General features: G+C 45.7%; 3 protein-coding genes across 6 annotated transcripts; all 3 read left to right on the top strand.

Moving 5' to 3' along the window:
* The first annotated feature begins 18,467 nt into the window (after nt 1–18,467).
* Lin28a (lin-28 homolog A) lies at nt 18,468–30,777 on the top strand. Its single transcript, XM_051173514.1, has 4 exons — nt 18,468–18,650; nt 19,113–19,309; nt 28,564–28,748; nt 29,242–30,777. Exons 1-4 carry the CDS (start codon nt 18,620–18,622, stop codon nt 29,456–29,458), a joined length of 630 nt encoding a protein of 209 aa, XP_051029471.1. The 5' UTR covers nt 18,468–18,619; the 3' UTR covers nt 29,459–30,777.
* A 3,645-nt stretch (nt 30,778–34,422) lies between these two features.
* Dhdds (dehydrodolichyl diphosphate synthase subunit) lies at nt 34,423–60,755 on the top strand. Of its 4 annotated transcripts, none has more exons than XM_051173482.1 (9): nt 34,423–34,509; nt 34,900–35,013; nt 36,691–36,807; nt 38,830–38,972; nt 40,605–40,721; nt 41,651–41,752; nt 47,798–47,912; nt 50,637–50,744; nt 60,268–60,755. In XM_051173482.1, the coding sequence occupies exons 2-9, from the start codon at nt 34,951–34,953 to the stop codon at nt 60,505–60,507; spliced, it is 1,005 nt and encodes a 334-aa protein (XP_051029439.1). In that variant the 5' UTR covers nt 34,423–34,509; nt 34,900–34,950; the 3' UTR covers nt 60,508–60,755. The 4 variants fall into 4 exon arrangements, with proteins under 4 accessions (XP_051029439.1, XP_051029442.1, XP_051029441.1 ...); XM_051173485.1 differs by having other exon boundaries at nt 34,432–34,509; nt 60,271–60,755; XM_051173484.1 differs by lacking the exon at nt 34,423–34,509 and adding an exon at nt 34,532–34,579.
* Nucleotides 60,756–61,443: 688 nt separating this feature from the next.
* Nucleotides 61,444–66,838, top strand: LOC127213215 (translation initiation factor IF-2-like). Its single transcript, XM_051173525.1, has 7 exons — nt 61,444–61,473; nt 62,626–62,677; nt 63,043–63,299; nt 63,360–63,503; nt 63,690–65,143; nt 65,535–65,630; nt 65,994–66,838. Exons 1-5 carry the CDS (start codon nt 61,444–61,446, stop codon nt 64,404–64,406), a joined length of 1,200 nt encoding a protein of 399 aa, XP_051029482.1. The 3' UTR covers nt 64,407–65,143; nt 65,535–65,630; nt 65,994–66,838.
* Nucleotides 66,839–70,121: the final 3,283 nt, after the last annotated feature.

Below are 70,121 nucleotides of genomic sequence, written 5' to 3'. Positions count from 1 at the left end.
GTCTGGAACTTTGTGTGTCTTTTTGTGCTTGTATTTTGCCAATCAGCCGTACTGGATCTGGCACACAGTGCCTGGCACACAGTGGCACGCAAACATTTTCAAATGAAGTGAATGAACAAAGGAACTGGTGGCTAAGGAAGGAGCCACGTGGGGAAAGAGCGCCCCCTGCTGGACACAGAGTGCCAGGAGCCCAGAACAGCCTCTAAACTGGGAGGCGCAGTCTTGGAAACCCTCATCTCGCGCCCAAATTCCTGACTTAGGCCTGTTCTCCTTCATCAACTCCACGATCACTGTCCTCCCAACCTTCTTGCTATCTGTCATGTCCTGACCCTTAATCGTTTGGCTTTCATCCCCACCCTCCCCCACACTGTAGACCACATTGGTCCCAGCCCCAGTAACCGCCATCCAATCCTACCTACAATTAATATCCCTGCCTCCCTCCCTCCTGGGCCTTTAGCTCTGAATAAGAATAGAACCAGATTCCTCCATCGATCCTCACTCTACCTCCTCCCTAATCAATCAATCAGAGTGATTGGCTGAGGCACTGGGATGGGGGTGGGGAAGATACAGGGGCAGCAGTATTTGTGAAGTTGGTTGGGGTTGGGGGGTGCAGTGTTTTGTTGTTTTGTTTCTGAAACAAGAGCCTACTTAAAGAATAATGAAAGTCTGAAAAGCTGAGTCTGGTAGAATCAGGCGCGAAAGGCATACACATTGGTGTGGAGGACACAGTGGATAAAGACTCAGAACTGTCGGATACTGTTTTTGCCTGAGGGTTAGCTTATTCTAATACCTTCAGTTTATACACTACAAGGGAGGGGTTCAAAGGAGGAACTACAACTGGGGGATACTGAGGAGAGCTGAGAGTGACAGGCGGAAGTGGGCAGGGTCAAGGGGAGATAGAGGTGGGTTCCCCACCAGCAAGGACAGCAGAAGGGACCACACTTGTGTCTCCGTAGGGTTCCCAGCCCCAGCCTCTCCCCCCAGCTATGGAACTGGGGAAGAGTGACGGTTACTTAATGACCCAGAATCCTGTTCTTTTTGAGCATTCTGGTCACTGGTGAGCTAAAGGGGGCTGATGCAGGAGCCCAGATTATTGACCTCTGGCCCCCACAGGGCAGGGCAGAGCAGGGGCAGGAGAGTGTTGCCACTACGGGAGGCTGGAGGGACCCCCAGACAGTGAGAAGGGGCCGCAGCCTATTTTTCACATTTGAACCGTAATTACACACAGCCTCCTTAATCCCATCCCGATGCAGTGTCTCACATTAGACTTTGGATATCTGGACTTTGGGGTGTCTAGGGAACAAAAAGCTGAACTTACAGGGATTAATTTATTGCTCCTTTCCCTGAGAGATGAAGCCCTGGAAATCCATGATTTCCTGTTCCTAGAATCCAGTGAGATAATGACCTCGATCACACATCGTGGTTGCAAAAGCACTGATAACAAACTCATTCAGGGGAGACAGTGTAATCTGTGGCTTTTGGCAAAGCTACCGAACCCTTGGGACCTCAGGGCTCCCATCCATAAGATAAAGGGACTGAATCCTTTAACTCTTGCAAATAAAAGATATGATTCTTCTTTTTATTTTGGGGGTTGTTTGTTTGTTTGTTTTTCAAGATAGGGTTTCTTTGTGTAGCCTTGACCTCAAACTCACAGAGGCTGGCCTCAAACTCACAGAGATCCACCTACCTCTGCTTCCCAAGTGCTGGGATTAAGGTGACATGTGCCACCACTGCCTAGCCTGATTCTTTTAAAATTATATTTATTATTTATTTACTGTTTATATGTGTATGTGTGTGAGTACTCACTTTCTAGAATACATGTGGAGATCAGAGGACAACTTGAAGGAGTAAGTTCTCTGTACCATACAGGTTCTGGAATCAAACTCGGGTCATGAAGCTGAGTAGCAAGCACCTTTACCTGCTGAGCCATCTCCTCAGGCCTCATCTGATTCCAAGGAAGGCCAACAGGAGTTGAGTCAGTAAAAGAGGATAGGTTAGGTTAGGAGATGGCAAAAAAGAATCTTTGGAACTCAAAATGTAGATCCTAATTTTGGCCACTATTAACTGTGGGAACATAAGCAAATTCACTTAGCAAACATTTAACAAGGAAATATGCCAAGTCTTTGGCTGGGTCTCCTTACTTACTTAGTACAGATATAGACCCTAGAAAGAAAAATAGGTTATTACAGTAGAGTGGGTCACTGAAAAAACACTGGGCAGGGCTGTTGGATAGGGGAGGGTGAGGCAAAGAGATCCCTGAATGAATGAAGTGAGGCTGGAGAGGTGGCTCAGAGGTTAAGAGCACTGCCTGCTCTTCCAGAGGTCTTGAATTCAACTCCCAGAAACCACATGGTGGCTCACAACCATCTGTAATGAGATCTGGTGCCCTCCTCTGGCCTGCAGGTGTACATGCAGACAGAACACTGTACACATAATAAATAAATCTTAGGAAGGAAGGAAGGAAAGAAGGAAGGAAGGAAGGAAGGAATAATGGCTGATGCATACCTTTACTCCCAGCACTGGAAGGCAAAGGCAGGTGGATCTCTATGAATTTGAGGCCAGCTCTGGTCTACACAGAGAAACCTGTCTTGAAAAACCAGAAATGAACAGTGGCCTGTGATCCTAGCACTTAGAAGGATGGTTGACACAGAGCCAGGCCAGCACCTACTGAGCAAAGCCTCATGACCTGAGTTCAGTCCTCAGAAGTGTCTTAAAAAGGTTGTCCTCTGACTTCTTTCTACATCACATACATTAATAATTATGATAAGTTAATAAAATGAAGGATTTTTGAGACAAGGTTTATCTGTGTAACAGCCCTGGCTGTCCTGGAACTCACTCTATAGACCAGGCTGGCCTTGAACTCACAAAGATCTGCCTGCCTCTGCCTCCTGAGTACTGGGATCAAAGGCATGCAACACCTCTGCCCAGCAAAAAGATGAATTTAAAAAAAAGAAGAAGAAGAAGAAGAAGAAGAAGAAGAAGAAGAAGAAGAAGAAGAAGAAGCAGGAGAGTTGCCAGAAGTTTCAAGGACAACTTGGGTTATAGAGTGAGACTCTGTCACAGAGGACCAGAGATGGGTTCAATTCCTAGCACTCATGGTGACTCACAACCTTCCCCTAGCACGTGGATCTGACACCGTCTTCTGACCTCCATAGATACCATGCACAGACACACACACAAGCAATACTTATGCACATAAAATATAATACATCTAATTTTTTACGAAGAGGCTGGAAGTAGTGGTCCTTGCATTTAATCCTAGCACAGCAGGTGGATCTCTGTGAGTTTGAGGCCAGCCTGGTTTACAGAGCAAGTGCCAGGACAGGCTCCAAAACTACACAGAGAAACTCTGTCTCAGAAACAAAAACAAAAGCCAGCCTAGGCCTCATGAGACTCTGTCTAAATATATAAATAAATAAAGTGATTAATTAAATAAAACAACAATAACAATAGTACTCAGCAAACTGAAAGTCTAGGAAATGGTTCTTCATGCAGAGACAGGATCACAGGGAAATGCTACAAAGAGACAGCCAAGGGTGTCAAAGTCTGAGCATAGCATTTATGGTAGAACGGAGTGGAAGGCCAAGGAGTTGAGGGTACAAAGTAGGGACCTGCCTTACCTTACCCAATTATGCACGCCCATCCTGTTCTAGCAGCCTGAGTTTCTAGAATTCAAGGAGATAATAAATGGGAAATCATTGCCAGCTCTAGTGGCACAGGCTCTGGTAGGTTTTGCCGAAGGAGGCAGAGGCAGGAAGATCTGGAGTTTGAGGCCAGCCTGGGATACATTTTGAGCTGAGCAGTAATGGTGCATGCCTTTAAACCCAGCACTCGGGAGGCAGAGGCAGGTGGATCTTTGTGAGTTCGAGACTAGCCTGGTCTACAAGAGCTAGTTCCAAAAGCCACAGAGAAACCATGTCTTGAAAGACCACGAGAGAGAGAGAGAGGGAGAGAGAGGGAGAGAGAGAGAGAAATCACCTGGTGACTGGAAAAGCACTGCACAAAGTAGTCTGTAGCCAATAGCAAGAGGCTAGGTAGGAGGTCACCGAGACTGGAGCTGCCTCAATCTGGCTTGGAGATTGATGATTAAGTAACAACAACAACCCGTGTCTGAGGACACACAACTGGAAGGGTGGGACCAGGTTTGAACACAAAGCAATCTCCCCAACCCTAAGTTTTTGTAGAGGATCATCTTAAGGATGCCTATGGGTAGAGTCTCCAGAGATCAGACTCGATTCCATGGAAAAAGCAATGTTCCATATACCTATCCCTATGCCTGGAAGGACCAGGTCTCAGTAGCAGTGAGCTAGAGTGAGCTAGAGCTAGAGAAGTGAGCTAGAGAGCAGAGACCTTGATGCTAGAAGTGGACACCAAGCTGAGCCTATGGCAGCCGGACACCTGGCCTGCAAGAGCTCCGAAAGCCTTGGCCCCAATGACCTTGGACTGTGACCATCTCCATCCACCCTCTTCCTCCTGACAGACAGGGACAGGACATCTGTGTGCAGAACCTCACAGTGCCACCAACACTCAGTAGAGACTGGAGGAGAGAGTGGGTGGCATTATGTCTATTTTCTCTGTGATCCTCCTGAAACCACAGACACCCCAAGGTTAAAAGAAAAGATGAAGAAAAAGAAAGTCCCCCAGGTACCTTTTTTTCTTTGTCAACTTGTCACAAGCTAGAATCATCTGGGAAGAGGGACTCAATTGAGAAAATGCCTCCACTAGATTGGCCTTCAGGCAAACCTGCGGGACGGCTTCTTGATTAATCATTGGTGTGTGAAGGCCCAGTCCACTAGGGTCAGTGCCGTCCCTGGGCAGATAGCTCTGAGCTGTACAAGGAAGCAGTCTGTGCAAGCCATGAGGACCAAGCCGGTAAGCAGCTCTTCTTTCTCCACGGCCTCCGCTTCAGTTCCAACTCCGGTTCCTGCCTCGAGTTCCTGTCTGCCCTTCTCTCAGTGATGGGGTGTGACCTGGGGGTCTTAAGAAATGAACCCTTCCCTCCCCAAGCTGCTTTTGGTCGTGGCGTTTGTCTTAGTGTTTTTCTTGCTGTGAAGAGACACCATGATCACGGCAACTGTTATAAAGAAAACATTTAATTGAGACGCTTGCTCTCAGTTTCAGAGAGCCGGTCAATGATCATCACGGCAGGGAACGTGGTGGTCTGTAGGTAGTGTGCGGGAGCTGAGAGTCCCACATCTTGACTCAGAAGCAGCAGGAAGTCGACTGGCTGTCACACTGAGTGAAGCTTGAGAAAAAGACCTCAAAGCCCGCCCCCACAATGACACACTTCCTCCAAGAAGGCCACACCTAATAGTGCCACTCCCTTTGAGGGCCATGTTCTTTCAGACCACCACAGTGTGTCATCACGTCAAGGGAAACATTAACACACCTGACATTTGGTGGCCTTGATTCAGATGACTTATATGTGTTGCGTCTCCCCCAGAAAATGCCTTATCACACAATACCAAATTGAGGCCCAATATTGCGATTGCTCCTCAAGGGAGCTGTTCTATTCTAAGCCTCTTTATTGGAATATTATTGGAATTACCCTCCTTAGCTTTCAAAACTATACCAGTGACACGCTTTTAATCCCAGCACTTGGAAAGCAGAGACAGGCGGAGTTTGAGGCCAGCCTGGTCTACAGAGTGAGTTCCAGGACAGCCAAGGCTGATGTACAGAGAAATGCTGTTTGGAAAAAAAACAAAAACCAAAACCCAAAACTCTATACAAGGTCTCACTCAATGCTACCCTTCTGTGAAGCCTGCTGTAACATATAACACATGTGTCCCAATCACAATTTGATGCATTAGTGTTTATCCCTCTGTCTATTCTAGTTTTAGCCCTGCTAAACATAGAGGCGAAAGTGTGAATATGATCTTACATTGTGAATATTTGAATGAGAATGGCCCCCATAGGTTCCATCATTTGAATGTTCAATTCCCAGTTGGTGGAACTGTTTGGAAAGGATTAGGAGGTGTGGCCTTGTTGGAGGAAATGTGCCACCAGGGATGGGCTTTGAGGTTTCAAAAGCCCATGCCAGGCCCAGTCTCCCTCTGCTTCCATCTTGTAGATCAGATGTAAGGTCTCAGCTACTGTCCATCTCCATACCTGCCTGCCACCATGAGTCTCACATGATGACTATGGATAACCCTCTAAACTATAAGCAAGCCCCTAATTAGATGTTTCTTTTTTTAAGTTGCCATGTTTGCCATGTCTTTTCACAGCAATAAAACAGTAGCTAGGACAATATCCTACTTAAAGGAAGATATCCCATGTTGGATGCCTGGATGTCTACTTGTCGTTTACTGGCTGAGACCTCAAAGAAGTTACTTAGAGAGACTAGACCATCTCCTCCACACTTACTAAGTGGGGGAGGAGAGACAAGGTGATGACACTAAGACCCAAGCCTCTCTCTCTCCTCTCTCTCTCTCTTTTGGTTTTGGGATGGGCTCTCATGTAGCCCAAGTTTATCTGTGTCCTGCCTCCACTCCCCGGGTGTTAGGATTACTGAACTGGAGCTTACTTATTCAGCTGTGTGCACTATATATGGTTCTAACTGTCTCTTATTTTTTGGAGAGATTTCTTATTTGTATTTATGTGTAATTTATGTGAGTCTATGCCACATGTGTGGGGCCCATGGAGGCCAGGGTAGGTTGTCAGTTCCTCCTGGAGCTGGAGTTACAGACAGTTGTGAGCCTCCTGATGTGAAGGGTGGGAACTAACGCAGGGCCTTTGGGAGAACAAGTGCTCTTAACTGCTGAGCTGTCTCTCTAGGCACTGTATTTCTCCTCTACTGGAGAGAGCAGATATTCCTGGCTCCAAATGACGATTCCGGAATCAACCAATTAGCCTCATCCATGATTCCTAGTAAGCCATGTACCCGGTGTGTCTACCCACTTTATTAGTAACGTGGTAATATTAGCCAGGACTATTTCATAAATTTGTTGGTAGGGTTGACTGACTTTGATTGTTGTTTTGTTGATTGGTTTTGTTTTATTTTGTTTGAGACAGGGTTTCTCTGTGTAGCCCTGGCCATCCTGGAACTCTCTCTGTAGATCCGCCTGCCTCTGCCTTCCAAGTGCTGGGATGCAAGGACTGTGCCACTTTACCCAGCCTGTTGGGAGGGATGAGGTAACTTATGTACAGCATTTGGCACACTGCCTGGCCCATGGTGAGCTTTCAAACAAGGCTAGCAGTCATGTGCCTTGTTCCATTGATAACTCAGAATCTGGAAAAGATATCTCTACCTTAAATATCCTCAAAGCAAGCCACAGATGTCCTTCATTCAGCTACTGTGTACAGAGCACGGTATTAAAGAACATACTCTGAAATGGTAAAGGAAGGGAAGAGGGCTGGGATGTAGCTCAGTGGCTGAACACTTGCCTGGTTGAAGAATGTTCAAGGCTCTGGGTTTGATCCCCCAGCCCACAGCACTGGAAAAACAAAACACAATAACAAAGGAGAGATAGAGCAGCAAGCTTGAACATGCAAGGTCTGCCAGTGACCTTTTCTTTTCCCTTTCCCTCTGTGTGTGTGTGTGTGTGTGTGTGTCGTTCTGTCTGTCTGTCTTCGTACAGAGGGCAGAGGATAACACGGAGGTTGTTCCTCAATAGCTTTTCCTTGTTTTTTTTTTGGGGGGGGAAGGCACAGTTTCACTATGCAGTCCTGGCTAGTCTGGAACTTGTTATCTACACCAGGCTGGCCTTGAACTCACAGAGATCCCATTTGCCTTTGCTCCTGAGTGTCCCACCACTGGCTTCCAGGCATCTTTCACTGAACCTGAAGTGGCCAGAGAACAGTAGGGATCTGCCTGTGTCCCCCCACCTCAGCATTGGCTTTACAGCCAGATGCTGTGATGCTTTTTACTGGTTTTAACCTGGAAAGCAGTGAGGAATCCCGGCGATGATCGCCGGGAAGCAGGCCTAGGGCGCAAGCAGGAAGAGAAACAGGGACAGGCTCCAGAAGGGAGGCTTAACAAAACAAAATGGGAGAGGCTTTGAGAGTATGTGAGGGTACATTAGAGGAAAAAGCAGTAAGAAAGTCCAAGGAAGAGAAGCCAAATAAGGAGAGGATTGTCTTGGCAACGCACTGTGGGACATTTCCATAGTCATGACAAAGTAAACATCGGTTACCAATTGAGCTGAGAAATGGTGATTTATCTGTACTTGGGAGGAAAGGGAAAGGGCCCTGTAGGGGGTAAGTTCTCATCCATCATAACAGGAAATCGATAGACAAGAGCTAAAACCAATAAATCAAGGAATAGACATCCATGTATATTATTTAGAGATATGGAAATGACTCAAAGAAAGGCAGCCTAAGGGAACGGAGAGTGGTTTGGCCAGGGTCCTCTCTTTTATTATAATTCTTCCCACCCGAATTGATGGGCATTAACTACTTCATCTGTTTTGATAAAGAGGAATATCTTCTTTTGTGATCTGTAAGTTGAGGCTGTGTCTTGTCCAGTACAATGGGGGTCACGTTTAGATGGCCGTGAGCACTGATTGTATACCATAGTCTCACGTGTAAACAGGAACCGCCGAATCAGGGGAGAGTGGGTCCAAATAGCATTTAGGAAATGACAGCCTTTGGTTAGTCACCCTGCCTCCTGCCTCTGTGGTACATGACAACCATTGGATACAGACAAATGGACACCACGTGAATGACAGCTGGATGGGCTGACAACCCCCACCCCCACCCTGAGTCTGGACTAGAGTTCTGGTGAGGATCCATGAAAGCAGCAGCAACTAGCAGGCAAATCCTAGCTGGGTATCAGAAGTTCTACTTCAGAGGATACCTGGAGAGGGGCCAACGCTGGAGCTGGACAGAGAGCTATCACGTGCTCATCATTTTCTCTTGTGGGGGACGTGTCAGAAAGAAAAGATTTAGAGGCTGTCAGGGTGAGGGTCAGAGGTCAGCTGAGGTCAGGAAGTCTATTTCATTGAGGTCACTTTCGTCTCCTTTCAATCTAATGAAGCCATTATTGGTGAAAGCAAGTGCCTGGCGTCTTGCTCTGTGAAGCAGGGCCAGCATGGGGAGCAGATGAAAGAAGGAAGGGGGGGGGGTCCCTTGGCTAGTCCTCCTGCCAATTCAACAGGCCTGTGAGGTGAGAGGCACACACTGCTGATGGATGTAGGAAGTGCTGGTCCCTGCAGTAGGGCTAGGGTGACAGCATGGGGCGAAAACAGATTGTCTCATTGTAGTGAGGAACGGGGTCTCTCTCCCTCTCTCTCTCTCTCTCTCTCTCACACACACACACACACACACCCTACTTCAGAATTTCTGCTTTGGAAGACACATTTGTCACCAGTGAATCCAACTCTCATTTTAGCCTTAAAGAATAAAACTGGCCTTTGGCTGAGCCTGGCAGCTCACCTTCAATCCCAGCTCTCAGGTGGCAGAGGCAGGTGGATCTCTGTGAGTTCAAGGCCAACAACAAACAGCTGTGATTTTCTCTTGAGATCCCAGAGATTAATAGGCTGGCGGACACGCACTGCCCGTCCCCCACACTTGCTGTCTGTCTTTGTCTAGAATGGGATCTAGGAGGACAGGCATTTGACCTCTCTGCCCCCTGTTGTGTCCCCAGCATTTTGCACAGTACCACCTGACACAAAGTAGATGCTCAGTAAGTAAGTATCTGTTAGGTGAATGAGTTGAACTGCCTACATCATGTTCCTTTTTTTTTTTTTTTTTTAATTTTGGTTTTCTCTGTGTAGCCCTGGTTGTTCTGGAACTCACTCTGTATTGTTCCTTCCACTTCCCCATGGAATATGCCAATTTTTGTTATAAAGAAAATAACTGGAAAATGGAGACTACTACAAGATCTCTGAGCTGTTAATGATTATATGCAAATTATGAGAGCCATACAACCTGGCTTACCTTCTCCTGTAGGTATTCCTCAAGGATATCATTTATTAGTTATAGTCCTAAAAGATTGTTTTTTTTTTTTTTTTTTACCATTTCCCTGCATCTTCAGGATAGTGAGTGATTTGCATTTAGCATTCCTTTTATTAATTTTAAAGAGCCCTATAAGAGATATTAGTGGGTGGTGTTGCCTCAAGGAATGGCCAATAGTCCCACTATTTGTCAAATTTATGTATCTTTGGCCATTGCCCCCATTAGGGAGAAATTTCTACCCCTGTAATTATACATTATATGGATGATATTCTTTTAGCAGGCCCAGATCCTAAGGAAGTGAATGAGGATTTTGGGGAATTGCAACATAATCTTCAACTAGCTGACTTAAGAATAGCCCCAGAAAAGATGCAACAAGAATTTCCCTATCAATACTTAGGTCATCAATTATTATATTCTGGTATCTGTCCTCAAAAGATTACTTTAAGACTGGATAGACTGACCATACTTAATGATTTTCAAAAATTATTGGGAGATATAAATTGGGTTTGATTTAGTTTGGCCCCCTTAAAAACTGCTGCCTATACAGCTCTGGTCTATCATGTACAGGAACATTTACTAGCCATACAGAGCCTACTATGGAGGTGCTCTCATCATTTTTGTTGAGCATCTCCGAGCGCATTCTGATTTGCCCGGCCCTTTGAGTGAAGGAAATGCCATTGCTGATTTTAATACTAATACAGATAATGCCATCATGATGATGAGAGAGCCTGGTTATGAAGCAGCATGCAAAGCCCATACAACCTTCCACCTTAATGCAGGGTCACTTAAATTCCATTTTAAAATTACTAGAGACCAAGCTATTGATATAGTTAAGAATTGTCCCCTATGTGCAGAGTTCTTACCTGTTCCACACCTTGGAGTTAACCCCTGTGGTGTCACACCTAATGATATCTGTCAGAAGGATGTTACCCATGTTCCTTCCTTTGGCTGACTACAATTTGTTCATGTATCTGTGGATACCCATTCTCATCTCATATTTGCCTCTGCCAATACTGGAGAAAGGCTTAAGGATGTTAAGAGCCATTGTTTACAAGTCTTTGCTTATATGGGAATGCCCAGACAATTAAAAACTGATAATGGCCCTCTTATACTAGTCAGGGTTTCAGATCTTTTTGCAAAAAAATTTTTATCTCACATAAGACGGGTATCCCTTATAATCCTCAGGGTCAGGCCATGGTGAAGCATACATATCGCACAATTAAAGCCTATCTTCATAAAACAAAACAAAACAAAAAAAAAACAACAAAAAAAGGGAATTTACAGGGTCTCCTCATAACCACCTTTCTCTTGTCCTTTATATTTAAATTTTTTAACTATTGATGGTGCTGCTCAATCTGTGGCTGACAGGCATTGGCACCTTTGGGTCATCTGACTATGGCTCCGTTATGTGGAAGAATGTTGCTTCCCCAACCCAGTTCTAGTATGGGCCTGAGGAATGGTTTGTGTCTTTCCACAAGATGCAGATAACCCTTTTTTGGTGCCTGAGTGTCTGGTTCTCCACATGGAGAGGGATGGTGATTGTAGCAGCCAGAAAGAAGGTACCATGGGCCTTAATCAAGGATCCACCCATTCTGATGCCCATGGGTCTGAGTAGCCCTATGTGGCCTTTTTTCCTGATCACTAACTATAGTTTGGGTAAAACAGCTGTAAATTTACACTTTGGTCCAAAGGATAAGAATTTCACTCTCATTTCAGGCACCTGTGTTTTGGCTCCCTTCTTTTTGTTGTAACTAATGCTACTAATTTTGGAGGAAGTTTCAGTTGTTCTCAGCAGGTCTGCCGACTGGTTAGCTGCTGGATGTATGAAGTAACAGCTGTGGGCCACATACTCCAGGTGGTACCTATGCCAGAGACCTCTACAGATGACCAACGTGTGCAGCAGAGAGGAAAGGAGATTTTGGGATCACTTGGCTGCCAGTGCCGCCTCTGCCACTGAAGCAGCAGTTTCTAGGATAGCCCTCTCTCAATCTGTAAATACTGCAAGCACAGTGGATCACCTGTCAGGTGATTTGGCTGAAGCCTTAGCCACCCAAAACACACTTGATTATCTAGTACAAACTGGCATTTTTAAACTAAATCTATAAACTAGCCTTCTATATGAACACTTTGATTTCTATGAGATGCTCATATGACTTCTTGTTCTCTCTCTTTCACACATGTCTGTGTTAAATGCATCAGTTTTTAAATTATACACATGCTTTAGCCATACAGATCATTAACATCAAGGAAACCTTAGTACCACCTGCCAGTGCAGAACTCACAAAGGATGTGCCGGCCTCTGACTCCTGAGTGCTGGGATTAGAGATATGTGCCACCATACCTGGTTCAATCTCGCCATTTGTAAATTCATTTTACTTTTTTATGCTATTTTTGTTTTGTTTTTGTAAGGGAAAAGGGCCAGCCAAAGAAACACACCCTGAGCAGAGCCAAAGAAACACACTTTGACCCTGCAACCAGAACCAAAGAAATGTACCCTGACCCTGAAACCAGAGCCAAAGAAAAACACTTTGCCCCTGGAATTAGAGCCAGTAAAAGAAATGCACCCTGGTCCTAAAATTAGAGCCAAAAGGCTAAAAAGGACCAGTGGAAGAAACACACTTTGGCCCTGAAACCAGAGCCAAATCTGACCCTATACCTGTGCAGAAAACCAACAAATCCTTGAGCACCATATCTAGCCTGTCTAAGCTCAAGGACTGAAATCTGACCAATCCCCACCCTGAAAATCTCCCTAGGAAAACTCCACCCCCTAAGGAGCCCTATATAAACCCCGTGTCTGTGCCGCTTGTGGCTTTCCTCTGCTATCCTGGGAGTAGGGCTGTAAGCTGCTATGCTTACGGTGACTTGTGGTATTCCTCGGCTTCTGAGTGCCAGAATACCTTTCCATCTGAGCTGTAACAATCAGTATTCTGGCTCCAGATGGCCAGAGACTCTCCCCGTCCATCCCATCCCATCCACCAAAATGCTTATTTTTTTCTGAGACAAGGTTTCTTTCCATAGTCCTGTCTGTCCCGAAACTCATCAAAGCTGGCCTCAGACACAGATACTTGCCTCTGCCTCTCAAGTGCTGGGACTAAAAGGTGTGCACCACCACACGTGCCTTCTCCATTTTAAAATAACAATTAAAATTTTCCTTATAAAGGAGCTGGAGAGATGCTTGGTGGTTAGGAGCACTGACTGTTCTTTCAGAAGACCCAGGCTCAATTCCCAGCACCTACATGGCAGCTCATAACTGTAACTCCAGTTCCAAGGGATCTGACACCCTCACATCAATACACAAAATAAAATTAATTTTTTTTCTTTTCAGTGCACACACATGTGTATGTATGTGGGTGCACACGTGCCATAGTACACATATGGATGTCAGAAGGTAACTTTTGGAACTTAGTTCTTCCTTTCCCCATGTGGGATCCACAATTAAGCTCAAATCATCAGGTTAAGTGGCAGGTTTGTTGCTGAGCCATCTTACAGACCCCTTTCTTAATCAAGCTCAGAACACTGCTGTAATACACAGGTAACACAACTAATGCACTGCTCTTTGGATACTTTTACCAGGTATTTTACCGGTTTAATTTCAAGTTCTGCAGTATAGCCAATACCTTGAGCTTCTGATCCTCTTTGATCCACAGCACTTCCAGGATGGAATGCTCTTGTGTGACGAAACCTGGCCTGGGAAGACACTCACAACAGATCAAAGAATAGATACCACCCAAGTCCAACTTGGTGAACCAATGAGATTTACTGGGATTACTTACAGAACCAGAGATGACTCAAAGACAGCTGCATCCCCAAGGCCCATCAGAGCATGATTGACAGCTCTCTGCACAGCCTGCGGGCAGCTCAAGAGTTTGGAAAGTGTGCCTTCCAGGTGCCTCAGTTGGTCTAAACCTTTTCCAGATAGCTGGCTTGTTTCTGCTTCTTCCAGGCAGCTGGTCTGGCCTCAGAGTCTTGTTTGTAGTTTGGCAAAATTGTTTACGGGACAGGGAGAGGCTTAGTGAGTCTGGTCTGTTTCGTGGAGTTCCTGAAGTATTTCTTTAGGTTGTTTACCTCTCTGTATCAGGAGCTCCCCTGCAGAATGGAATGTTTTGATCTTGAAGGAAACTGTTACACAACTCATGCACCACCACACAGGCTTATGTAGTTTCTAGGGACCAAGTTTAGGGCCTACGATGATTTCAGGCTCTGACCTACATCTCCAGCTTTTACTGTTTTATTTTAAAGCATATGGCAATGTATCAAAGATCCTAAGGAACTGGTATCTTTTCATGTTTTGTTTTTTCCTTTTGAGACTTGTTCTCATGTAGCTCAGGCTGGCCTTGAGCTCCAAATTCTTCTGCTTCCTGTCTCAGGTACTGGGATTACAGATACACGCACATGACGTATGCTTGTTTGTGTGTGTGTGTGTGTGTGTGTGTGTGTGTGTGTGTGTGTGTGTGTGTGTACAGCTGGTGGAACAAATATCTTGAGGGACACACTGGGGGGAATAGTTATCTTGAGGACACACTATCATTCATGTTAGCAGATGGATAGGGCTTTATACTCAGAACTGTTCTGGAATTACAATTTAAAAAGTTATCAAGGAAAATGAGAGTTAGGAGTATGTTGATAATGCACCTTATTTCAATTAAAACCTATTCAGGCTGGGTGTGATGGCTCATACCCATAATTTTAGCACTCAAGATGTTGAGGTAGGAGGATTGATATGAGTGTGAAGTCAGCCTGGGTTACTGAATGAGTTTCTTCACGAAATCATGGGCTATAGATAGTGATCCCCTCTCAAAAAAGCCAACCAACATACTAGAAACAATGTAATGTTATAGCCCGTTTAGGAAACTCTTCCCGGGTGACTTTTGCAGCCCAACTATTGCTTTAGGTAGTAGGAAGTTTGGGGAAAAAGACATGAATTTTTAAATTGTATAGTCTAGTATTATAGATGTAGAACAGTGATTTATCTCATCCCTGTGTAAAATAACATTGTAACTGCTTTATAAAACAGAGTAGTGAGCATGTTTTATCAGAGTTAGAATTTAAAATTTTACTCATTTATTTTATGTATTGATGTTTGGCCTCCATGTACATCTGTGTACCACATGTGTGCCCAGTGCCAGCAGATGCCAGAAAAGTGTGTTGGATCCCCTGGGGCCGGAGTTAACTATGGCTGTGACTCCCATGTGGGAATTGAGCTCCAGTCCTCTGGAAGAGCAGCCAGTGTTCTTAACTGCTGAGCCATCTATTCAGGCCCCACACCCAGCTTTATGAGGTCCTGTGTATTAAGTCCAGACCTCGGCTCTAGGGATAAAACTCAGAGCCTTGTGTATCCTAGGTAGACCCTCTAACAACTGAGCTGCATCCCCATTATAATAGTAATGAGGTGTGATTAAAAACTACACGTCAGGCACTATTTTGAAAACAATTCTTGGGAATACCCAGTCCCTATCCTTCATTCTCACAGTATGTCTGAGCATTAAGGTAGTCTCATTATTTCCACTGGACAGAGGAGGAAAGCACACAGAGCTTAAGAAAGTTGCCTCAGACCACAGAGTTGTAACAACATGGTCAATTCTAGTGCAACTGTGCTCTTAGGAAAGTACAAAGGTGGGTGTGGTGGTGCATGCCTATAATCTCAGCACTTGGGGGATGGAGGCAGAAAAATGGGTCCTCAAAGTTATTCTGGGCTATATAGTCTGTTTGAGGCCAGCCTGGGCTACAGGGGACCCCATTTCAAAACAGCAACTAAAAAGTGCTTTTCTGCAAGCTGGGCACTGTTGGTACATGCCTTAAATCCCAGCACTCGGGACACAGAGACAGGTGGCTCTCTGTGAGTTCAAGGCCAGCTTAGTCTACAGAGCTAGCTTCAGGACAGGCTCCAAAGCAATACAGAGAAACCCTGTCTCAAAAAAACAATAAAAAAAGAAAAAAATTAAAAAATATTATATTCAAAGATATTATCTTTTTCATGATCACATGAGTAGGCCTGAACTTTTTTTTTTTTTCAAAAGGTGAGTTTGCAATGCTTGCAATGCTCTGGCAGAATCATTTACTTTTAGAAATGTCCTGTTCAGTATTCCAGAAATATTCAGGGCTGGAGAGAAGACTCAGTGGTTATGGTTCCTAGAACCCACATTTGATGACTAACAACTATCTGTAACTTCAGTTCCAGAGGATAAGCATTCTCTTCTGGCTTTTGAGGACAGCTGTACACACATGCCATACAAATACACATAACTTGGCAAGACGACACACACCTATAATCCCCGTTCTAAGGAGGCAGAGGCAGGAGAACCGTAGTGTGGTTGAGATCAGTGTGTGCCATGTTGCAAGGCCGTGTCTTAATAAAAATCAGAAATAAAGCGAGGTGGTGGTGGAGCACGCCTTTATTCCCAGCGCTTGGGAGACAGAGGTAGTTGGAGGCTGGCCTGGTCTACAGAGCAAGTTCCAGGACAGCCAGAGCTATTACACAGAGAAACACTGTCTCGAAAAAAAATAAAAAAGAAAAACTATTTGTCTCTTGTGTATCAGGGGACACTGAGGGAAAATTAGGCTTTCTGGGGAGGACTTCGAGGTGAGAAAGCAGGTAGGTCTCAAGGCGGGAAATTTGGAAGCAGGAGTGCGTGATTTCAGCACCAGGGACAGAGCCGATGCTTCCTCAGGACCCTGGACAGAGCAGCCAATTGAGGCTGCAGGGAAAACTCAACCACATTGGACCAAGAGAAGCCTGAGCGCTCACCTCGTTCTTCTACTTAAATTCAGGAGATTTCAGCCACCTACTTTTGAACTTCAGGAGCAGAGGTTCAAGGAACAGATATTGTAAAGGCGCTACCTAACCGGAACGGGTTATGCAAATAAAATGGCTTTGGTTGTTACACTTGGAGAACTCCGAAAAGATCTTATAAAAGTCCCAATGGGGAATAGGGCACTGTTAATGATGCTTACTTATATTTTTTCAGCTAAGTAGCAGAAGGCTCACCATAGTCTTTTTTTATCCCCCAAAGTCCTGTCTAATTCATTTTACGCTAAAAACTTTAGTCTCGTGCAAATCACTTCGTAGAGGAAAATATTCATCATAGTCACTGATTCTCCTGCTCATCTTCCATTTCCTCTCACATCATCTTTTTTCTCTTTCTCTGATACACACGTGCTCATGGGAGCACACAGATACACGCACAGTTGCAGCGTGTGAACCACAAGAGAGTCTACACATTTGTAGAGAAGATTGAATTCAGGGTAAACGGATGCCCCTGAAAGCAGGCTCTGTCCCTTTAAATGGGTTGTAGTCGTGGGGGAGGGGAACTGACCGGAGCTGGCATTGTCCAGTTTGAACTGAGCACCGGAAGTGAAGGGGCAGGGCCAGGGCCGTGCACTGAGCCCCGGGCCATTGTCCATCTCTGACCAGGGCAGCGGCCACCCCCCCGGTCCACCCTCTTTATCTTCTAGTAGGGAGTTTACCTCTTCAAATGAGAACCTCCCTATCAAGTCCTTCCTCCATCCACACTACCCGGAGGGAAGCGCAATTTAGGATGGTGACTGAGAACAGGAGGGTCTGGGAATCAGAGTGTCCTGGGTACTGGAGGAAGTGCCTCCACCCACAATCTATTGCCCTCTGCCAGCAAGGGATGGGACAGGACAGGACGCGGCGGACAGGATGAGAAAGCAGCTATCACAGAGGGACTCTTCCAGGGATCCCCCATGCTCTCCCAGGAAGCTCTCTACCTGGGACCAACTTTAGATGCAGGCTTGGAAGGAAGCAAAGGATTCTTTGCACAGAATCAACTAGGAGCTTGTTTCTGATTGGGACAAACCCAGCGAAACTGATGTTGAGACTTGGAGATGGAGACATCTAGTTGTAGTCAGAGGCAGACCGAGTTTGAGAGGCAGCGCCTAGGTCAAGACAAATCTGCTCTGTGGGGTCTCCAGCCGCTTCCCTGCACCCCTATCCTGGCTTCCTAGTGTCCAGAACTCCAGGTCTATCTAAGCACACGGGGGTGGGTGGTGAGAGCAGGTCAGCGACAAGCAGCCGGGTCAGCTCGGAGGCCTGCGGGGGAAGGGGGGAGGGGCGCTGAGGGACTGGGGGAGGGGGAGGGCTCATCCATTTCTCCCTTGACAGGTGGTTTGTGTTTCTGATTGGACAGCGCCACCAGGCTCACACCTCCCTCCCCCAACTCTCTGGAATGTATAATTATCTGCCCGGGGGGTGGGGGTGGTGTGGTGGTGTGTGTGTGTGTGTGTGTGTAGTCACGTGGTTACAAAACTACCCCCCCCTTAGGTCCCCCACCTGTGTCTGCATTGGGTACCCATATTGAGTCCTGAAAGTGCAGGATCCCAAATTCTGGGGTACTCAAGACTTCTAGGGCAAAAGAACCCCATCTCCAGATGTGTGCTTGTGGAGGGGGTGTCAAATCTCAAGGTTCTGGGAAGGGACACCCCAGAGGTGTCAGAGACCAGAGCGGTGGGGGAGGGCGGGAGCCAGAGCCGGAGGGAAAGGGAGGGGTAAGGAGAAGGGAGGGGAGGGGAGGGGGCTGCCCGCGGGGGGTTGGGTCATTGTCTTTTAGAATTTGGGAGCCTTTGAAAAGCCGTGGGCCCTCCCACCGCTATTGTGCGGGGGAAGATGTAGCAGCCTCTTCTCCGAACCACCCCTTTGCCTCCGGACTTCTCTGGGGCCAGCAGCCGCCCGACCTGGGGCCCGGGGCCACGGGCTCAGCCGACGACCATGGGCTCGGTGTCTAACCAGCAGTTTGCAGGTTCGAGCTTGCGATTCAGCGGGCACACCTTAGGGTGCAGGGCGCCCAAGAGCTAATTAGAAGGGAGGTGGGAAAGTGTCCCACGTATTTGCCCGCGGGACCCCAAGTCTCTGCGGCCTCCTGCTTCTTGGGGCCATCTCTGGAGCAGGGAACCCTGGTGTTCCAGTGGCTTGTGCGCGGAGCCCGTGGGGGCGGAGGGAGAGAAGAGGAGGGGCCTGTCCCGCCGCGTGTGCACGGGCAACATGTTGTGGGAAGACAAGCAAAACTTTCGGGGCATCAGCATCCTCGGTGTAAGCTTGGGGAGGCAGCCAGGACAGGTTTCTTGTTTCCAGCTGTTTGGTAGCTGCCTCCTCCTGGGTGTCTTATCTGCGGGCTCAACACCGAGATCTCCCAGACCGGTCCCAGAGAGGGCCCTGTGATTGCTTGGCCCCCAGCTGATCACCTGGCCCTCCCTGTCTCCAGGTGGCTGCGCCAAGGCAGCGGAGAAGGCGCCCGAGGAGGCGCCGGCTGACGCGGCCCGGGCGGCAGAGGAGCCGCAGCTGCTGCACGGGGCCGGCATCTGTAAGTGGTTCAACGTGCGCATGGGGTTCGGCTTCCTGTCCATGACCGCCCGCGCCGGGGTCGCGCTCGACCCCCCAGTGGACGTCTTTGTGCACCAGGTGAGAATGATTCTGGTAACTTAGCTAGGAAAAAGAAAACTGGGAGTTACATATAGGCTTGGCCGATGGCCGCTCCTGTTGGATTGGGAGAGATAAAGGATCCTCATTGTGCATTCCTATCTGCTGGGACACCCCGATTTTAAGTTTGAGTAACTACAGTGGAGCAAGGAGAAGGCACCACTGATTACCAGCACCCCCTCCCCGCCCCCTTCCGGGAACCCCTCTGGCTTACCACGTGTCTATTACCTCTTTTCCCCTGGGAAGGGAGCAGGGGGCAGGGAGGTGACCCCATGTGGCAGAAACTAAGGTTGTATTGTGCTTGCCGGTGGGGGAGGGCGAGCAGGCCGATGAGGGAAGCACATGCAGGGCCTCTGCGGTGCGCTAGAGCCTTGAGTTCTGAAGATCTGAATGTAGTTTACAAGGCGGCAGAGTATGGGTAATTTGCCACCCTACTACCCACGGGCATGAACCTGTGAGGGCAGGCTCTTCCCCTGTTTAGTGCAGATCTCAGTCAGGTGGCCACCCAAAAAGCCAGGTCCTGTGGCCACTATAGATTTGGCAGATCCCGGAAGGATCAGCGTGTGGGCTGAAAAGCTCCCGTAGAGGGTTGGATTTCAGTACAGGACTGGCAGGCACCTCTGCTGTCCACCAGATCCTGCGAGGAAGGAAATCCTTAAGAGCCCAGGTCTTTATTCCTGGCTGGGCCAGCCTAGGAGACTTGGGTCGGTGCAATCCCAAGTTCTCAGTTAAAGAAGGGCTGCGCAGTGGGGAGTGAAATTCAGTGTCGAGGGGGCAGGCTGTGGAAGGAGGCTGGCCTCTTGCCCTATTCTCCTCAGCTTGGCATTTATGGCCCCAGACAGCCATTGATTGCTGTCCCTAACATTCCTAACCCTAAACAAGGAAGGGAGCAGAGCCTTCAGGTTTCAATGTTACTCGCCTTCCCCTCTCAACGTCCTACGGACGTTCAAGTGGTCCCCGTGCCTCGGTGGGAATGAGGTTCCTGCTACTCCCCCTTCGATATTTGGTGGTTAAGGCAGGACCAGGAAAGGAGAAATTGCTAATCCCTAGCCCTGGAGCTTGACACCCGGTCCGGGCAGGGAGGGGTTACTTCAGGGAGGTTAGCTTTAGGAGCTGTGGGGGAGGGGAAAGGAGGATGTGGGGATTAAGAGTTGGAGCCTGAGGGATGGCGTTCTTGAGGGGGAGGGGTAGGGAAGGAGATGCTGGATCGACTGGTTGGAGGCTAGAGGTTGCTGTGAAGACTGAACACTACCCTCCAGTCAGGAGGTTGAGGAGGGGCAACTAGGTGATTTGGGTTGAAGGGATTTTTGGGACCAGTTCTTTGCTGTTGGTGCCATTGGGCTTCTAGAACGTGTGTTTAAGATACCTGTAGTAGTACTCTTAGCTACTTTCTTGAACACCCCCCCCCCATCACTACCACCAGACTGCCGGTTTCTGGATGGTAGTTTTGTGCCCCATCTCATTTACATATGTGAATGATAAGCCACAGGAAGTAATTGTGAGAGAGAAGGGAATTGCCTCTTTACATCTATTAAGTCACTTTATTACAGGAACCAGCTTTGAATGGTTCTCCTCAGCGGGTGGCAAGCTCCCACTCTTGGCATTTATCTGATCACAGAGATTAAAATCTTTCCTGGTCTGGAGATGGGCTAGACAGCCTTCCCAGTTTTGGGAGGCTGGAATATAAAGTAGGTATAAAGCTTCCTTGACTTCTTCCAAAGGCTAAGTAGGGAGTTACGAAGGAGCATGTACTCTCTGCTCTGAGGTTCCTTAGTAGTAGAACAAATTGGAGGGGTGTACCCTCCAGTTCCATAGCAATTGGAAAGCTATAGGACATCACTGGGGGAGAGCAGCAATCTTCAGTACAGATCAGCTTGGAGATCTATGCCCACAACCCAAAGTTGAAGTTTTTGTGTGTTTGGTTTTCTATTTTCTTTTCTTTCTTTCTTTCTTTTTTTTTTAAAAGACATTCTCACTGTCTAACTTTGGCTGGCCTGCAATTTGCTCTGTAGACCAGGCTAGCCTCTAACTGAAGATTTGCCTACCTCTGCCTGGATTTGGGATTAAAGGCCCACGCCAAGTCTCCTGGCTGACACCCATATTTGAAGCAGTTGCCTCCCTAACTGCCATTCTTCCTGCTCTGTAGTTGGTGTTACCACCGCTGATGATGGTGGTTGGGCTGGTCCATGCTCAAGCATAATATTTAGGCTGGTGACCTGAGTTATCTCTGCTGGAAGAACAGTGTAGATACTGGGTAAGCTCTAAAATTTGTTCACTTCTGAAAGAGTGTTCATGAGGTGGAGAGGGTAAGAAGTCTTTAATGGAACTTTGTTCTGGCGATGGGGTGGAGGGGAAGAAACTGTCTCAAGATGACCTTAGTCATGCCATGGAAAGGGAGGGGGTCAGGGATGATCACCAAGATTGAAGTGATAAGGTTGGTTCCCTGCACCCTGTTAAAGATTGTGCAAATCCATGTCCTTGTATATTTTGAGCCAGCACCCTACATTGACTGTAGTGCAGGCATGCCTGGAAGTCACTCTAGCCAAGGTCACCAAAGGAATGTTGGTGTTGGGTGACACTCCTTTGCTTTGGCCTCCAGTGTCTGATTTGCATATGCTTCATTCTCTTCCCAGTGGAAGAGTAGGCCGAGGGTGAGGGGCTATCTATGACCCAGGTTTCTCCAGTACCCAGTATAATTAGCCATTGATTGATCTTATTAGATCTTGAGATCTGTGTCTGGAATTAATTGTAAATAACACATCCCTTGGAAGGCAGAATCACTTCTAATTGAGATGACAAGATACTCATCAAAATGGTTAGAAGTTGCTGACCACTTTTAAGTGTTGGTTTTACTCTGGTTTCCTGTGGCTCCAAATATAGGCCACCAAGATTCATGAATGTAGTTTTTATTTTTAAGGCAGGTTCTTTTGTAGCACAGGCTGGCCTTGATCCTCCTACCTTTGTATTCGCAGTGTTGGGATTATAGGTGTGCACAACCACCATCTGGCCCAGATGAGTTTTTACTAGCTTTTTGGCTTACAAGCAAAGACTATAAAGAACTAAGTTGGGTTTGGACAAAAGTCCAACATTGACACAGAAATTGAAGCTAAAACCGCTTGAGCCACTGTGGCTTGGACCTTCAGAGCAGAAATCTGAGGGTCTAGGTTAAGACAGCTGGGTTACAGCTAGGTTGCAGGATGTGTATAGGATGTTGCCTTCCTGGATTATAACACTGCACCACCCAAGTGAATGTACTTTCCAGAGAGAAGAGCTTGACTATGGTGATTTTTCTTTTTAAAGTATGTTCTTTATCTAAATGAATGAATAAGGAGATGATGAAAGTTTTGACCCTTGGGGTCAGGGGTAGACTGAATGTTTTCCAGAGGAGACAGGGAAGGCTGTAGGTGAAGATGCTTCCTTTCTGGACTGGTTAGAATATGATCTGGTCCCATGTAATGTGCCGAGAGTATTTGTGGGGGTTCATTAAGATCATCTTGGAATCAAACCCAGGACACTCACTACTGTTATTCCCATGTCAATAGGAAAAAGTGGCTTAAAAATAACGTTTTTCTGTAAAGTTGGTACAAAGAAGTCTGCTATTTTGCCATTTTGAAATATTTGTTGTTCTCTCCTCTATGAGGAGACGTCCTCTCAGAGAATGTCCTGGCCAATGCTTTGCCGCCATCCCAAGCAAAGTTTCCAACATGGTAAAACATCTGCCTTGTGAATGAGGACATAGCTGCCTGCACTGTGGTTTTCAGTGACTTGGTCTCGTGTGTAGGGCATGGCCATTACTCCACATACCCAATCAGTTTTAAACGTCATACATGATTTTTTTGAGACACCGTCACCTGCGTGTTGTCCAAGGTTGGAGCAGGAATGTTCATAATTGCACATACCTTTTAAGCATGATTTCACATTGCTGTTAGAAACCAACAGCCTTTTGGTATAAGTTCCAGGAAGCTTTTCATTCCTATTCCTACCCTGCACTCCTTGCTCATGGCCTAGGATCCCAGTTGGATGGGAAGAAAGCCCCATGTCCTTGCAACTCCAGCTTCTTGAGGAGGGTGGAAAGGACCCACCATGAGGAGCTGAGGTGTCAGTGCTAACACAAATTCACTTGCATAGGCTGATGCACCATCTGGTGGACAGCTGTGGAGGAGCATGTGGCCTGGACCACTGAGCAGAAGTGAATAGCAGTTAACCTTATGTTGGGGACATTTGTGATACCAAACTCTGTCTCTAGCAGTGAGGCTTGCTGAAGCCTTGACACCAGTGTCACCGCTGTTAACTCTTTAAAATTAAAAGGTATTATTTGGGAGTTTAAAAGTATATCTAGAAAACATGATAATTTGACTCACCTTATTGGACCTTGCTTGGCTTGCGAATCCAGGCTCATGGCAGTCAGCCCAACACTTGGCCTTTCTTGATACTATGATCAAGGTGCTTATTTTTATCTGAAGCGCCTGCTTGGAACTTCTGTCCCAGACACTCCCTCTGCCTGGCTCTCCCAAATATATACTTGGCTAGTCCCCTCACTTCATTAGGGTTTCTGGTCGGATTTCTCCTCTGGTTGTAACTCACTCGGGTTTGATAGGGATGTTTATCACAGTAACTCATCTGCACAGTCAACATTGATCTGCGTTTTGGTTACTAAACCCAGAATTGGTCAGAGACACGCATGGGGTCACCGGAACTGGAATATCCCAGGGTGCTGGTGAAGAGGAGGGAAGCCCTAGTTTTGGGCCTGGTCAGCCCGGTGGGTGGAGTACAATGAAAAGCGGAGTGAAACTGGGTGTGGAGCTGGAAAAGGCTGTTGGGTATAATACTGGACTGGGGTATTTGATGTAGGGGGGGTGGGGATTCGTCAAAAGAAAGAAGCAGAAGGCCGGAAGTGCTGTAACCAAAGGAGAAGCACCAGGGAGGAAACTGTTACTAAGTGTCATCCCCCCTGCAGCGGCCCAAGCAGGCTGCCCACCTGACTAACTTCAACAGGTTGGAAAAGGAAAATGGGATTCCTGACTTCCCTGTTCAAATGTTTATCTGCTGCAGCTGCGGGAAGGACCTGATAGAAGGCGCTCTTGGGGAGGCAGCCTCTTTATTAGTTCATCCTGGAGGTACGGGGAGGGAAGATGTCTGTTAGTTGACTAGCAAACTTCCCCTTCCTGGGGTCTGACTGGACAAGAGGTTCCGAAGCCATTTCTCTCACCCTGACCATAGTGTAGAGGAAGGAAGGAAGGAACTGGTCCCGTTTGAGTGTGGGGGAGGGTGAAGGAGAGCCATCCTAGGGGAATCTGTGCCTTGGAACTCCAGGAATCCGACCACCAGAACCAACCGGTGTCAACCCTTTGTTCCCTGGGGCTGGGCTCTATTGGGGGAGCTCAGGCCATGCCCCTCCCCCCCCAGTGCCTTTTCTTTTTGGAGGGGATGGGGAGAGGGGCGGGGCCCATCTTTGTGTGTGGTTGGGGGTGGACGGGGTGGCTGAAGAATTTTCAGGCTCCTTTTAGATGCTGGCCCTGGGAGTCTGGCTTGGTGGGGCTGCACACTGATTACCTATCTGATAAGAGAAGAATTCAAACTATGTTTTAGAAAGGAGTGGGGGAGGGGCAGCCACCCCTGGAGACCACCAGTTTAAATCCTGCCTAGCCTTTATGTTGAGGTACTCACAGAGGCTGTTTTAAGCAGATCTCTAGTGGTGGAAAGTCTCGTTGCCTTACCCATTTATACTGTCTCCCTTGGTCTCACAGTGGGTTTGGACTTCAGAGAAGGGCTGGGTTTGTTTTTTGTGTGTTTTTTTGTTTGTTTTTTGTTTTTTTGAGTTCTCAAGAATGGTTAGTAATAAAAGCAGAGTTAATCTGAGCATCCCAACACTTGGCTCTTACTGGTACCCTGTCTCCATCTAGCCTGAAAGGAAGGTAATTGGTCCTCCCACAGGATTTTTACATGGCCGGTGAAGTGTTAATTACTTTTCAAGTGTAAAACCTCACAGCATCACCATAAAATCAGTATATACTCCATTTTACAAATGAGTAAGGAGGGACCAGGCTCCTCCACTCAAGTCTTAACCATTTATCTGCTGGATCTCAGCTGGAGCTTGGCAGGGGCCCTGAAGGATTGGATTGTCTGGGAAGAAGGAAGGCTCCTCCAATACCTCATTAGCTAGCTGTCTTGGTTTTAAGGTGGTTTCTGTGCAGTGCTGGCAGAGAGGTGGGTCTTTTTGAACACTGTGTTACTTTTATTTCCTCTTAAGGTTTTACCCCCTTGCTCACATCAAATTGAGGCAGTAGGTTAGAAAGTCACCACCATGTTCCTGTGGGTGTGAAAAGGGGGGAACCTAGATTGGGTATGCTTAGTGAGTGTATGACCTGGATCATACACATATACTAAGAACCCTTTATAAAAAAAGTGAAAGGATGTGTCTTGGGAATATTTCTGTGATAGGACAATTGCAAATAATCCTGAAGTGTTGACTGAAAGCTTAGTAAGTCCATGCCCATCAGGAGCTGGACTTAATTGATTCTGCTTTAAGATGCCCACTATGGGCCTGTATCTGTTATTCCAGCATTCAAGACGCGAAAGGGGAAAGATTTCCAGTTAAAAATAACTGCTCTTTGAGTTCTAGGTCTACACAGTGAGTTCTAGACCAGCCAAAGCTACATAGTAAGACCCTGTCTCAAGGGGGGGGGCAAAGAAAAGGCAAGGAGAAAACCTTATCTATTTTTGTGAGGAATCTTAAAGGCCCAATTTATTAGCCTAGGGTATGGGATATGATGCCCAAGCCTGTGCTGTTCACCAATACCCTTGATGGAAGTTTTGTGTAAAGCTCCTAAATTAAAACGAAAGTTGCCTTGTGTGGTGGTGGTGGCACTTACCTTTAGCAGACAGAGGCAGGTGGATCTCTGTGGAGATCTAGAGTCCAGCCTGATCTACAGAACGAGTCCTAGGACTGCCAGGGCTACACAGACAAACCCTATTTCAAAAAACAATCCTCCCAAAAAAGAACCTCAAAAGTTAGAATGATTGAAGAATTTGTGTCCCACCTGGCTAATAGTTATTATAATTTTTTTCTTCTAGAGCTCTAGTATTCTACCAATTCAAATACTAGAGGAACTTGTTAATGCTCTCTCAGGTAGTCCTGGCCAGGTGTAGTGATTCTCCCTGCCCCCCCTTCTGTTCTGTGGGGGGAGGGGGATAGGGTCTCTAGATAACCATGTCTAGAACTCTGAAGATCAGGCTGGCCTCACGTGCACTTCCTCTGCTGAAATCAACCAAGCCTGGATGGATCATTTACTTTTTCTTTCTAGGGAAGAGAACCATTTAGTACTACACAAGTACTGTACCATGTCCTGTGGCGACTTCCTTTTTGACATTGTCACATGGAATTGGAATCTCTTATGCTAGTTTAAGCTGTGGTAAAGACTGTTCTGGGAAGGGCCAGGAAGTGCTGTCACCTGCACTAATAAATAGTGGATCTGGTATCCAGTAAGGTGGCAGCTGTAAGCTTAGGGGTTCTGGGTTCCTCGATGCCTAGTGACCCTCTTTTTTAAAGGGGCTGGACCTGTACAAATTGCTTATAGCTATCAGTGTTTTTCAAGTTTCAGGTAGGTAGGGCATGCAGTATTTCCAGAAACCATTACATTACAAATTGTTCTAAATCTTTTTTTCCATTCACTATCATCATTCCAAACCAGATAATTTACGATCTATTTCCTTGTTTCTGGGCATGTATATGTGGTCCCAGCTGTTCAAGAGGCTGTGGCAGTTTGGGCAACACGGTTGTCAAAAAAATAAACAACAACCTACCTCATTGCCATGCAATACACATGTAATTATAGCACTTTGAAGGCTGAGGCAGGAAAATCATGCATTTGAGGCCAGTCTGAGTGGTATAGTGAGACCTTGTCTCAAAAACCAGAAACCCATTCTTCATTAATTCATCCAAAAATGTATCCAAATGAGGTACCAAAGTATGGCATGAACAACAAAAAAGTCACTGGCTTTTGTTTTAAATTTGTGTGTTTGTGTGTATGCAGCACACGTGCCACGCTGTACCTGTGGTGGGGGTCAGAGGCCACGTCTGTTTTTCAGGCTCGCCAGCAGCTGACTTTACCCGCCAAGGCATCCTGCCAGCTCCCTAATACCTTTTAAAATGTGTATCATTCTATACGTTCTGGCCTTGAGAAACTGTAGGTCCAGCTGGTACTTTCTGCCCAGGCCTCCTGAGTGGGGTGGGTAGAGGTAACACTATGCCAGGCTCACTTGCGGTTGTGCAGTTTTCCCCCTAAGTGGTAGTAGCTTTTTGTAGGTTTGTCTGACTTTTTATATTTTTGTTTTGTTTTGAGACCGACCATGCTGGCCTTGAAGTTGCCTCCCTCCTGTCTTAGCCTTCCTCCCAAACATTGAGATTAGTGCTATGTCATGATGCTGGCTTGTCATTCTTTTTTCTTAGCAATTAGGTAATTAATCCCTTCAGGTATATTTTAAGCTGGACAGTGGTGGGGTGGTGGTGCACGCCTTTAATCCTAGCACTTAGGAGGCAGAGACAGGCAGATCTGAGTTTGGGGCCAGCCCAATCTACAGAGGAAGTTCCAAGCCAGACAGGAGATAGTCACCTATTTCTCCACACATTGCTGGGATGGCTTCATCACATTCCATCTTAGTCCTTGCCCTGAAACTGACTTAAATTTTTAGTAACATTTTCATGATTTCAAATTTAAAGATTATAGGAATGGACAAATTCTCTTTCCCCAGATTCATCCATTAACATTTGCCCTCTTTATTGTGTCCTTATCTCTATACAGTTTTTTTTTTTTTTTTTTTTTTTTTTTTTTTTTGGTAGGGTGGGGAGGGGAAGAGATAGGGTCTCACTGTAGTCCTGGCTGGCCTGGAACTCATATAGATCCATCTCAGGGATTCATCTGCCTCTGTCTGCCAAGTACTGGGATTAAAGCCTTGTACTAACTATCACATGTGGCCCAATGATACCGCCTTAGCAACCATAAATACAGCATTAAGTATGCTTGTCTAAGTATTTTAATGTGTATTTCCTAAGGATGGAGGTGATTTCTTGTTGTTTTCATGGTGACCATTTAATTGGGTGACAGGTATGTGCCTCCATGCTCCGCTGAGTTGAGTTTTCTTCTCATTTGTGAAATGGGGCTGCCGTCTCTTTTCGGTTTTGATTTATGGTGTAGTATCAGAGACAAATAGTAAAATCCTGTGTTTCCCTTTGCTAGAGTAAGCTGCACATGGAGGGTTTCCGGAGCCTCAAGGAGGGTGAGGCAGTAGAATTCACCTTTAAGAAGTCCGCCAAGGGTCTGGAATCCATCCGTGTTACCGGCCCTGGTGGGGTGTTCTGCATTGGGAGCGAGCGGCGGCCAAAGGGGAAGAACACACAGAAACGAAGATCCAAAGGAGACAGGTATGGCCCAGAAGGCAGCTTTCGTGAGTTGCTGAGGATGGTGTCCACTCAGGTGCCATCTGTATCAGGTTCCCAAAGATAATTCCACCTTTGGCAATTCAGTCATGGTTGGTTTGCAAATCACTGCACTGAGATTAGCCTCTTGCTAAGAGTGGCACTGGCTATCCATGCTGACTTTAGTTGAGAAGCAATGACTACCATTGAAGGCCAGGCAGGAATATATACTGAAACCTTGTCTCAAAAATGAAAATAAATAAATAGGGTTGACCAGATGGCTCAGTGGTTAAGAGTACTTAACTGCTGTTGCAGAAGGCCCAGGGGAGGTCTCATCCACTCCTCAAGCTGTACTTCAGTTGGGATCTTTTTGTCTTATAGATCTAGAAAGGGCATAAAGGTAAGGGAGAGGATTATAGTGATTAGCATGGGTGAGGGTGTCATCCCTTAGGAGGTGTCAAACTTCTTCTCATGGCTTTACCATTCTGTCTTGTGCCAGGTGCTATAACTGTGGTGGTCTAGACCACCATGCCAAGGAATGCAAGCTGCCACCACAGCCCAAGAAGTGCCACTTCTGCCAAAGCATCAACCATATGGTGGCCTCATGTCCACTGAAGGCCCAGCAGGTCCCCACTTCTCAGGGAAAGCCTGCCTACTTCCGGGAGGAGGAAGAAGAGATCCACAGCCCTGCCTTGCTCCCAGAAGCCCAGAATTGAGGCACCAGAGCCGGGGCTATTCTTTTGCTATTGGGGAGTTTCAAGGAGAAGGCATCAATCGGCAGAGTGGAGAAAGTGGGGATAGGGTGGGTTGTGGGTAGCTGGCACTGCCATATGTCTCAGGCCGGGGTTCCCAGTATCACCCTGTCTTCCCTTGGTGGGGGGGAAGGGGGGCAATGGAAACTCCAACCATGCTTTATCTAAATGCAAGTGAAGGCTTTCGTGGGGAACTACCCTAGAACCTGCATGCATTAGCTGAGGCTTTAACCTAAAATGACATGTCTTTGAAAGTGGCTGGGATAGGCAAGCTCTTCTGTAGAAGGCTGTGTGATAGTTCCCTTGCCAGACAGGGTGTGAAACAAGTGTAAAACCACATTAATGAACCTACCCACCAGCTACTCTATTCCGTGGGAGGGACGCAAGGTTTTTTTCACATCTTGCTTATTCATAACCCAGTCCTGGGATGTGGTGCTGGGAACGGTATCTGTCTTCTGCTGTTACTACCTCACTCCCAGCGCTTTCTGGGCCAATGTGACTTTAATTTATTTGCTCCCTTGGGTAACTGCACCTTGGGTCCCACTTTCTCCAGGATGCCAACTGCACTATCTGTGTGCGAATGACGTATCTTGTGCGTTTTAATTTTTTTTTCTTAATATAAATAATCAGTTTGTATTTTTGTATATTTTAAGCTAAGGCCCTCATTCCTGCACTGTGTTCTCAGGTACACGAGCAATCTCAGGGATAATAAGTCCACAAGCAGCTCCAGGCCTGCACAGCAGGAAAACTTTTTGTTTTGATCACCATGGAGACCAACCATTTGGAATGCACAGCCTATTGAACTACCTCATTTTTGCCAATTACAGATGGCTTTTCTGCCATATAGTCCTTAAAACCTTTGTCCACCTTAAAATGTTTCACAGGAGGCTAGGTTTTAATTAAGCTACCCATGACTTGATCCCATTTTTTTGGCAAAAGATAGGGAGTTAGTCTAAACAGGAAAAGATGGTACAGAGATGTCAAAAGGCTGGGCCAGGTGAAAGCCACAAGAGTAATTTTTCATCCCAAATCCATCCTTCACCAGATTAGTCAAAGCCTGCCATACACAGCAGGGTGTGAGTGTGTGTTTGTGTGTGTGTGTTGGTTTTTTTTTAATGCAAATTAATGAGGATGAGGTTTTTTTATTTGTTTTTAGATACTGGGATTGAACCTAGGGCCTCATTCATGCTAGAACATATTCTGCCACTGAGTTCTCCTGGTAAAGATACAATTTAAGACCAACACCCTTATTCCCACACTGTGCTGTCTAGGGATGTCCTAGCCTTTCGTAATCTTGGCTTCCAGAGAGACCCCAGGCTAGTGGGCCTCTGTGGCAAGTGTCCCGCCTTGCTGCAGTGTAATGGTTGATAGGTAAAGCAAGAATGGGGGGGTTTTGTTTACATGTTGTGAGATCACTGCAAACCTACCTCACTGTGTTGAAACGGGACAAATGCAATAGAACACATTGGGTGGTGTGTGTCTGATCCTGGTTCTTGTCTTCCCCGAGTGCTGTGACCCCCCCCCCCCCAGTTATTGTATTCGTCTGGCCTTTGTAGGACTTTACTGTCTGAGTTGGTGGTTGCTAGGTGGTCTAGTTGTGTAAATATAATGTGTTGGTCTTCATGTTCTTTTGGGGTTTTATTGTTTACAAAACTTTTTGTATTGAGAGAAAAATAGCCAAAGCATCTTTGACAAAGTTCTGCACCAGATGCCAGCATCTGAAACCTAAGTGTGGGGTCCTCTTCTTAAAGTGAGCCTCTGGAACCCTCTTCCTCTTCCCGTCTCCCATTCTGGATCACATCTTTCCAACCTGAAAATAGCTCCTGTGCTACCCTCTTCTACCTCATAAGAAAACTTACACACATTTACTTCTTGGAATATCTTTACAACTCTTGAATGACCCACGTAAAAATTCTGAAGAAGCCATGAACCTCACTCACCCCTTGTTCCCTAACTCAGTCAAGAGTTTTTGGTTGGTTGTTTTGAGACAGGGTCTCACTCTGTAGCTCAGGTTAGCCTCAGATTCCTGGCTATCCTCCTGCCTTAGCCTCCTCAGTGCAGGTGGCAGGTAAGCCACTTCTCCCTGGCAAGACCATTTCTTGGTACGATTCACTTTTGGCTGGGTCAAACTGACTTAATCTACAACCCTTAGGTAGAGAGAAGCAATTGTGGGGCCTTCCATCTGAAAACCAGAAAAGGGAATATGAATGTATAGTCAAGTCACTCAGGAACTTAATGCCGGTGCAAGAAACTTATGTCAAAGTGGCCACAAGACTGTTACTAGGAGACGGACGAATGTAACTCCATGTTTACTGCTAGAAACCAAAGCTTTGTGAGAAATCTTGAATTTATGGGGAGGGGGTGGGAAAGTGTGTACTTGTCTGTCCTTCCCTGATCCCTTCTCTGTCCTGAACTGCAGGAGACTGAGCCCCTGGGCTTTGGTGGCCCCACCACTGGGGTGTTTATTTCATGGTTGATTTTTACTGTACCCGGGTACTTATATTCCTATCGTATAATCATTTTGTAACACATGCTGACTTTCCCTTCCCTTCTTCCCTGGGAAAATAAAGACTTATTGGTACTCAAACTGTTCTCTCATCAAATATTTAGGATGCTTTTCTCATAACCCCCACCTAGGACTGGGAAGTCACAGAGCTATTCTGTTTTTCCCCTCCCCACTTTGTTAGGGATGAATCTTGAAAGTTCAGCCCTTATAGCACCTCATTACACTGGATTTTTGTTTCTAGTTAAGGCCTCTTGTCCCTTCCTTGGAAGCTGCCACATTCAAGAGGGGATTAGAGGCCTGGCATGCATAAGAATGGGGTTGCCTATGCCACTGGCTGGGATGAAAGGACCAGGCCAGGGCTTAGGGCATGAGACCCTAATAATACTTTGTCCTTTACTCCTCAAAGCCTTTTACAAATCCTAATTAACCCCTTGCAACACCCCAAAAAGGAAAATACATAGAGAACCGGGGAAATTGAGGCCAAAGGAGATCACTGACTGTAAGCCAGTATTTTGAGATACAGTTTGCTGGCTTTCCTAATGCTTAAATGGTTTCCAAAGGATAGGAAGATTTTAATGGGGGGGGGGCTTGACCAGGGGGAAACCTAACTATTAACAGAAAGTGGATTAAATAAATCCTCACACTGTTAGCAGAGCAGGGGGGTTGTGACCCTTTAACTAATTGCACCAAACGTTAAACCTAGCAACCCTAACTACTAGGCTTCAGTGAACAGGGCTTCCTGAAAAATCGTATTATTAGCAGAAACCTCACAGCTCACAAAGGAGAAAGAATGGAAGTGTAAGACCTGATGAATGGGTTATTCATCTCCACAGCTTTGTTTAATCACATTTCCACAATTGTGGAAAAATGGCGGGAAAGCTTCTCATAACACATTTCTGTTAAAACTGCACTTTAATCAGGTACAGCTGAAGGACCGGGAGCGTCTCTATCTTGCCCGGTTTGATTCAGACTACAGGGCAAAGCAGCAAAAGGGTTCGATGGAATTGTGAAATTCCTTTACAGATGGAACCATGATTTGAAACAAATGCATCACATACAGAAAGTTCAGAGACTTTGTTTTGTGTTTTAAGCTTTGAGAAAGTAGAACAACCTCTTATCAGTATCACCAAGCAAAAGGCCATAGGTAAGCTAGATCCAATTTTGTTACATTCCGTATCCAAAAGTTATGCAAGATTTTGGTATACAAATAATGCTTTTGATCTCTTACTTCATTTGACTCTATGGTCTTTTCTATTTTTAAAATTTAGGGTTAGGGTTTTGAAGCTGGGTTTCCCAATGAAACCCCTGCTAGCCTCAAACTCTAGGTCACCTAAACTGCCTTCCACTAACTACCACCATGCTGCTTTGTGCCGGGCTGGGATCAGAACCCAGGTCTTCTGGCATGTTTGGCAAACACCATCTATCCTATATTCCCTAGCGCAATGGCCAGTTAGTTTTAGAAGTAAAGCTCTTTCTTGTTTTAAAGTTATGTGGATCTTGGGAACCTGCAAGTCATGAATTCTGGATGGCTTTAGTCAGCCCAAACAGTGACCAAAGCAAGGAACCTCTTTCTGACCAATTAATACCATTAAATGGGGATAAGTGGAAATACATTTTTTTTTCTTTTTGGATTTTTGAGACAGCGTTTCAGTGTATTGCTTTGGATATTGTCCTGGAACTCGCTCTGTAGACCAGGTTGGCCTTGAACTCACACAGGTCCGCTTGCCTCTGCCTCTTCCTCCCCAGTGCTGGGATTAAAAGCGTGAGCCATGCTTGGCGCTTTTTTAAAAAAGAGAGACAATGTCCTGTACAGACCAGGTTGGCCTTATATATACTACGTAGCAGAGAAGGCCTTGAGCTAATTCTTCTGACCTCAAAGTCTCCTGAACGGTGAGTTGTGACAATGCGCCACCATTTTCTGCTATTTAAACTATATTGTAGCAGAGCTTTAAAAGGAACCCAGTTCATCCCTGTACGGTTTACATCTATAATCCCAGTAGTTGGAGACCAAGGCAGGAGGCTTGCCGAGAGTATAAAGTTACCATGTCCCCAAAATACAAGCACTGCAGTCAGATCTAAATAGAAACTTTCGTTTCTGAGGTGCAGCAGTCGGCCTCCTCCCACTTCCCACCCTACCCCGCTGCGGTTCAGTCCCAGCACCCAGAGCCGAGCAGGTCGACTTCCGAATGCTGGAACGACTCCGGATGCTGGAACGAGCTCCGGGCGGGTCTCTTAACTCGCCAGCTCACGTGACCTGGGCCTTCCAGGCCGCTGTTTCCACGTCCCCGAGGGAACGTCCACCAATAGTCGACTCGCAAGGGCTCCCCCGGAATCCGCAGGCGCATGCCGTGGCCCCGCCCACCAGGGGCGGAGGGGGTGTGTCCTAGCGCGCGCCGGTGACGTGTTCTCCCAGCGCCACGTCGAGAGTCGTCCAGGAGCGGTAGAAAAACGCTTCCCACGGAATCCTAGGTGCAGAGTGAACTAAGAGACTCAGGGCAGGGGAAGCTAGGTGAGCAGTCGGCTGCGGGAGACATTAAGGTCCGGCCGGAGGAGTGATTCTAAGACCACCAAGGGAACAGGTGCGACAGCCGATGGGGGATGGTGATTGGTTAGCCCAGAGTGAGAAATGGCTGGGGGTGGGGAATAAAATAGAGTAGGAAGTTTCTGGGAGAGACCGATACGTGGGCACCGTGGTGTAGCAGCATAGTCAGAAGAAATCAGTGCACGTAAGAAGGAAAAGAAAATGGGTTTCCTGTTGACGTGTACGGCCCATTGTAGTGAAAGATTACACCAGTGTCCCTGGATTCAGATGCTTGCCAAAGTCCAACACCGTCTCTTTGAGTCAGGTTTATTTAATTGCAAGCACGGTGACTTCTCTCTCTCTTTTCATTTATTAAAGGTTATCTGGTTGGTATTTTGTTCTGGGGTGATTTCTTACATAGCAAGAATTATGTCATGGATCAAAGAGGGAGAGCTGTCGCTTTGGGAACGGTTCTGTGCCAATATCATAAAGGTAAGCAGTAGCCCTGAGGGCAAGTTGAACTTTTGGATGGTTGTGTAATCTTGTTAAAATTTATTGTTAAATTTTAGCAATCCCTGTTTTAAGTGGAGTTTAGCAAACTGTGAGTCAATGAATTAAGTCAATTGCATGGATTTAAAATAAATACAAATAGTCAATGAGTACCTCAAAAAAAATGCTTAGCATCTGTAGCTACAAGGTAAATAAAACTCAAAACTCATGGACACTGGTCACACACTGTTAATCCTAGAATCCCAAAGACAAAGGCAGGTGGATCTCTGAATTCAGGTCATTCTGGTCTACAGAGTGAGTTCCAGGACAGCCAGAGGTACACAGAGGAACTCTGTCTTGAAAAACAAAACAAAACAAATAAAATATCATTAAGAAAGAGTTAGAAAGTGCTGGAGAGATAGTTCAGAAGCTAAGAGCAGTTGTTGCTCTTGTAGAAGACTCAGGTTCATTCCCCAGTACTAGCCACAGGGCAGATCACTGTAACTGATAACCTCTTATGCTGGAGGTTCACATATGGTACACAGACAAAACATCCATACACACACAGTTATAGAATTAAAAAAAAAAAAGTGTCTTGTCTCATCCTATACAGAATGACAGACAACAAGAAAATTAAAGAAAAGGCAGGCTTTGGCAAGGATGTACGGACAAAGGAATCCTTCCATATCCACACTACTGGTGGGAATGTCATCTAGTCACCATGACAATCACTAGTAAGGTTCCTCAGAAAGGGAAAAGTAGACTTTCCATTTGGTTCAGCCAGGTCACTCCTGTGTACACAAAACATCAAAATCAGCCCTCTCCAGATGCCTGCCAACTCAGGGTTATTGCACACTGTTCACAGTAGCCCAGTTGCCAAATACACACTATTGATTTGTTTAACCACGAAGAATGAAAGCATCTAGTGTATAGGAAAAGGGAATGGGAGACCATCATATTAAATGATACAAGGCCATCCCATTAAAAAGAAATAATTACACATGTTTTCTCTCGTGTGTGGAAATGGCGGGGTCATGAAGTTAGAGCAGAAGGTGACTACTAGCATTGTGGAAGGGAAAGGAGGGGAGAGGAAGGGATGTTAACAAAGATTAACTGGAAGACTATGACCGAAGTATAACATGCATGGACGGAAAAGCTATAGTGAGCTGCTTTTTTTTCTACAATTGAAAAAGAGAGCTGGCGCAAACCTTTCATCCCAGAACTTGAGAGGCAGAGGCAGGCGGATCTCTGTGAGTTTGAGATCAGCCTGGTCTACGTGTTAGGGCTCTTTCAAAGAGAAACTATGTGTCAAGAAAACAAACAAACAAACAAAACCCCCCAAAACCAGTATACAGAGTTCTCTTTCTCAGAGGTTTTATCTTAAAAGTACGTTAATGACACTTATTTATTGTGTGTGTGTGTGTGTATGTTGTATGGAGGCATGACATGCCATAGTCTACATGTGGAGGTCAGAGAGCAACTTGCAGGATTTATTTTTTTTCTGTATGTGCACCAGTCCTGGGGCTCAAGCTCAGGTCATTGGGCTTGGCAGAAGCGCCTTTACCCACTGGGTCATCTTGCCAGCCCAGGGCTTTTATCTGATTGTTCAAATCTATTAGTTAAGGATATACATTCTCCCAAAGAGAATGAAATTGGCTCAGCGTTTGTCTTATTCTATAGGCTGGCCCAGTGCCCAAACATATTGCATTCATAATGGATGGAAATCGTCGCTATGCCAAGAAGTGCCAAGTGGAGCGGCAAGAGGGTCACTCACAGGGCTTCAACAAGCTCGCTGAGGTGGGTGTGAGTGACAGAACCTAAAGTGGACAACTTGAACTGGATGATGGTGAAAATGAAACTGAGTTGCTGTGGTTTAAGTGCTTTTTATTTTTGTTTTGTTGTATTGCTTCTTTGCCAGCCATACTGTCACTGACAAAACTGTCATCATCACAGAATAGTAGAACCAATAACACACTTTTGGTCTTTTGCTACCTTTCGTTTTATTGTTTTGTTTTATTAAATGTCTCAACTAGGCTACTACTTAACATTTATAAAATTGCTGAGTCAACAGAGAAGGGTGCTAGTCCCCAAGTCTGACCTGAGTTCAGACTCAGAATACCTGTGGTAAAAGGAGAGATCTGACTCCCAACAACTTATGCTCTTAACCTCCCTACACATATTTGTTGGGTATGAACATACACACAACATCAACATCAATTTTTGTAATTATACATACCATTCTAATGATTTTATACTTGTCAGGCTTTTCTTTCTTTTCTTTTTCTTTTTCTTTTTTTTTTTCTTTTTTCTCTTTCTACCTATATTTTAGTAACAGAAGTTTGCTTGCTTGTTTGTTGTTGAGAGAGGGTTTTACTGTATAACCCTGGCTGGCTTGGAACTCACTATGTAGATCAGGCTGGCCCAAACTCACAGAGATCTGCCTGCCTCTGCCTCCTTGTGCAGGGATTAGAGCACAAGACATCACAAGTGATTGTGTTTACTTTTGAGACAGTGTCTTATGTAGCCAGGCTGGCCTCAGAATCGATGTAGCTGAAGATGACATTGATCCCTGCTTTTCTCACCTCTACTTGAGAAGTCCTAGGATTACAGCTATGGTGTCACTGCGAATGATTCTAATATTGTGCTGGTACTGAACCCAGGCCCTTGTTCATGCTAGGCAAATACTATACCCAATGACCTACCTCCTCAACAGTTCTTTATTTCCTTTGACTTTTAAAAATATTTAGCCAGATCGGGCAGTGATGGCATCTTTAATCCCAGCACTTGAGAGGCAGGGGCAGGAGGATCTCTGTGAGTTTGAGGCCAGCCTGGTCTACAGAGTTGAGTTGCAGGACAGCCAGGGATAGAGTTACACAGAGAAACCCTGTCTCAAAAAAAAAAAAAAAAGAAAAAGAAAAAAGAAAAGAAAAACAAAAGCAATAATCAACAAAGATAGCACCTCCTTATGTATCCAAGCTGGACTTAAACTTGGGGTTCTCTCACCTTAGCCTCTTAAGAGCACTCAATGTGTTGTGTCAATGCTTCCAGAAGTTACTTTTTACGTGGTACAGCTTTCAAAGTTGACTAATATGTCATGTATAAAGTATCATGAAAGCAACAGCCCACTTCTAAGCCTTTGTCTGGAAAGTGAAACACAGGAAAGCCTTTTGCTGTCTGTGAAGTGCTGCCCAGTGATCCAGTTGTTGCTTCTGTTCCGACCTCCCATGCTTGGGCTGCAGTCATCAAGATGTTATGATCTGGGCAGTGGTGCCTCATCTTCCCAGTGTCTTAGCCTGCCTGTCAGGATGGATCTGTAGTCCCTTTCTGCAGGTAGAGAAAACTAGACCCACAGAGGCTAAAGATTGCCTCCAGTTCCTTACAGGTTCACAATGGAGTCACTGGGTAGAAACCTAGACTTTATGTTCTTGCTGAAGAGCTCTTTGGGAGAAAATACAATCAGTTTTTAGTTTTTTTTTTTTTCTTTGTTCTTTCAGATAGTGTTTCCTATAGCCCAGGGTGGCCTCAAGTTGAAGATGTAGCCCAGACTGACCTTAAACTCATGATCTTTCTGTCTCCACCTCCCAGATACTCAGATTATAAGTGTTCACAACATGCTTGGATCCATTTCTTTTGTTTCCTTTTCTTTTTTGAGACAGGTTCTTGTTGTATAGTCTAGGGTAGCCTTGATCCTTGTACCCCAGCTTCTCAAATACTGGGATTTTAGAACTAAGCCACCATAGCCAGCCTCAGGTTTATCAGTTTCTTGCTTACCTCTCCCCCTTCCTCCCGTGTCCTAGCTCTTCACCTTCTCCCCCTCAGACTCTACGCTGGTGTTTGAACCTGGGCATCCTAGAAGTGACTGTCTATGCGTTCAGCATTGAGAACTTCAAACGTTCCAAGAGCGAGGTTGACGGGCTGCTGGATCTAGCCCGACAGAAGTTCAGCTGCTTGATGGAAGAACAGTAAGACACTGGCCAGACTGAAAATCTCTCGCTCCACCACCTCTAACCCTCCCTGTCCCAGCCCCTGGCTCTTTTATCTGAAACTTATTCAGGAGGATGACATCCAGGGTTATCCACTGGCCTCCACATGCATACACAGGAAAAACAGGACTGCTAGTCTACCTGTATTTATTGGTTAGGATATTAAATCCCTGTGAAGAGAAGAGAAGGCCTTGCAGTTGGCCACAGTAAGTGGCAGAGCTGTGTTGGGAACCCAGTCCTAGCGCCTTCAGGACCTTTGCAGTTCCTCTGTAAAACTCAAGGACTTCTTGCCTCTCTTCTCTGAGGATGAGAATTGCCATGCACCTCTTTCTACTTTACCAGCCTGTGGGGACTGTGGCAGGGCTGTTTGTCTCCTGTTTAAGGTAGAGGGAGATTGAGAGGCAAATAGGGGCTGAATTCAGAGAAGCCAGGAGTACATGCAGGATCATCAAAAGAGGGGGTACTTGAATTGAAATCTAGGTCTTATTCAAATTTTGCTTTGATTAGACTTTACGTTGATTTTTTTTTCATTATTTATTATGTATATGGTATTCTGCCTGCATATATGCCTGCATTCCAGAAGAGGGCACCAGATATCATCATAAATGGTTGTGAGCCACCATGTGGTTGCTGGGAATTGAAGTCAGGACCTCTGGAAATGCAGCCTGTGCTCTTAACCTCTGAACCATCTCTCTAGCCCCCTACATTGATCTTTTACAATCTAGCTTAGCCTCAAACTAACTGGTTCTTATTTCACAGACTTTGACAAAACAGGGCAGATAGGCCATGGACATGACCTTTAATTCTGGGCCAGGCCCTTTAGGACCTGCTAAGACTCCTGCCCCAAGGTAGTCAGCTCATGCTTTGCAAACATAAAGCACCGGCTTCCTTGTGGCATTCCCAGGTGAGAGGCTGGGTGGAAACATGAGTCCTCATCATGTGCAATTGAGTTACTGTGGGAGCACAAAGAGAGAGAGAGAGAGAGAGAGAGAGAGAGAGAGAGAGAGAGAGAAAGTGTGTGTGTGTGTGTGTGTGTGTGTGTGTGTGTGTGTGTGTGTAACTAGACCCCAGGTTCAGACCTGGCCTTTTATTTCTCTGTGCCTTAGTCTCCTTGTCTGTGACGGGGAACTTCGAGTGTGAACTTCAGAGTTTGGTGCAGGGATTGGATTTATTGGTTAGAGCAATTTGACCACCTTGTAACCCTACAAAATATGGGCTCTCAGCTGTCACCATTCTTACTTCACCAGAGCATGACAGATGCCACCAGTAATACAGTCCCTGCTCTGGAGCAATTCGCTGGCTTTCTAGAATGGGACATGTCACAGAATATGTAAAATACAACTCTCCATAAGGTCAGCTGAGGTAGTGTCATGTGGCTAAGAGTTTATATTCTCAAGGCAGACAGATCTGGTCAAGCCAGACGTGACACTGGAAATGACCTTGGACAGTCTCCATGCTTCAGTGCTAAAGCCTTCGATTTCTGAGTGTTGAAATAATACACGTAACAGAGCCTGGCATGGGACAGCACTCAGACAGCTGCTTGGTTCTTGCCTAAGTGCCTTCTGCTAGTCAATTACCATGTCACATGCTGCCTCCTTTTTCTTTCATCAGGGAGAAGCTACAGAAGCATGGGGTATGTATCCGTGTCTTAGGCGATCTGCATTTGTTGCCCTTGGACCTCCAGGAGAAGATTGCACAGGCTGTCCAGGCTACTAAGAACTACAACAAGTAAGTTCTCAGGCTGTACCTTAAGTACAACCAAGGAGAAATTTCTTGTACCTGGAGAGGAAACCAGCTGCTGCATTTCCTAGCTATAAACCCAGTTCCTCATCACTTGCCCACCCCACCCCACTGTGTTTATGTAATTATAATTGTGCAAACATACAGACGCACCACATGTACTTTAACTTGACAAGAGTTGGGATAGAGATCCATTTGTCCTAGGTTAGGTGTGGTTGTACATACCCTTAATCCCACCACTCAGTAGATAGGAACAGGCATATCTCTGTGAGTTTGAGGCTAACGTGGGCGACATGGAGAGACCCTGCCTCGAGAAAAGAAACCCAGCCATCTTAATCCTTGTCTGTAGGCCTTTTAAGAATATTTTCTTGTTTGGTTGGTTGGTTTTTCTCTGTGGAGCCCTGTCTGTCCTAGAACTTGCTCAATAGACCAGGCTGGCCTTGAACTCGGACATCACTTGCCTCTGCCTTCCAAGTGCTGGGACTAAAGACATGTCCAACCACTGCCCAGCTCAAGAATCTTTCCTATCCCACTCTTTGGGCCATGAACATATTTAGAGGACAGGGTGTGTGGCTTTGAAATAATACTGTTTGGCAGTGATTTTATTTTATATTCAGCCTCCTTCTATCCTGTGTTTATGCTACTATCACAGTGGACTTCTGTCCTCTGGGCTGGTTGTCGGTAGGGGGAGGGTTAGGAAGGCAATAAAAGGTCATTTTGTTTTGATCTAATTAAATAAGGAACATGCTTATTCTAAGAACTCTTAGAAATCATAAAACAACCCACAGTCTCACTCTTCAAAAGTATGCTGGGAACACGAAGTGCCTGTGCGCTTCCAGGGAGTGGCTGCCCTGGAGTCAGACTCTGGCTGTCAGCTGCTGTCTGTTTGGTGATTTGCTGTGCCCTGCCATCCTCAGGTGTTTCCTCAATGTCTGCTTTGCATACACATCCCGGCATGAGATCACCAACGCCGTGAGAGAGATGGCCTGGGGAGTGGAGCAAGGCCTGCTGGAACCCAGGTATCTGGGGCTATCTTTCCTTGTATTTGATAAGAAACACAGGTACTCTTAAGTATTAAAACCTGCTCTGAGCCATGAACCTGACCAGAGCTCAAATCAGGGGTGTACATGGGAAGATTTAGGAGAGTTCCCCAAACAGGTTAGGGCCATCTGAGTAGACCACACACCAACAAACTGCTGAGAAACGGTAGCACAGCTGCCAAGACCGTCCCTTCCATTCTTTCCAGTGAGAAATGACAACCCCCTGCCCTTTGTTAACACTTTTCCACTCATTCTTTTTTATGCATTGTTGTGGAGGAGAATCTTAGGTTTCTCATATTACAGTTTCATACCACAGGATTAAGGTATTGTGAGAGATGGTTGGAGGGAGGAAGGAAGGGAAGAAAAGAAGGGAAATTTTAATCATTACCAGCGTAGTAGAAGCCTATTTATTAAGGCTTGGGGGAACGGAGCAATTTTTGAGGACATCTATCTATTTAGCCCGTCTGATGTTGTTACTAGTATAATCTTTGATAATACTAGTAAATTAGTGATAGCGATTGTAAAATAATAATAGCGGAATAATTGTGGCAGTGTGTTTTGTTCCCTGTTTACTGTTGCTCTCGTGGAGACAGTCAAATCTTCTTTATTTTATAAATGTGGAAACTGAGAGTACCATATCCGAGGTCAGTGGCCAATTCCAGAGTCCCTGTCTTTTATCTTTCTTATAGGAGCTCTTTCTAGAATAGTATGATTGGCTGAAAACTAAAAATCATGAAATTGGGCATGGTGGCCCAAACACATTATCCTACCTACTTAGAATACTTGCAAGTTTGGGACCAGCCACCCTAAACAATATAGTGAGACCCCCTGTCTCAGAACAACAACAAAAATCTCTGTAGTTCCGTTGTTGGGCACTTGCTTAGTAGCTATATGACCTTAGGTTTGATTGATCTCTGGCGACATAAAAGAAAAGCAAATGAACAAAAAAGAAGGCAGTTGGCACTTAAAAAATAAAAAAATAAAAAAGACTGATTCTTATCCAGAAAGTCCTGTTTTGTTTTTTAAAGTTTTTTTTTTTTAAATATATGTATGCGTGTGTTTGTCTTTTTTTTTTTTTAAATATATGTATGCGTGTGTTTGTCTGTGTGGCGGAATGTACACATGAATTCAGTTACCCTCAGGGGCCAGAAGAGGGTATCAGATTTCCTGGAGCTAGAGATGCCTGTGCTGTGGGTGCTGGAAACCGAGCTAAGTCTTCTGGCAGAGTAGCAGTCATTCTTAACCACAGAGCCATCTCTATTCTCAGTAAGTACTGTTTGCTTTCTTCATGTTTTCATACAGGGTCTTGCTATGTTGGCTATGGACTAACAGGTCTGCCTGCCTCTGTCTCTCATGTGCCAGGATTAAGGATGTGTGCCATTATGCCTGGCTCAGCCTTGTATTAATTTTTCTAGTCCCAGCTTTGGGTAAACACATTACACTACATAAGGGGATATAGTGGTGAGACTATAAAGACCTACCTTTGTTCTGTGTTTTAGAGGGCTGGTAAAGGAAACAGGCCTTAGTAAGATGCAAATGAACAAACTTATAACGGTGATCCGTATCAGAAAGGCATTGGTGCATGGTTGTGCAAGGATTTGTGGTAAGAGGGAAGAAGCGGCAGTGACTAGGGGACAAGGCAAGACTATGAGGTGAGCCTTGACTATAGCAACTCCTGAATAGGAAGGTGCACTTGGAAGGGAGCCTGGATTGTAATGGTACTGGAATGGACAATGCAGCCTGCACTGAGCTGCAAAGGGAAGAATTAAGGAGACGTCAGTGAACTGATTCTGGAGAAAGGCTGTGTTATCTAGGATGTTTGACCCATGGATTTTAACAGTGGATATTGGTGGCCTCCACTGTGCTAGGGAACCCTAGACAGGATCCCATTTAAGGAACAGCCAAAAATTTGGTTCTGGGCTTGTCATAGAACAGAGATGTTGGATCAGTGGTCCAGGGGCATCAGGACCAGAGGTGCTCCAGTAGGAAGGTCATCTGTAGGGTGATGGAGTGAGGAGAGTCTCATGAGTAGAAGTACAAGGGTAGAGTTCTGAGAAACTGTCCTTATGAGCCTGTAGGACAGATGGGCACTTAACAAGAGGAATGGATGGACTTTGTGACAGAACACAAGAGAGGAATTTGTCAGTACAGATTGAGAAGGAGGTGGGCATGGGTTGGAATGACGGTGCTAATGCTCTATAAGGGTAAATTAAGTTGTAGATTATAAATTGGCTGTTGAGGAAATGGAGATACTGGGTAAGCGGATGGGAATAGGAGGCAGTCAAGTTGTTAAGACAGAAGGAAACATACAAGGGTGTGGATGGGTTTGAGCCTGGTATGTCCTAGCCTCAGAGAAAAAGAGAGAGACAGAAAATATGAGAACATATATATGTAGATGCAATTTACTGGTAATTAGCTTAGGAGTAATTTCATAGTTCTTTGTTATATTATGCTTTTTTATTCAATTTTTACATAGTCTTATATGTATAAAATAACAATTGAAGTAATGGTGAAAAATATGCTAGAAAGGATCCTCTCATTTAGCAAGCAGATTTACTATGCTCCTGCTCCAGGGAACTCTGATATGGCTCCTAGTGCAGCATACTGTAACCTCATGCTGTACTTCAGTGTCCGCTTACCTTGCATCTTGCTTACCTCCCAGGAAGTGTTTCCTAACTGTCTTCCTGACTACATCGTTTTGTAATCTGCCTCTGTGGGGCTGTCATGTCGACAGCATCAAGAGGCTGATAGCTCCTGCAGTTTGATTCTCAGCTTATACTGAGTTTATTAGGTCCTGCTGTACTCTGCTTTCCAAACTGATACAAGTCTACATTTATATCAGGGTTATTAGAATTAGGTTCAACTAAGTAACTAGACTTTCTGTTCTCTTCCCACTATCATCCAACTCCTCTTTCTTTAGGATAAGGGCTTTTTTAAATTTTTTTGTAAGAAATAAAATTGACAGGTTGTAGCAGGTGGTGGTGCATGCCTTCTTTAATCCTAGCACTAGGGAGGCAGAGGCAGGTGGATCTCTGTTCATTGGAAGCCAGCATGGTCTACAGAGCAAGTTCCAGGACAGCTAGGGCTGCATAGAGAAACCCTGTCTCAAAAAAAAAAAAAGAAAGAAAGAAAAGAAAAAAAAAGGAAGAAAAATTAACAGGTTGTGTGTGAGCCTGGAATTAGAGAAGAATAAGGCTGGCCTTCAAGATGGGTCAGTAACCTACTACTTTGAATAGGCTGCTTGCCCTCCTGTGGTCCTCTGTTCTCTGTGAAATAACAATTGTGACCATTTACTGAGTAAGCACAAGGGCCATTTTAATTTTCTGTATTCTAGGCATTAAAAAATTATTATTATTTGATTTTTCAATATAGGTTTTCTCTGTGTAATAGCCCTGGCTGTCCTGGAACTTGCTCTGTAGACCAGGCTGGCCTTGAACTCACTTACCTCTCCTGCCAAGTGTTGGGATTAAAGGTGTGTGACACCACCAAGGCATCGGTCCATTTTTAATATACGTGCTCTTGAGAGAGCACTGACCTCAATTTCTTGATCCTCCTACTTCACCCACTGAATGAAATGCTGTAATTATAGGCATTTGCCACCATATTCTTCTCTCAGATACCTTTACTTCCTAGACTATACAATGTACATATAGTTTTTACTTCATTCTATTTGTTTAGTTGATGTGTGTGGGTACAGTTTTATGCATGCCGCAGTGCATGAGTGAAGGTCAGAGGTTAGTCTCCAGGTGTGGAGCCTAACCTTTCCACCTCACTTGAGCCTGTTGGCCCTCAAACTTCTGGAGGGTCTGCTGTGCCTGCCTCTCCACATACAGATACCGGCTTTGGAGATCCAGCCTCTAGTCATCAGCAAGCATTTTCACACACTGAACAATCTTCCTAGCTCTTGCATTCATTTTAAAGATGAGAACACAGAAGCAGAAAAAAGTATTTTCTTTAAATTTACATAGTTTGCAAACCTGCCTTGTATTCTTTAAATGTGGCATACTGACTACCCTATAGCTGAAATCGACAAAGCAATCTAACAATAAAAATAACTAACAGTGCGCTAGAGATATGATTCTAATTTCTCATTATTACAAATGGTGAAATCCAGCCTGTATAAAATAGTGCACGCTTTTAATCCCAGCACTCGGGAGGCAGAGGCAGGCAGATCTCTGAGTTCGAGGCCAGTCTGATCTACACATGAGTTCCAGGACAGCTAAGGCTACACAGAGAAACCCTGTCTTGTGTATGGATATTTTACCTACATGTGTTTGTGCACATATACGTGCTGAGTCTTTGGAGGTCAGAAGAGGACATTGAATTCCCTGAAACTGGAGTTGTAGTGAGCCACCATATGGGTGTCTGAAAACATGTTGTCCCAGGAAAGTTTGTCTTTTTTACCCTCCTCAAGATACAACCTTTTTTTTTTTTTTTTTTTTTTTTTTAACGTGCATTGGTATGAAGGTGTCAGATATCCTAGAACTGCAGTTACAGACAGATGTGAGCTGCCGTGTGGGTGCTGGGAATTGAATCCAGATCCTCTAGAAAAGCAGCCAGTGTTCTTAACTGCTGAAGATACAACTCTTAAATTGGAGCTTTGCAGTCCTGTTCATGTGTGCTTGTTCGGATGGGTAAATAGTTCCTCGAGCCAGCAGATACCAACTGTGAAAGGGCCCTCTTACTACCATGGGGAAGTTTTATTTCAGAAAATGCTGTCCCCACCAGTGTCTTTCAGTTCTGTTTCTGAGTGTCTGTGTCCTTGAGAGGGTATCTCTTACCCGGCGTAGGAGAAGTGGTCTCTTTCTGTTTGGTTTTGGTGGGGAGCGAGTCTGACGTGACTCACATAAGAATACGAGAGACAGCCATTTGGAGTGTATTCTCTCCTTCCATCTTTACATGCGTTTTAGGTATGTACTTCAGGCCGCCTGACTTGTGTGCCAAACACCTTTACCCGCCCAGCCGTCTTGCCAGCCCCTGATCTATTTTTAAATCTGTGAGTTAGAGGTTTACTCAGTGGTATGTTGTATGTGCTTTCCATGTGTACAGCCTGGCGTCCAATCTCCAGCATAAATCAGTAAGTGGAGAAAAGTCTTTTGTTCCTTCTTAACAAAGCCACTGTTACTATAATGTGTGGCTTTCTCAATTTCATTTTTTTGTACACACACACACACACACACATATAATATGTAACTACAGACTTGTGTATGTTTTTCAGAATATGCTTACTGAATTTCCTTTTTTGTGTGTAACATTGGATCTAAGAAGTCTTTCCAAATCAGTGTATTCAGACTTACCCTTTTGTTGAGTTTTTGTTTTTTCAGAGCCTTATGCATGTTAGGCAGGTACACGACCATTAAACCACATCCCTATCCACAAACCCCCCCCTTTTTTTTTTTTTTTTTTTTTTTTTTTTGAGATAGGGTTTCTCTATGTAGCTCTGGCTGTTCTCGATCTCTCTCTGTAGACCAGACAAGCCTAGAACTTACAGAGATCCACCTGCTTCTACCCCTGAGTGCTGGGACTACAGGTGTGCACCACCACTGCCTGGCCCTAAATTTTCTACAAAAGAAAGAACCCAGTTGCGCAGTGTTTCTTTATGTTGCTAGATCACAGGGTGCTTCCTGAAAACAAAACATCAAATGAAAAACAGCAGTCTAGAGGACACGCCTGGCTTTAGACCTATAGGAAAATGAGGTTGGGCAAATTATTTATCTCTGAGCTTCACTTTTCTTATGTGTAAGAAGGGGTTATGAATATACCATGTAGGGCTTAAGATGATGTAGTATATATAGTGTTAGAGTACTTGTACATGTACCAAGACCCTGGGTTCAATCCCCTGGGTTGTCTCACTCCGCAGAAGTAGTATAATATGAGGTAGTGCAGATTTAAAGTCGTTCTTGGGGTTGGTGATCCACTATCAAATGTATTTGATAATGGCCTACAAACTGGGAGGCTGTGCATGGGAGTTCACCAAGAGAGAATTAAAAAAAGAGATGTGTGCTCTGTTTCCTGATTGCCTAGTGATGTCTCTGAGTCCCTGCTCGATAAGTGCCTCTATAGCAACCATTCTCCTCATCCCGACATCTTGATACGGACCTCTGGAGAAGTGCGGCTGAGTGACTTCTTGCTCTGGCAGGTAGGTTGATTTGCAGCATGTTATTTTGGCATTGGGCTGAACCCTGAATCCTGTACCCACACCCTGAATGAGAGAGTAATTCATTCCCATTCAGCATCATTGTATGAGTAGGGGCAGAGGACTAACATCTAGAGCAACACCTCTAGGCTGTACCTGGTAAAGTTTACTTTTCTTCCCTCACCTGACCCTGGTTGTTTAAAGCATTTCTTGCTATCTGAAATGCAGGGTTTTTGACTAAAGAGAAAGCAAAGCCATCTTACCCTAATGAAAACTTCACATATGCCCCCTTTCAAGGAATGAGCCCTTGAAACCTTGGTTACCCTGGCAATCACTCTAGCATGGCAAGAACCTTACCTTTTTGTTAATAGTCTCCTCTGTAGGGCATGGGCTATATCTCTGTGGGCATATTTCATGAGAGACTTAAACTGTATCCAAACTCTCAGGCTTACTGTTGTTTTGCTCAGTTATCCCAGCATAGGTAATCACCTTTAAAAGTTCTAATTCAATTAGGACTATTAATTGTCTAAAAAAAAAAATCTCTTCGTCATGGCGAACACCTTTAATCCCACCACTTGGGAAAGAGGCATGCAGATCTTTGTGGGTTTGAGGCTAGTCTGGTCTACAAAGTGAGTTCCAGGACAGCCAGGAGTGGACTGTTTCACAGAGAACCCCTGTCTGGAAAAACAAAACAAAATGTGAGAAGCTAGGAAGATAGCGCATTTGTTAAGGTTTGGTACATAGCATGACAAACCTGAATTTGAGCCTGGACACCAATATAAAAAGCCTGCTGAGATGGTGCATACTCAAAATCCCAATGCTTGGAAAGTGGAGGCAGAAGGATCTCTGGAGCGCTGGCTGGCCAGCCTTACCTGATCTGCAAGCCCCAGCCTTAGAGAAAACACCCATTTCATGAGGAACAATAGCCAAGCTATTGAAAATAGACAGCTACTGAAAATGCTTTTTTTTTTTTTTTTTTTTTTTTTTTTTCTTTAGTCTTTGGGTATCTTGAAGGAAATACAGTGTATATTAAACGGTTCTGTGGCCCTTCTGCTGCTCAGATAACTTTTGAGAGTCAGGCAGTGGTGGTGCATGCCTTTTAATCCCAGCACTCGGGAGGCTGAGGCAGGTGGATCTCTTTGAGTTTGAGGCCAGCCTGGTCTACAGAGTGAGTGCCAGGACAGGCCCTAAAGCTACATAGTGAAACCCTGTTTCCAAAAACAAACAAACAAAAATGTTTACATTGAGCTGAGATTGAAGAAACCACCTTGGTGGTGCTAGTTACGTAGCTTAGTGTTACACTGCAGTGTTAAAGACAGAGAAACATGCCAGTAAAGAAGAGAACTTCCCTCAGGGTCACCGTACAGGTGAAGGGATCCCATGTCTTTAAAAAGGATACTTTAGCAGAGCACAGTGATCTAGAAAAGCTGGCTGTTTGCTCAGGAAAAAACAAAGCAAACCAACAACAAAAAACACTTGAGTTCCTCTTTGTGCTGGAAGTATTGTGGCAACCAACTCAGAAATGCTTCCTACTGTCTGGGAAACTGTTTGACAAGTCCAGACTCTGAGCAGGTCATTGCAGCCATAGGAAGAAGCTTGGGGCCAGCCTGTTCTATGCAGCAAGTTCTAGGCTGTCTCACAATTTAAAAATCAAACAAAATAAAAAGCACTTCCTCAGCCAGATGGTGGTGGCCCACATCTTTAATCCTGGCACTTGGGAGGCAGAGGCAGATGGGTCTCTGTGAGTTTGAGAGCATCCTGATCTATAGAGTGAGTTCCAGGATAGCCAGTGCTCCTGGGGGGAAGGGGGTAATGCACACGTCCTCCTGTTCCAGAGAACGTACTTGGTATCTTGGTAGTAGCTGTGGGGAAGGTGCCATAGGTCTAGAATAGCAGACAAGCTGTCCCCTGTGGTGCAGTTGCTTGTTTAACACAGCAGACAGTAAGCAGCGGCTATCAGGAGTATTTGGGGCTGGGGTAGCTTAGTTGTGAAAATGATGGTTCCTGTTCATGAGGTCCTGTGCTCTCCTTTATGCACATTTAATCTTCATAGTTCCATAAAACCAGACTCTCAGTGTTGTCTACCTCTATACTTGAAGAAGCTGAGGCCCAGAGACGTTAAATAACTCAGCCAGTTCAATGGTAATGGTAGACCCAGGCAGTCTGGCTCCAGAACCCATGGGCTTAAACAGTGTCACAGTGTTGCTACTTAAAATAACAAGAGCAGCTACCATTTGTTCTGGCTGACTTTATCAGACTGTGTGAGTCTCAGATGACCTCCAAGAGCCAATAACATAATCCAGATGTTATTTCAGTGTCCTAAAATTGGCGTTTAGAGACATGGTAGAGCTGGGTGTGGTGGCACAGGCCTTTGATCCTAGGTCTCAGGAAGCAAGTAGATCAGTGTGAGTTTTAGCACAGCCTGAATTCTGCATAGTGAATTCCATCTCAGCCATTGCTACATAGTGAGACTTTATCTCAAACAAAAAGGAACAGGGGAGAAACCTGGCAGAAATATGCATCTAGTCTAGTTCTGCTTTGCCTTCTGATCTCTCTTCCGACAATGAGGGAAATGGGCTGGCCGCAGAAACATCTAGAGCTGTGGAAACCTGTGCCATCTTGTTTCTAGACCTTTCCCCACTCAGCCTGCCCCTGCATTGGAGGACTGACCAGCAGTGAAGCTCCATGGGTATGACTAACTCATACTCTCTTCCTTATTTTTACCAGACTTCCCATTCCTGCCTAGTGTTCCAGCCTGTTCTGTGGCCAGAATACACATTTTGGAACCTGTGTGAGGCGATCCTGCAGTTTCAGATGAATCATAGTGCACTTCAGGTGCGAGTCTGGTAGGGTGGGATGGACAGAGGTTGGCAATGACAGACCCACCTTGCACTGTATCTTGCTATGTGCTTTTTAAAAGATTTTTTTTATTGTTTTTATATGTGTGCGTGTTTGTGTCCATAGATGTGCCATAATTAATGCATGTGTGTCATAGTGTATGTGTGGTGGACAGCTTTTGGGAGTTGGTGCTCTCTTTCATGTGGATGTCAAGAATTGAGCTCAGGTTGTCAGGCTTGGTCACAAGTGCCCTTACCCACTGAGCAATCTTTCCAGACCACCAAACATTTCTTGACAAACATAATAATAATCAGTACAGTTATAATACCTACAACCCACTGATCATTCACTGTGTCAGATTGAATGGTTTCCACATTCAGTACCTCACTCATTACTGCTCCCAAGAACTCAATAGGTAGGTTTTCTTAGCCTCTCATATATAATTGAGTGAACAGAGGAAAACTGACTGGGCCATTGTACTGTAGGTGTTTAATCCTAGCACTTGAGAAGCAGGGTAGAGGCCAGAGAGCCTGGTCTCAAAAAAAAAAAAAAAAAAATTGTGTAGGGACCAATGTAGTCTAAGGTGTCCTAATCTCAGCTTATCCAGTGTTCTCTGGAGATGTTAGACAAAGCTGCAGCTGGTGACACCCACCTGAGGCAGACGACTTCACAGGGCCAGTAATCGCCAGCACCCTTCCATAAGCGCTCATGAGTACTTGTCTTTGTGCTAGCGGTCCGTGCTTTGTCCGTGGCTGATTACCACTGGTAATGTGGGCAGGGCTGCGAACATGGAGGGGCTCTGGTAGTTCGTTTTTGTTTTTTGGTTTTTTTTTTTTTTTTTAATGTGCATTGCTGCGAGGGTGTCAGATCCCCTGGAACTGGAGTTACAGACAGTTGTGAGCTGCCATATAGGTGCTGGGAATTGAACCCAAGTCCTCTGGAAAAACAGCTAGTGTTCTTAACCACTGAGCCAATTCTCCAGCCCTGGTTGTTTTTGTATATTATCTATTTAACCCTCCCTAAATGTAACAGATTTGGTGTCCTCATTTTTCAGATATGAAAACAGGGACAGAGAGACTAACTGTGCCAAGGTCACAGAACTAGGAACCTGAATTTTGAAATCTGCTGTTTGTTAAGTCTGGAAGATAATGGCCAGGAAGAAGGAATGAGCCAGGAGTCTTGTTGGTCTTAGGGCCCTTTTTGGGAACCTAATAAAAACCAAAGAACATGTCCGATCAAAACCAGGTCTACTTTCCATAGGATTATACTTACACTCAACTACAAGGAATATTTTCAGGTTCACAGAATCCCTGAAATCTGTCCAGGATCCCCCATTCTGAACTTCTGGCATTAGTCTTTTGAATTCTGAGGGTTTTACTGAGTTTCAGAATATGGGTAATTTGGACAAGGCAGCTTAGAACAAATGGGCTGACTAGCAAAGCCTCAGTTACCTGCTGCCGGTGATGAGTTTCCCACGTGACTGAAGCTCTCTCTGAAACAAAGACTTTTTTTTTTTGCTGAAAAACTTTCTGAAGTATATCTTGTAATCCATTGACACCTACAGTATACCTAGCAGTTGCTAATAGTGATGATCAGAGTGATCACATGCCAAAAATGAGGATAATGATGACAGTAACTATTGTCTCAAGCACCGCGAAGCCTTTGAAGAGTAGGACTGTTGACGGGAAGCTACATGGTCCCCAAAGATCTGGCTTTGAGACATCTTGTATAATTTTCTAAGTCCTCCCTCTTTTGTCTCCTGCTGTGTTGGTGGCTAATTTTGACAGCATCCCCCCTTCCCTTTCCTTCCTGTTTACTGTTTTAAGTCAACTATAGGCAAAGAAAGCAGGTTAACTATGCACAGTAGCATTGTGTATATATAGAGTGAGAGTAAACTGGCTCTGCATGACGCCCAGAGAGCCTGGAGTGTGAGCCTGGAGTATATGGATATTCTTGTGTGTAGACCTAGAATTTGAATGCCCAAAAGCCTTTTATTATCTCAAGTTTGTCAGTGCTTTGCACATGGTTTGTAGACGATTTCCCTAAGGTTTTATCTTCTTCATAAACATTTAAGAATTCCTAGTATGAATCAGACAAGTTAAAGCACAGGAGAACCAGCAGTTACTCAGCCAGACAAGATCTCTGCCCTTATGGAGCTTATATTTTTAGTTGAATAGATAGGCAGTAAACAAGGAAACATGTAAGGAAAATTTCAGCCGTAGTAAGGCAATAAAGAATATTCAGTGATGATAGAGTAATGAAAGAGTGCAGAAGCCACCCAAGGCCATCAGTTCAGGTCTTGGGGATGCTAAGAGGGAAGGTGGAGGAAGAAGCCCCTGGCAATCAGGCCTCTTAATCATGCAAAGCTTGGCAGGTAGAAGTAACACACCCAGAGGACTTAGGGGATGGGCAGAATCTGATAGCATTTGGTTTTTAAATAAATAAATAAATAAATAAATAAATAAATAAATAAATAAAATCGCAAGAGACTTTAAGGGGTGAGAGGCAGAGCTGAGAGACTAAACCCTTTCTTTGGTGCTGGAGAGTAAATCTAAGACTCCATGTAACTACGCAAGCACTGAACTAACTGAGCTGCTTCTCCAGCCCTACACCTTTTTGTTGTCTTCATTTATTTTTGTTATTTTTAATACTGGGGTGGGTTTATGTACACGTGAGTGCAGTTACCCACAGAGGGCAGGGATGCTCCGGGTGGCGGTGAGCCACCTGCATGTCATGTGAGTGCTGGAAACCACTGAGCCATTCCTCCTTGTCCATGTTGCAGAGCCCCCCACATGGTGGCTCACAACCATCCTTAACCCCAATTCCAGGAAACCCAGTGCCCTCCTCAGACCTCTGAGGACAACAGGCATGTACAGGGTGCACATATATACATGTAAGCAAACACTTATATATATAAGTAAACCTTCAAAAAAAAAAACCTGTTTTCTCATCTGTCTTTGCTTCTTTAAAAAAAAAAAAAAAAAAAAAAAAAAAGGTTTAAGCTGGGTATGGTATGGTGGTGATTATCTTTAATTCCAGCACTGGGAGGCAGAGATCTCTTGAGTTCGAGGTGAGCCCGGTCTACAAATTGAGTTCCAGGGCAGCCAGAGCTATACAGAAAAACCCTGCCTTGAAAAGACAGAATTTTTTTTAGTTGTGTATGAGAATTTTGCCTGCATTTGTGTGACTACACCATGTGATTTTATTTTATTGTTTTTTTAGGGGGATGTTTTTGAGACAGGATTTCTCTGTGTAGCTCTGGCTGTCCTGGAACTTGTTCTGTAGACCAGGCTGGTCTCTGCCTCTGCCTTCTTAGTGCTGGGATTAAAAGCATGTGCTACTACTGCCTCTGTGATCTTTTTTGTTTTTAAAGAGATGTGTTACTGACTCCCTGTCAGCCCTTCATAAGTGTTTTGAAGCCCAGACACCTGTAAAGTGGTAAAGTACTCAAGGCTTTGCTCCATCTTGTTCCTTGTGTCTTCTGAGGGTCGAAGAGCAGAGAGGCTCAGTTCCATTTCTCAGAGGACCTTCTCAGAGCCTTTGCACAAGATTGCCTACAACCTGCATGAACTCTTAAGAGAGTCACAGCTCTTGAGATGGGAGTGGGAGGTAGAGGCAGGATCCAGGAGTATAGCTCATGTCCTCAGCTACATATGAGACCCTGTCTCAGAGAATGTTCTTTTGATAGTTAGTTACACAGGACATTACTATGCTCATGAGAGACATTGACCTTTAGGACTTCTGATCCCTGGGCATGGTGGTACACATCTTCCATCCCTGGACCAGGGAGACAAAAGGTAGGAAGATTTCCATGTGTTTGAAGGCAGCCTGCATTAAATAGTAAAACTCCATCTAAAAACAAACCAAACAAAAAGAAAAAAGGTGGGGGCCTAAAGAGAGCTGGCGAAGTGCTGACAGGGCAAGCATGTGAATTTGGTCCCATATAAAAATCTGGGTACAGGACTGAGGGACGGCTCAGTGGTTAAGAGCACATACAGCTCTTCCACAGCACTGGAGTTCGGTTCCCAGCACCTATACTGTCTGCAGCTCCAGCTCTCGGAAGTCCAATGCTTCTGGCCTCCTATTAATGTGCTCACACTCAATCAGGCACACACATACACGTAATTTAAAAATAATCTGGGTGCAGGGCTCGAGAGATGGCACAGTGCTTAAGAGCACTGGCTGTTCTTCCAGAGGTCCAGAGTTCAATTCCCAGCACCTACATGGTGGCTCACAACCACCTTCTGTCATGCAGAAGTAGAAACCACTCATATACATAAATAGATAAATCTTAAATAACAATCTGGGTGTAGTAACGTGTTTGAAACCTCAGTGATGGGAAGGTGAAGACAGGCAGAACCTTGGGTTTATCTGGTCAACCTTTGTAGACGCAATTAACAAGTGTCAGCTAGTATAAGAACCCCTGTCACAAGGCAGAGCAGGCAAGGTGCTGTAAGCCTTTAATCCTGGCACTGAGTGAGTGCTCAGACCCGCCTCAAAAAAAGGTAAGCAGGGCCAGAGCAAGAACATCTGAGCTTGACCTCTGGTTTCCACATACATACATGTACATCAGCAGTCACATGTGCCTGCACACAAGTGAACACACATGTCCACACACAAAAAAGAAAGATAAGGGAAAAGGAGGACTTTGGTTAACTTGGGCTTTGGTGGGGGTGTTACTCGTTTTAATTTTTTTCTTCCCTTTGAAGTAAGACCTACAGCTCTAGCTAGCATGGTACTCACTGTGTTGTAATGCAATCCTAATTAGTCTGATTAAATAAAAACCTGGAGACAGCTATGGGGGTGAAATCTGAAGGACCAGAGAGGCAGAGCAGCCAGTCACTAGAGTACTTAACCTCTACCAATGCTCAGACCAAAGGGGTGATCCTGTCCCTATGAATCCTCAGACTGAATGCCATGAGCTGCTGTCTCCTGTTTTATATTCCTTTCTCTGCCCAACCATATCCCTTCCTGTCTCCACCTTCCTAGTGCTAGGTTTAAAGGCATGTGACTCCCTAGTACTGAGACTAAAGGTGTGATCCATCACCACCTGTCTCTGTCTTTTAGACTAGATCATGGGTGGCCTTGAACTCACAGAGATCCATCTGCCTCTGTCTCTTGGATGCTGAGATTAAAGGCATGTGCCACCACTGCCTGGCCTCTATGGATTAACTAGTGGCTTAGCTCTGCACTCTGATCTTCAGGCAAGCTTTATTTGTTACAGCATAAACAAAATATCACCTCACTGTGTAGCCCAGGGTAGTGTTGAACTCGCAGTAGTCCACTTGGGCCTCCTCTGTGATGTGATTACTTGTGTGTGCTGGAATTGCCAGTATATGCCACTGTGTCCCTCCTGCTTGGGTTTTCTGAGCGCAAGTAACTGAGAAGAACCAAGAGCACTTCTGAGATTGGGAGAGAGGCTCCAGACACATGGGTGTGGGCAGAAGGTATCTAGAGGATGGCTTTTCCACCCCCAGGAACTACAGCCATCCTTAAGTACAAGATCTATCCCATCCTGTCAAGAAGCCACATTAGGCCAGATATGGTGGTGCACACCTTTAACCCCAGAACTAGAGGCAGAGGCAGGCGGATCTTTGTGAATTTGAGGCCAGTTTGGTCTACAGAGTGAGTGCTAGGAAACCTGGGTTATGTAGAGAGGCCCAGCCTTAATTTAAAAAAGCCACTTTGGAGAAACCAACAGAATTTCAGCCAGCTGTATGACAAACTAAATCCCTTTGTGTCCTTATCTGTAAAATAAGGAGGCTAGCTAGCTCAGCTGCCCCTTGTCATCCTCACAGTGGCCCACTGGTTCCTACAAATGGGTCAAGCTTTGCTTGACTTCTCCACTCTGGCGTTTATTTGGGGCTGCCATTTAGAGGAGCACTGAGCCTTTAGGCATCACTGCCTTTCCTCCCTCTAGGGATGTTTCTTCACCAACCCTGGTAACAGAATAGCAAACAATTCTAAGTGAGGCTCTCTTCATCTGGTTTTTACTAAATCAACCTAGGGAGGTGGGTACTGTTATCCCCATCTCACAGACTTAAGAAAAAGCCTTAGGAAAAAAGCCTTAGAAGCCTGGTGTGATGATGCATGCCTTTAATCCCAGCTCTTGGGAGGCAGAGGCAGGCAGCTCTCTGTGAGTTCGAAGCCAGCATGGTCTACAAAGTGAGTTCCAGGACAGCCATAGCTGTTACACAGAAAAATTGTGTCCCAAAAAACCTAAAAAAGAAAAAAGAAAAGCCCTAGGTGGCTGAAGAGATGGCTCAGTCATTAGAAACACTTGTTGCTCTTGCAGAGGACCTGGCTTTAGGCATCTTTATTGTGGCTCACAACCACTCCTAACTAGTTCCAGGGGTTCAGCGCCTCTTCTGAACTCCCCAGGCCTACACAGGTGCATATACATACATATTCAGACAAAACATTCGTATTTATACAATTAATTAATGTAAAAAAAAGAGAGTAAGCCTTGGGTCCTGGCATAGTGACACCTGACTGTGATCCCAGCACAGATACCAAAGGTAGGAGGATCATCCCAACTCTGTGGCCACCCTGGTTCCATTAGAAAGTTCAGGCCCAACCAGGGCCACATAGCAAGACCCTGTCTTTAAATAAAATAAGGAATTTTAAAAATTATGCTATAAACCAAAAATAAAATATAATTTTATAGCTGGTTGTTTATTTTAACTGACCGAAAAGTTTTGTGTGAGATATTCAAGAGCTAATGTAAATATCTGCCTGGATTTTTGTTGTAGTGCCAAATTTCAATATCTGGTCTATAAAATATAATGCTCAGGATTACTTGTGGTTTTTGAGACATTGTTTCTCTGTGTAACCCTGGCTGTGCTGGAACTTGCTGTATAGACCAAGATCACATTGGCCTTGAACTTACAGAGATCCACCTACCTCTGCCTCCGGAGTGCTGGGATTAAAAGTGTGCACCACCATGCCCAGCTAGGATTACACTTGTATGTGATATGGTCAATTTATTGTTTTTTCCTAGAAATAAAAATTTACCTGAAAAAGAAAGGAAAAAGGGAGAAATGCCTCAGATGTTAAGCGGGTTTCCTGCTCTTCCAAAGGTGACAATTAGTTTCTAGCACTCACAGTGGCTCACAACCTGCTGTAACTTTGCTCTGAGGAAACGCCAGTGTTTCTGGTCTCTGTGGGCACCTGTACTCATGTTCACACACACACACACACACACACTCTCTCTCTGTCTCTCATACACACACACATTCACACATTCACAAACACAATTAGAAAAATAATAAAAGTAATTTTTTAAAGAAAGAAGAAATACAGTCTTTGAAAGGTGAGAGTCTTCTGAACATGAATTTATTAAATTTCAGGGCTTCAAGCAAATTCATTCTGACCTGACAAAATTCATGCAACTTTGTGTATAGTATGGTTAGTGTATGTATATATGTACTTGTTTGTGTATGTGCGTGTCTGTAAGTGTACGCCAGTTATCTTTCCTTGGTCTTTGTCTCTTATTTTAATTATTAGTGTATTCTTTAAGTGTAATGTGGGTTACACTGTATGTATGTAGAGGTCATAGGACAGCTTTGTGGAGCTGGTTTTCTCTTTCCAACTTCTTTAATGTTTTGTTATTGTTTTTGAGACAGGGTCTGGAACTCACAGTGTAGGTGGGGTTATTGCCACTCCCTCTGTAGACCAGGCTGGCCTCTGCTTCCTGGGTGCTGGGATTAAAAGTGTGGACCACCATAACCAGCTCTCCTCCACCTTGCAATGGACTCCAGCGATTGAATTCTTGTTGTTAGGCTTAAATAGCACCTTTCCCTACTGATAGATTTTGCCAGCCCTCCACCTCTATGTTTTAAGACAGGATCTCTCATTAAATGTGAAGTTCATCTATTTTGCTAGGATAGAAGGTCAGTAAGTTTCAGGGATGTCCCTCCTTACTAATGCTAGGGTTACAGGCACATTCTGCCACCTTTGGTTTCTGGGGAGCCAACGTGAGCTGCTGCCGCTAATACCCCACCCCTCCACCACACACACACACACACACACACACACACACACACACACACACACACACACACACACGAAGTAATTCATTTGTTTGGTGTTTTGAGACAGGGTCTCCCTATTATATGTAGCCTGGCTGTCCTGGTCATTGTAAACTACAGTATCCTAGAACTCGGAAATCTACCTGCCTCTGCCTCTTAGGTGCTGTGATCATCACAGACATGTGCCACATCACCTGGCCTGCTCACAGCTCCATTTTGAAGGTCAGCGAGACAATGAATGCAGTGTTTGTAAACATAACATGCGGGATGCGCCTAAATAGTGAAGACAAGAGCCAGGCAGTGGTGGCCCATGCCTTTAATTCCGGCACTCTAAGTTCGAGGCCAGTGAGTTCCAGAACAACCATGTCTACACAGTGAAACCCTGTCTTATATACAACAACCACAAAAATAGTGAAGACAAGGCAGTCAAAGCTTATAGGCTGATTAGGACAAGAGTTGAACACAACATACCATAGCACAGTGCTGGGTATGGACATGCAGGATAAGGCATACCTATAGATATCCTATAGGAAATCTCCATTGCTCCATGAAACAAGCCAGTCCCTTCTGTTCCAAAGGGATTTCCCACTTTTGCCACAAGCACCCTTCCTGTCCTCTTGTGAGCATATGGTCAAATGAGGGAATACTTCATATGCAGATTGCTCCAAGTACCAAAGTCTTCTCTGTCCTTTTAAAGAGTTTGTCATTGTCATCAGAAGACATATGCATGGTCTCAGAGGTACTTCAGAGACTCCAATCGCCACCAGCTGTCAGAATTAATTCCTGGGGCCCTGGTGGCTCTGGAGCCATGAAGGGATTTCTTTTCCAACAGACAGAGCAGACTAGAGACTAATACATGGTCTAGCCAGCGGTAAGTGGCTTAAGAGAGTTGAACTGGCTTCTCAGTGTTCCTAGGAGGGCTGTCTGCTTAGAGAGTCAAGCCTGTCTTCATTATAGGAGGCCAATCTAGAGGTGGACCCTGAAAAATAATTATGGAGTTGTAGAACGGCACCTCACATTGACCTAGGGACCATAAGAAGACCAGTGACTGTCCCAGACAGCAGACAACAACCAGACAGTTTCTCTGCCACCTGATATGTTAGAGTGGGTTTTGCATTTATTATCCCTAATCCCTTAAACCTCTCTTCCAGGTAGGCACAGCCCCCACTTTACAAATGAATTTTAAAAAAATAGTTGGGGAAGTTCTTCCCACAGCTACAGAGAATCAAAAGTCAGGCTGTTTACCTGTTTCCAAGTATAAGCTTGGAAGAATTTTAAGAAATACAGATTATTTCCACATAAAACAAGCCAAGATGGACTGCTGCTTTCTTGACTGTGTAATGCGGGCGCCATCGCTGCCTTTCCACACTGGTAGACACTCTCTCCAGAGTCTGTATACTTGGCCATTCTATACCCTACTTCCACCTTCTCCATCCCATCTCACCCACACCTAAAATTAACTCCTTACCCCACATCCTACTTCTCTCTAGCAGAAGGCCCGAGACATGTATGCTGAGGAGCGGAAGAGACACCAGTTGGAGAGGGACCAGGCTGCCGTGACCGAGCAGCTGCTTCGAGAGGGGCTCCAGGCCAGTGCTGATGCCCAACTCCGACGGACACGCTTGCACAAACTCTCCGCCAAACGGGAAGAGCGAGTCCAAGGCTTCCTGCAGGCCTTGGAACTTAAACGAGCCGACTGGCTGGCACTTTTGGGCACAGCACCTGCCTAAGTGAGGCTTACTACTGGCTACTTTGTCCTGCCCTCTGCCTCATGGACCCCAAACTTCTCTTTTCTTGGTGAAAGGCACCTCCCTGTTTTTGATGACTTGTGCTCCCTTTCCTTTGCAGGGAGCCCCAAAGCCAGGCATACCGCCTATAGATGGATCCCCACTGGAGTTTGAGGGACAGTCTCCCATGCTTCCACTATGCCCAAGACCAGTCACCAATAATCTGGAGAACAGGGGATCCTAACTCATCAGCTGTGTTTCCTGTCCCCGTTTTTTGGATGTATGCTTTTTTTTTTTTTTTTTCTGCTAGCATATCCTGCAACATGCAGAAGAGGTCTTCCCAAAACCTAGACCATTACCCATCCTGCCTGAGACCCCCACCATGTGACTTCACAAAAGATTTGAGTCCAGTGTTAAATAACTAATAGGCAGCCAGCCTCCAAGAGTAGGGAAGAACGGGGTGGGAAGGACAGGAAGAAAATTTGCCCATCTGCTGCTCCTCCCCTTGGCTCTCCACCTGGGATTTGCTATTGAATCTCCACCCCCTCCCACCAGTACTGACTGCTCACTGAAAGGCTCAGCGCCCCCAATGGCTCATGGAAGCCAGGCGGGTGATTACAATCCAATTACCTATTGTTGACTCAGCCCACACAAGCTTTACTCCCCCTTGCAGGGCATGGGGCCAGGATCCACTCCCCAGTGAGACCCAACCCCCTCCATGGCTGTGGGGTAGCAGAAGGGCCTGTAGAGGTCCTAGAGTCTAATCCAACACAGGCCAATTTGTAACACATCAGGACTGAACAGAACCAAGCATTTCCTGATTGACTGTCTCCTTCTCTCGCGACAACTCAAACTGATTCCCACTCCCAATCTCCAAGGCTCCTCACAGCTCTTTGACCCTACTAACCTAAGTAGGTCCTGAAACAATTTACTCTCATCATGGCAGAATTTACTCCTGGCTCTCAGCCTGTGAGGGCCAATGCTGCCTTACAGGAAGAGACAAGATCCTATCTTGTCTCCCCATAGGGCTGAGGAGAGATTACTACCTTTGAAGAAAGGTCTGCAGAGCAACTATTCTGCTTCAGGTGCCCCCAGAACAGTAAATACTGCCAGGAACACCCACCAAATACCACTCTGATCTTCTCATTCTGTCTGTAAACCCCTTCCCCAGCACCTCCCTCCCAGGAAGAGGTTGACTATTATAAGCCACATTAAACATACTCGTTCCTAACTTTCTATGCCTTGCCCCTGCCACCCCATTGTGTGCCTAGATACCTGTTACTGGTGAGCTTTTGGCCATCATTCATCCTCAGAATCAAGGGTAAAATCCTGACACTGCAACCAAAAGCCAATCAATGCACCCTTTGGCAAGGCCCCCTATACACCTGGCACTCCCCAAAACCACTCCCTGGCACAGAGTTCCCCAAGAGCAGGTGCTGTACATTTTCCAGCTTTACAATGAGGCTGTTGACAGCTTTAATTAGGGAGGCATGAATTATGTGGCTATAATGCAGAGCCCTACAATTAAGGCGGGAATGAGAGGCTGGAGGCAGCAAACGGAATCTGCCCAGCAAGCATGGCTGTTGAGTCGTGGCTGACTTTCTCTTACATTGGAGTGCAGTACAGGTGATTAATGGGGAAGGTATCTTCCAGCCTGGGGACCTGTGTTCTGGGAAAAGTGCACAGGGTGGAGGGGGCGGGAGCTGTCTCGGGAGGCACTGGGAGTGGAAGAGACAGAACCATTGCTGCCCAGAAGCAAAGGCTGAAAAATGCTTGACTTGGATGTTTTCTTTCTGCTGGTATGGCTGGTGCAAACTAGCTTCAACCCTTGCCTCAAAAAATAAGGTGGGACCTATTTATGTGTCTTCCACCTGAGCGCCAAACACCCTGTTGCAGATGTTTAGCTGGTTATGTTCTGGGTGTCAAATAGAATTTAAAAAAACATCTTAGGTGTAAGATTTGTTTAGTAACTAACGAACACCTTGCTTTGCTTCTGCGATTGGCACCACCCCCCGTGTGCGCTTGGCTAGCTCTAGACCGCTGGGCTTCGGGTTGGGGTGCCCTGGAAGGGCCCCTTGGCCATCACACCTGTTCATCTACTTGTTTCCTAATCTTCCGGAGCTTCCCTTCAACGGCTTTTTCCTCACACGAGCGGGAGCAAACCGGCTTGATGGTGTGTTGGGAGGGATTTCGCCAGCTGTGGCATTTGCAAAGCCCAGGTTTGGTGGCCTCTGTCGAGTGGGGGCAGCTGGGCTAGCTGTATCCCAGACCCAGAGGGCTTAGGGGGAGGGGAGTGCTCGCACACCGAGTTGGCGGCTTTTCTCCACCATTCTGTGACGGGGTCCAAGGGGCTGGACGTGCAGGGACTTAAGGAAGCCACCCGACCGATGTTGGGGGGCTGTTTAGCGTTTGGGGAGGCGATTGAGCAGTAGGTGCTGAAAGGACAGCTCCTACCTGCCCCGCTGTACCCGAAAGGCGCCCCTGTGTGCAGAGCCTCCACTTCAAGCCCACGCCCCCATCTCCTGGACTGCTTTCCAGGTGAGGCGCACGGAGGGATTCCCCAAGGTGGCAGCTCCAAAGGATGCACGTCCGACTGCGCCAAGCTAGCCGCCTCGCTCTCATCCCACTGGAGCCCGTGGCCCCTGGAGGGGCCGCCCGCGCCTGAAGCGGCGCTCCTCCCGCCGCCTATGGAGCTGGCAGCGCGGCCAGGCCTCGCAATCCCCTCTTCTGGGGCCCCCAGCGGGAGCAGGAAGGAAAGCGGACGAGATGCGCCTGGTGTCGCACGGCCTGGAGAAGTGGGTAGCAGGGTTGCATAAGGTGGAAGGAACTTGCTAGTTTGCAAAAGCCACCTCCAGCGGGAGCGGATCCCCGAGCCCGCCGCCTCGCGACCCCTCCTTTACTGCCTCCAATGCGCGCCTCCCCCACCGCGCCCCCTCCCCCAAGGCGCGCCACCGTCTCGCTCCCCCCTCCCCCTACACCCCCTCCTCACTCCAGAGGAGGTGAGTTTAAACCCCGCCCACGTGACCCCAGCTGGGCCAATGAGCGGCGGCGGGAGGTGAAATCCGGTTCTAACCGGTCCGGGGCTCCCAGCGCTATAAAAACTTTATAAACCCCCCGGAGCCCGAGCAGTGTGAAGAAGCAGCGAGAACGACCCCCGGCTGGACCAAACCCGCGCACCGCTGCAGCCCCGCGTTCTGCGCCGCCGTCCCCCGCCGCCGCCATGCCCAAAAGAAAGGTACGTGGCGCGAGCGCGCGGGAGCTCGGGCGCCGCCACTTCCACCGCTCGCCTCGAGCGCGGAACTCGGCGGGTGGAGCGGGCGCGGCGTTCCAGCCCGAGTCGGGCCGCGGGCGAATCCTGCGCGGCGCGTTGCCCGCGGGCGCCAGAAGCCATATTGGAGGAGCGGCGGCGGCGACGGGAGGAGCCATGTTGGCAGCTGTTTACCCCGCTCTCCTCCGCCGCCCGCGCCCCCTCCCCCACCGGCAGCCCCCTCCCCTCCTCCGGGGCGGGCGAGCGAGCGGGCGATTCAAACCCGAAAGGGCGGGAAGGCGGCGCTCGGCTGGGCGGGCGGGGGAGCGCGCTGCCGCCAAAAAACTGCCGCCGCGAGGGGCGGGGCCTCGGCGGGGCCCCGCCCCCGGCCGCCCACGTTCGCGGCGCAGAGGCCGCGCGCTGCCGCCCACGAGTTCCCCGAGCTCCCGCCCTCGACGGCTGCCATAGCAACGGCACTGGGCTCCGCCTCCGGAGGGGTTTGTTTGCACAATCTGCAGCTGTTGCTCCTGCCTGGCTGGTGGCGGTGGCGCCGGCCAGCTTCCCGGCCCCGCTCCAGCTTCTCCCGCGCTTTACTGCCAACCTGCGGGGTCCTCCGTGCGCGCCTCGGGCTTCGCTCGGGCTCGATCCCCACTAAAGCTACTTTTAAGAGAATCTGAGTGGATACGTCTTGGAAACGTGGTGTCGCTTTCTGTTAAGTTCCCGATGACTGAGATTTACCTCCGAGGTTACAAACTTTGGTCTTCTTTTTATAGGCTGAAGGGGATACTAAAGGAGATAAAGCCAAGGTGAAGGACGAGGTGAGTGTTGTTCATATAGGGCTTGTCGCACAAGGCCTTGGGTGTGAAACACCAGGGGTCTCCTGTGGTAGGATTTGGCCACAGCCCCGATCTAGAGCTTCTTTTTGTTTCTTTCTTTAATGTGGGAGCAGAAACTGGTGTGAAGCTTGTGCTTATTTTTCTGACTTTGTTTTTATTTTATTTAAATAGCCACAGAGAAGATCCGCGAGGTTGTCTGCTGTAAGTGTATATATACTTTGACTTTCCTATACTTAACCCTGAGGTTGGGAAACATTTTGGTGATCCCATCGGTTTCATTGAATTATAGTTTGTGGCTGGTTTGGAGTAAATCACCTAGTGTTGCACAGCTGGAGTCTACTGTTGAGTTCTGATGGTAATGACCCAAGTGGAAGGGCACTTTTAGTTTGCAAAAGACAGGCAACCCCAAATGACAGGAGCTTTCCTAGCTGTGGTGTGGTGGGGTTGTTTCTTTTGGTGCATCATACTAATAGTTTCCTCTTTCCCCTATGCCTACCAAAATAAGAAACCTGCTCCTCCAAAGCCAGAGCCCAAGCCTAAAAAGGCCCCTGCAAAGGTAAGTGGGACCCAGAGACTTTAGTGCTAATTCTAGTTTGGTGATTTTCACACAAAGAGAACTGCCCTTCACCTCCTTAACCTAATTCAACACAATGGTGACTATATCAGTGGATGTTGTAAGTTATTTTGATAGCCATATTCCTGATAGTTGTCATGTTAGGATCCTTGGCACAAATTACAGAAAACTCCACTTGATTTAAATAAGGATTTCTAGCTAATGTATTCTATAATTCACGTTTAAATGACTTTGTATGCTGAGTGCCACAAGTTACAATTTAGCTTCGTGGAGGGGGTGTATCCAGTAGATAAGCCTGCTTTGCAGAACTTGGTAGGTTATCTTCTGGTATACAAAATGAAAACCTGTTCTATCCATCCTTCCTTGGTTTTAGAAGGGAGAGAAGGTACCCAAGGGGAAGAAGGGGAAAGCTGATGCTGGCAAGGATGCAAATAATCCTGCAGAAAATGGAGACGCCAAAACAGACCAGGTACAGTTGTAGCTAAATCTTCACTGGACATGCACTCAATGAGTCATTATGGATCCCGAAATTGTTAAGCAATTTTCGTTTATCTGAAATCCTCAGTTGTAAAAATCTGTCATCCTCTAAAAGGCACTGGGCTGTGTTGGCCTGTCCTGTAGCGCCATCTGTGCTGTACATGAAGTTTTAACACTGCAAGGACCTGGGGTCTTTGATCTCTCTTCCTTGGCAGTTAGTGGAGGTGGTGATTTATTTAGTGTCTTTAAGTACCCAAAACCTGGATTTTATCATGGAAACAATGACAACCATGTATAGACTATAAGCAAAGATGAATTTTAATTTATATGTTGACTTTACCTGTTTTTGTTTTAGGCACAGAAAGCTGAAGGTGCTGGAGATGCCAAGTGAGATGTGTGCATTTTGATAACTGTGTACTTCTGGTGACTGTACAGTTTGAAATACTATTTTTTATCAAGTTTTATAAAAATGCAGAATCTTGTTTTACTTTTTTTTTTTTTTAAGCTATGTTGTTAGCACACAGAACACTTCATTGTTTTGGTGGGGGGGAAGGAACATGTGTCACTAGCAAAATGTCTCCCAAGATGGATTGATGATGGTTGATGAAAGCATCTCTCCTTGACAATTTAAAGGTCTCCTCTTGGCTCAGGAGAGACGTCCTGGTGTTGACATATGTGGCCACCATGGCAAAGAATGCCTTGTGTGGGAAAACTAAATTCATTTTTTATATCCTCTTCCCCCTGTACCATCAACATAGACTTAACTCCCTTAAAACCAGAGACCTGTTGGAACCTGACCCCCTAAAATTGGTTTTGCTGGTCTATTGGGCAATCTGGACTTTGCAGTGATAATTATCCTCAAAGGAGCATCGGTTCCTTTTATAGACAAGATTGTGGATCTTCAGAATGATAATTCTGCCGTTTTCATTTCGTTTTTCTGAAAGTCAGGGTCGGCTTGTGAAAAGTTGTTAAACAACATCCTTAATGTGAAATGTCAACCCTCACTCTAAGCTCTTCCCCTTTTCAAAGCATTGAATGAAGACTTCACTGGGTTTTATAGTGGCTTTCTGATTTTGGTAGTCTATACAAGAAGGGAGTTTGGAAGTTCTTGTAAACTGTTAATGATTGTCTGCCCATGTCCTGCCTGAAATACCATGATTGTTTATGGAAAGTATCTTTAATAAAGCTGGATAAGGTTTGGCTTGGAATGCTGCCTCTGATCTTTTCCCAATAATGAGGAACCTGGCTCCCAGGACTCTTGGTTTGATTGAATGGTCTTGGCTCTAGTCAGTCTCCCAAACACGCAGTGGTAAGTGGATGTGGGTATGCATCCCAGAAGTAGACTGACTGATGGTAAGTGGGTGCAGCAAAGAGTGGTTCTTTGTTGTAGCAATCCTTAAAGTTCATTATATGCAAAGGTCAGCAGGTCAAAGGTTTGATTACTGACAGCTGTGCATCCCTCTGCTGTGTCTTGAGGCAGTGCTGCTGTGTTTGACCATGAATCATGTGCTCTACCACTAAAGACTTGCAACAATGTTAATAGACTCACTAATCTGAGGGTATAAGATATACAGACTTTCTAATAGATTTTTGTGACTGCAATTTGAACAGAAATTATGTGGCTTATATTTGAGGGAAATAATGGGAGACTATAGAAATTGCCCCATTCTCTTCCTTTGGGTTTGGTGTGTTGAACACCTTTCCGGATTAAGAAACTAAGATGAGAAGCTTTAGTTAAATTTGCCAACATTCTGAGCAATGAAATGAATTTTCAAACTATTTGTCAAGAGTCTTTGACTCCTATCCAAAGGCCACTTCATTTTAACGGGAGTCTGTGGGTTCTCTTCATGGTTACTGTTAGCAGTTTGGAGTTTGAGCAAAACTGGAGATATAATTGGGTTACTTATCAGTATTGAGATTGTGCATTTTGCCTAACCATGGACTGCATCCAGCCCACTCTGCTATGCTAGTCTTTGGGCCAATTCTAGTGGTCATTACGTCCAAATGTCTTAGCTGCCTTGGAAGTATTTTTCTGTTCTAGTCACCTGTGGCCAAATAATTAGGAATAGTGTGTTGATCTTCAATTTTGTATTTCTGTGGCTTGGCTTATTTGACCTGCTCTGTGTCTGCCCTGTTCTGAACTAAAGAGTGAATATAGCCATGTGCTGCCTGGCTATACTTTGTACTGTGGCCGGAGCACTTGGGAGGCTTAGTCAAGATCAGGAATTCAAGGTCACCAGAAGCTACATGAGCTGAAGAATGGACTTGGCTGCATGAAAACCATTCCAACAGCAAAAAGTGGACCCTAGCGGGCTGGAGATAGGCTCAGTAGTTAGGAGCACTTAGTGTGAACCCCTCCCCCAAAGGATGCAGGTTTAGTTGCCAGCACATAATGACATGCTAATACCTGGCACTTTAACTCCAGTTCCAGGGAATCGAATATCCTCTCCCAGTTTCCACGGATACCAGGCACATGTGGTGCACAGACATAGTGCAAACAGTATTTTTTTCTTATAAGTGCACTCTTCCCAACTCAAAGCATGTAGCTAATTTCAGTTCTTTTTAAATATTCTTTACCTATTTACTCATTTTTTTTTTTAACTTTATTTTTCCCTTGTTTTACGTACGTTAGTGTTTTGTCATGGGTTTCAGATCCCCTAGAACTGGAGTTACAGACAATTATAAGCTGCCATGTGGGTGCTGGGAATTGAACCTGGGTCCTCTAGAACTCCCCAGCTCTCCACCTCCAATCTCAGTTCTTTGGTTGTTTTTTTTCCAGATAGGGTTTCTCTAGCCCTGGCTGTCCTGGAACTCAACTCTGTAGACCAGGCTGGTCTCACACTCTGCCCCATGAGTGCTGGAATTAAAGGTGTGTGCTACTACCACCTGGCCCAGTCTCTGTTCTTAGGAAGGATATGCTGAGTGGTGGTGGGTGGTATACACCTTTAATTCCAACACTCAAAGCAGAGGAAGGGAGATATCTGTGAGTTTTCCAGGCTAGCCTGGTCTACAGAGCCAGTTCTGGGACTAGAAGATTACAAAGAAACTCCGCCTTGAAAAACCAAAAAAAAAAGGGGGGGGGGAATATATAGCAAGTTTTTCCATAGACCTCATATTGTCCAATTGGCCTGAGTCTTCTGGAGATATAATCTACTCACCCAGAGTCAGGGTTTCAGGGTTCTTCAAACTAACCTCATTTGCAGGAAACTCCTCAGCAGCCTGTGGTTCATTAGAACTGTGGCTTGCTCACCTGCTGAACCTCCAGAGTAATAGGACTACACTGCTTAAACACAATCATTAGAACTGAAGCTGTGGTTCGCAACCTGCAGGACAATGAGAACCAAAGACAATGAGAAACATTTACATGATTTATAACAGCAAAATTACAGTTACACAGTGGCAACAAAAATAATAACATGGTTTGGGGTCACCACAACATGAGGTACTGTACTGAATGATTGAAGGGTGGGAACCACTGGAACAGGCGCTCAAGACAGAAGGACTGTTGGTGAGCGGCTTCACACCCTGTATCTTGTGACCTCTAGGTAGACTTGGCCTCATTTGATTTGTTGGACCACGAGATGGCTGAGGAAAAACCTCTCTCCCTTTTTGAAAGATAAATACACCATAAAATTGACAGTGTTGCCAGACAGTGGTGGCACACGCCTTTAATCCCAGCACTCAGGAGGCAGAGGCAAGTTATCTCTGAGTTAGGCCAGCCTGGTCTACAGAGCATGTCCCAGGGTACAGAGAAACCCAGTCTTGAAAAGCAACATTGACTGTCTTAAAGCAGGAGGTTCAGTGTGTGGTGTGCATGGTTGTGTGGTGGTCACTGCTGTCTGTAATTCCAGAATATTTTCATCATTCCTTTCCCACCCCAAAAAGCCACAAGCTCATTGCCAGTTATGTCCCATTCCTACCTCCCTGGCCACTAGGCAATCACTAATCCTCTGTCTACAATAGTTTTGCCTATTTTGAACATTTTCTTAAATGTAATCAAAGATTCTGTGGTCTTTTGAAATGTAGCATTGCTTTCAAGATCCATTCATCTTGCAAAATCACTCCACTGGTGTTCTGACTAGGATGGTCCATGTTGTAGACATATGCCACATGTATGTCTTCATTAGTTAACGGACATTGGGCTTTCCACTTTGTGTCAGGTCTATGTGGACATGTTAGGAAACTTTCTGAAGATCTGCCAGGTTCTTAAGTAGCTTAATGTTTGCACTAGTGACCTGTGAAGGGTCCACGTCTCTACATTCTCCTCAACATATGCCACTTTTATTGTGGGTACCCTAGTGACTTCATTTGTGGTCTTGATTTGCATTTCACTAGTGACTAGATATTGAATATCTCACATTTTTGTAAGCCATTTGTGTGTCTTTGTATGTATTTGTGTATGCACATGTTGGGAGGGACATACATGTAAAGATCAGATTGCATGCCTCCCTCAATCACTGTATTCTTTTTGAGGCAAGGTCTC

This window comes from Phodopus roborovskii, unplaced genomic scaffold (genome assembly GCF_943737965.1).
Source record: "Phodopus roborovskii unplaced genomic scaffold, PHOROB, whole genome shotgun sequence".
Classification (NCBI taxonomy): domain Eukaryota; kingdom Metazoa; phylum Chordata; class Mammalia; order Rodentia; family Cricetidae; genus Phodopus; species Phodopus roborovskii.
This window is presented reverse-complemented; position numbering and strand designations above follow the sequence as displayed.

Coding starts and splice junctions, on each gene's coding strand:
- Lin28a (XM_051173514.1), top strand. CDS start 18,620: ATGGGCTCGGTGTCTAACCAGCAGTTTGCAG. Junction 19,310..28,563: donor TGGACGTCTTTGTGCACCAG/GTGAGAATGATT, acceptor TCCCTTTGCTAG/AGTAAGCTGCACATGGAGGG. Junction 28,749..29,241: donor CGAAGATCCAAAGGAGACAG/GTATGGCCCAGA, acceptor GTCTTGTGCCAG/GTGCTATAACTGTGGTGGTC.
- Dhdds (XM_051173482.1), top strand. CDS start 34,951: ATGTCATGGATCAAAGAGGGAGAGCTGTCGCTTTGGGAACGGTTCTGT. Junction 40,722..41,650: donor GCTACTAAGAACTACAACAA/GTAAGTTCTCAG, acceptor TGCCATCCTCAG/GTGTTTCCTCAATGTCTGCT. Junction 50,745..60,267: donor TGAATCATAGTGCACTTCAG/GTGCGAGTCTGG, acceptor ACTTCTCTCTAG/CAGAAGGCCCGAGACATGTA.
- LOC127213215 (XM_051173525.1), top strand. CDS start 61,444: ATGGCAGAATTTACTCCTGGCTCTCAGCCT. Junction 61,474..62,625: donor TTACTCCTGGCTCTCAGCCT/GTGAGGGCCAAT, acceptor AATCTTCCGGAG/CTTCCCTTCAACGGCTTTTT. Junction 63,300..63,359: donor GTGTCGCACGGCCTGGAGAA/GTGGGTAGCAGG, acceptor AGCCACCTCCAG/CGGGAGCGGATCCCCGAGCC.